We start from the raw sequence: 72,089 nt of genomic DNA, 5'->3' as shown, positions 1-72,089 counted from the left end.
AAGTTTCGAGCTTTATCCATTAGGACCTTACCCCAAGTGTAACATCCCAATAATCACGGTACAATTTTCATTTTCCAAAAACAACCCAATGACTATAATTGTTTACAAAACACTGTTTCCAAAAGTTATAATTACAAATCAGAGTATCCCAAGATCGAATATCATAAAATCTAAAGGATGTGCACAATCATGCCTTCGTGTTACCTCGATCATCTAAAGTGCCTTGAAACAGTAAATTGAAATTGTAATCACAAGCTTAGTGAGTTCCCCCAAAGTACCACCACACAACATATAACATATATAATCATGCATGTTGGGTCCAATCAGTCATCAGATTGGAATAACCCCTAGTCCCCAACATCCCGGTTGGATTACCCTGGCGCACGACCTCTTGGTTGGATTACCCTTGTCCCACAACCTCTCGGTTGGATTGCCATGGCCCACAACCTCCCGGTTAGATTGCGCCAGATTTTTTGACTGGCAACACAAAGTAGTACAGTCTCAACCCAACCACATTATATCAACATATGCACCAGATAAACATATAACCAATCAGCAGATAAACAAGCAGATTTACAGATCACTACCACATAACAACATCCTATATATCAGGATACAAATCTAACATATCACTACAACATAACAACATCCTATATACCAGGATACATAACCTAGTAGGCCGACATTTGTGCCTTCGACCCACAAGTATAATGAGGAAAACTCACCTGAATCGAAGAACTCTGAAACACTACGATACAATCCCTTATTCTGCATTACTTGCACCTGCGAATCCACTAACACCGGAACCAGATAAAATCTTAATCAATAGTCCAAATCCTCAAGTTTGACCCAAGGTCAAACTTGATCAATAGTCAACCGTCAACAAAAGTCTAAGTATAAAACTGACTGCATACACCCAACGTACTCAACCTATGCCCAGCCCAGTACGCCAAGCGTATTCCCAGGTACACCTAACGTACGCTGGATGATCCCAACATTCCATTAAGCACTTCATCCCTTAATACCTTTTGTACAGAGCTCATATCTAGACTCAAAACATCGACTTAAGTCATAAAGTTTCCACCTTTATGACTTCCGATGGCTAGAAAATGTCTGAAAGCTAAAACCCTAACTTATTAATCCATTAAGACATCATAGCTCTTGCATGGAAGGGATAGATGGACCAATATCATATTTTTATGGTTCCCAATAGCTCCATTATGGATAAAGTTTCCAACTTTATACATTAGAATGGTCCAAGCAACCAAGATCTAGTCTTTTAAGTTTCAAAGGGACCAATAGTGCATCTTTTTTACTTAATCCACTAAGTCCAAGTTTCCAACCTTCAGATCTTGATGAATTAAGAAACTCTTTGATCGTTTAGATCTTCAAACAGGTTAATCACAGAAATGTTAAATAGAAATATCAAGCACAAGAATGAATCAAAATATGTTGAATGATTCAATAGATTCAAGCCTCAACAGAGCTCGACTAAGAACTTCCGTTGTAGAGGCTACTAGGGTTACAAACGATAAAAATAATATCTATGAAATGATCGACTTCAAATCTTCCGTACTAGGATGCATGCAAGCATCAATAAATACTAAACCCTAGAACATAACTCACGGATGGACAGGCCCAATCCGGATACAAAATTGGACTAATGAACAAGCCCAAGACGCAACACCCATCGGACCCTACAATCTCCCCCTTTGCGTCAATTGGAGCGAGACTCTACTTTGGCTTGCTGGGTCCAGCTGCAGGAACTTTCTTTGTGGTTTCAAACAGACGTGGAATGAGGGCAAGGATGGTCTGTCTGAAGCGAATGTACCACTGGATCATGTCGTCAAAATACTTCTTGTCATCTGCAGAGTTCTGCTTGCATCGATGAATGATCCCCAGAACATGTTCCAAGCACGCAGTGGTGTATAGATGCTTATCTGCCAAGGCGAACAGGCATTTTTGGCCTTCGTTCCTTGTGAACATGACAGAGTTCTGCTTCGGGTCGATTCTTCCCATCTGCATCTTATTAAATCACTTGCAGAACCAACGAGAGAGATGGTAGGCTTTTTCATGAAAATACTTGCGATCTCCTGATCCATCTTGGCAACCTCCATGATGTAGCAAACAAGCATCCTTTTGAAGTGATCGATGATTGGCCCATACTCAACTTCGTTGGTGAGGAGGATGTTGTGCAGAATAATCCAATCATGTGGATTCAGGTTGGGAAGATCAGCAAGTGAAATAGCATGTTCAGTTTTAGTAGAACCCCTCAGCACTTTGAACCGAACGTTTGTGAAGTTCCCCTCACGAAACGGTTTGAGGACTTGAATGTTAATGATCTTCTGAGCACTCCATGTCTGATACTGAGGCTGAGCAGACCTCAGATAGAATTCAATGAGCTCCCTATCAACCTTTGGGTGAGGATGAGGGACATCAGCAACATGAGAAAAAACATGGAATATGAAGGCCTTTCGGGTCAGTGGCATATCGAACTGAGAGTCGACAGAATTGATCTGATCCAAGGAAATCACCAGTTCGAGCCACAGGATGCTGGGAGTTTCAATTGCTTCTTTGATAAGCTTCTTGAGAGTCCACGGAGGAAATAGAGTTTTTCTACTCTCAAGAAGATCATGAGCCTCCTTCATTTTTCTTTTGTTCGCCTCGGCCTCTCTGGCAACGCGAGCACTCATGTCTGCATCCTTTTCCAGGCCTTGTTTCTTCAAGAGATCAGCGATGGTCTCTTTATCATCATCACCATCACTGTCTTCAGCAATCTTCTTCCCTTTATCTTTAACACCCGAACCTGAAGCTTGACCTGCTGGAGGAGGTTCGGTTGCTTTAGTTGATGTAGAAGTAGGAGGCGGTTGAGACACATCTTCTCCCCCCTTGTTTTGGATGGGCCACAAACTCAAGAAGCCCTTCAAGTTTGCTAAGTAGGGCAAGGGCAAGAGTAAGCTTCTCAGCTAGAGTGCGCCTCACAGAGTAGTTCAGGATGGGATCATGTGCTTTGATGATGTTGGAGAGGGCAGCGTGGACATCCGAAACACACGATGAGATAACCGCATGCTCAGATCGGAGAGACGCAACTTCCTTTTCTGATTGGAAAAGATGAAGACTCTTGACCTTGAGAGCAGTAGTCTTGCGAGCAAGAGCATCCATCACTGAGTTCTCTGAAGTGAGATCTTCTTGCAGCTTTGTCAAGCGCTCCTCAACAGTCGTCTGGAATGATTTATTGTCATCGTCAAGAGACTGACAAAGACTGGCAAAGGACTGCAGTTCGGAGGAGAATGAAGTGGCCAGCTTCTCGACAAGGGAGTTAAGCTGCGTTGCATTGGAATCAGCGGCTCCCTGAAAAGACTGCAAAAGATTGTTAACCCTAGACTCATCTAAACCCTCAATCTCTATCTCTACTTCGAGGTAACACGTACCACAGGAATAGATTCAGGGTTAACCCTAGACTCATCAGGTTCAAACCCTAGAAGCGAACAGAATTGTTGTTTGGAGATGGAGGATTTGGTATCAAGAATGTCGAAGAAAATTCGATCGACAGACTTGTCATAGTGGGCAGTTGAGAAGATCTGCGATAAACACTCCATTGGAACGAGTTCGACCTTGGTTAGTGTTGGAACCAGTGGAGAGTGTTTGAGACACTCTACAATTGGGAACATGAATGCATTGTAGACATGTGGGGTGAGATCAATGATCAGGCTTTGTTGAGGTCGGATAGGCATAATGTGGGAGGTAGCATGAACTGAAGAAGAGTCCGCCATTGAAGAGTGGTTTTGGAGAAGATGACGAACAGTGGGAGAAAGTAATCGTTTCTTGCTCTCTGAATATTTGGTGTAGTAAAGAGGTAAAAGACTTTAGGGTTTACCCTTTATACCGTGGGTAGAAGAGAGAGAAGAATCTGCTCCCAAATCTTCTTGAAAAACAAAGCGTTTCCTGAGGTGATTGACGTGTGACAGTTTAGAACCCCTATGATTACGCAGAAGAGAGAAAAACTCTTCCATTTCACAAGCCTTCCCATCAAGCGCCGTTTGAAATACTAAAACGTTTAGACTTTCGGCTGAGTCAGCAACTTATCCTTTTAAAATGAGCTATCTTCATAGATAAAAGTAAGCACGTGTAGCATTAACAACCACATCTCGTTTAGAATATAGCATTAAATCCCGGAGCCAAAAAAATAGCTTATAATTAACGAACCCAGATTTTTGGAAAAACAAAAAGATTTTCGTGCATAGAGTGTCAAAGAGAAAGAAATAAAACAACACATATGTGGGAAATTGTGATGTCAATAAAGACACGAAACAGTGGATCCCGGGCACGAATCTCTTCCTTCAAAGTCAAGAGAGACCTTAAAGTGTTTGTTTGGTTTCTCGTTGAAGTACGATCAATCACTAGTTAAGAAGTGTTGAAAGGCATCTTTTAATAAGGCTTATTTGGGAGGCTTTTGCTTCAGTCCAGAATTCCTGATCTTGACATAAGACATAAATCGACTGAAGAACTTGTGAGACCAATGTGGTCTGTTGAACAAGTAGGTTTGGATAATATTTAAGTGACACGTTAAAAATACGTGGGGTGAAATCTCAAAAAAAATTAAAATTGGATTCTAAGGGAAGAAATGTTATGGTATTTAACAATTTCATAAGAATCACACAAAAAGAAAAATTAGAGATCTCATGGTACAACCACTTGGGTGAATTCGTTAATTCATGAGTGAAAACTAGAGCAAAATTAATTGTTCATCGTCAATGCATAGTAGGAATTGAATTGTGGGTTTCACTTAGCACGTAGTGGCACGAAGCTAAGATCATAAACACAGAGATTGTGTAACCATAAACCTCAGTGGTAATTTCTGAGAGTCTCAAGGGTTACTTGTATGAAGCGAATATGATGGAGAAAAATATTTGAGGTGGTAAAGAGAAACCAAAGTACCTCTGCTATAAAAATAGTGACCAAGCAGAAAACTCTTAACTCAAATGAGAAAAGAGTAAGGTAGCTCATGATTAGAATAAATGTAGTAGCCTAATTGGGAAGACAAGGTTTGTATATACCAAGTCAGTAAGGCTTTATTCAAAATCAATTGAGGCTTTGGACAACATGCAGCAGCATGCTTCTAGGGACACTTAGCTATTAGAACAGTGTGAGAATGATACCTGCCCCATCGATAATCCATAAACGGTGAATACAAACAGAAGTATAGACAAATAACAAAAAAAAAAATTGGAGTTTTTGATAATTTGATAAAGAGAAAAACAAAAACAAACTAAACAAAAAAAATTTTGGAACCGAACCCGAAATAGACCGAACGCTCGGTTTATTTCTGTTCGTAAAAGAATTTTGGAATTAAAAAAAAAATTGGAAAACAAGTGTACAAAAGTTCTCAACCAAAGAAACTACCTTTTTGAGATAAGCGAAAACAAGTGCAATGGGACCGAACCTGAGTGCTCGGTTCATTTCGGTTCCTATGTGAACCGAACCCGAAATAGATCGAAATTTCGGTTCATTTCGCTTCCAACCTTTAGTTTTGAGAAGGTGTTTTTGGTACTGACTCTGATTCCATCATACCTAGTCCTTGTAGAATTTTATTAAAACTTGCTTCAGGAAGGGCTTTGGTGAAGATGTCAGCCAGTTGATCAGTGATTAGAACAAAGTGAATTTCTACGTTTCCATCTTCCACATGATCCTTAATGAAGTGATACCGCAATGCAATATGTTTGGTTTTGGAATGTTGCACTGGGTTATAACAGATCCTAATTGCACTTTCTGAGTCACAATATAGTGGGATCTTTTTCATATTGAGTCCATAATCCCGGAGTTGGCTTTGGATCCAAATCACTTGAGATGTGCAAGAAGCGGCTGCAATGTACTCTGCTTCGGCAGTAGACAGAAAAACACATGTTTGTTTCTTAGATTGCCAGCTCACCAACTTCCCGTCGAGGAATTGACAGCCTCCTGTAGTGCTTTTCCTGTCTAAGCCACATCCTCCAAGGTCTGCATCTGAGTAGGCTTGAACAAAGAAACCTAAGTTTGAGGGATACCAGAGACCGAGAGAGGTGGTTTGCTTCAAATAACGAAGTATATTCTTCACTGCCAGCATGTGTGGTTCACGAGGATTTGCTTGAAACCTGGCACAGTAGCACATAGAAAACATTATATCAGGCCTGCTAGCAGTGAGGTACATCAAGGAACCAATCATTTGGCGATATAGCGTTATGTCAATTGTCGGTTTTTCCAAAGATGGTGTGAGCTTGGTACCGAATGCCATAGGGACTTTGACCTTTGAATCTCCCATCATGCCGAATTTAGCAAGAAGAGTCTTGGTATATGCTTCCTGGTTTATAAAGATGCCTTCGGGTCACTGTCTAATATTTAAACCAAGGAAAAAGTTAATCGGACCCATTGAGCTCATTTCAAATTTTGTCTCCATCAACTTTCTGAATTCAGCTGTTAGGCTGGGATTTGCTGATCCAAAGATGATATCATCGACATAGATCTGAACTATCATAAGGTGGTTACCTTCCTTTTTACGAAAGAAGGTTGGGTCAACCGAACCTTGTTTGAATTTAGACATCTTTAAAAATTTAGTTAGTGTTTCATACCATGCCCTAGGTGCATGATTCAGACCGTAAACTGCCTTATCTAAGATGTAGCAGTGATTTGGATACTTTTCATTCACAAAACCAGGAGGTTGCTCCACGTATACCGTTTCTTCAAGTTCCCCATTCAGAAAAGCGCACTTCACATCCATTTGGTAGACCTCAAAATTCTTGTGTGCAGCATAGGCAAGAAATATTCGAACAGATTCCAGCCTTGCTACCGGAGCAAATTTCTCTTCATAATCAATTCCTTCTTCTTGGCAGTATCCTTTTTGATGGGTTTTGGTCATAAGACATCCTATGTGCTCATACAAACCCTAAAGCTCGGATCTAGGTTTCTCTATTATACATACTTTGAATCCAAGACTATAAACCCTAATTCTAACATATGGAAATCAGAATTCACATGTAAATAGGTTTAAGAACATACCTTGATTGTTATATAGCAATAACAATCCAATTCCTCCTTGAATTGACCTTGGAAAGCAGAGAGTCACAAGTGTCACTCCTCTAATGGCTTACAAACACCATAAGCAAGTGGAGAAGGTATATAGAGAGAGGAGGGAGGTTTAAAATTCGTATTTAGGACTTCTTGGGAAGGGATACACGAATTCATGACCCTAGGGGTGTTTATATAGGTGTAGAGATATGGTTTCAGTCATTATCCTTATCTAGTTGATTATCCATTAAGCAACCAATAAGATAATCCTTGTATCCTTATCATACTCGAATTCTAAGGCTTTCCAACCTTAAATTCGTCCACCACACTTATAAGATAATCATTACCTTATTTTGTAACTATCACATAATTACAAATCAGCCCCTCTAGTTTAATTAATTACATTTGATCACAAAACTAATTCTTAATTAATTATTGACCAATATTAATTAAACAAATATGATTTCTCCTTTAATATATTATTCTTATAACATATTAATAAATCATATTATTCTCTCTCTCTTTATTCATTTCTCCAATCAAGTTGCTTTGGTGAAGGCAACCCAAAAGGACCATGCACCATCGGGTCAAGTACATACCAAAATAGTTATGGACTTAGACACTAATCCAACAGTCTCCCACTTGGATAAGTCTAATAACTATTCTGCGTATGACTTCGGATCCCGATCTGCAATCGTAGCTTTCCAAAGCCGCTGTCAACTCTGATCATATCAAATACGCGTGTCCTTAGATAAGGGATCATATATTCCTCCATTCTAGATATCATATGAGATATGATTTCAAATCATTCTCTTTGTACTACTTCTCGATTTCTGATTTATGACGACTGACTAATTGAACAAATCAAATTAGCCCTAGCCCGGCCGAGCATTTACGTTTGTCATCACTAAACCATCGAGGGGCCCAAAGATATCGCTTTTATCCTACTTTGGATAAAAGGAATGGATAAACTTTGATACAATGCTTGCTTGTACTCACGCACCGAATCACACACAACAATATGTTTTATAACACCAAGTTACTGGTGCGTTTACATATTATCAATGTGCAACCGATTTACAAGATACAACTCACACATCTCGATTTCAAGAATATAAGATGTTATCGTCTCACCGATCACTCGTGATACAATCCATGGAGTGATCCAAGTGAGCGTGGGTCTAATCCAATGCTCAAATCACATTCATAAGCACTCATGAACGTTGCAGCAAACATTTGCTTATGTCTAATACTTTTCTAGACATTCCACACACCAATTCACGACAGTCTCCATTCATATCTACTTCCAACATATGAACGACTGTGGCCCGTTCGAATAATTCGATTATTCTTAATAAACTCAATTATTCTGGAAGTCAAAACATGCAAATGTGAAACACAAGAATAATACTAATCCCATATGGCCTCAATCCTTTGAGCATAAATAAAACACCTTTTATTTATCACCATATTGATTACTCATTATTTGTCTTTTCGGGTAATCAACTTCTTACTTGAATTACAACACTTGTCCCATGCTCCTAGCATGCACACAATGTTTACCTATGGTTCTTACTTTGTGAAATAGATCACATTGAACACATTTCCAATCCTTCTCATTTCACAACTCCAAATCCATTTTTCATAAGTTAAAGAATATCAAATTCTTGCTACTTATAAAATATGCCAGATTCTAACATTTTATGCAATGATCTCTTTTGTAATGTCACTGCACCAAAGTCACAAAGACTATTGCCAATGATATTACAAAGTCTTCTATCGGAGATTGTTACAAGACAATTCCATAGATGTGATGTCTCTCACTCAAAGTACTTTCTTTGAACATCCTTTTGCGTAGAAGTTTCTAATCTAGTCATAGATTTCTCAATATTCAATTCCCAATATGGACACACTTCCATATGTTCCATATGACAACTCATTCTTAATAGAATCTTATCTATTCATAATGATGTCGATATGGTCCATCCAATATGGAAACATTTCCATATTTTCCAATACTATACTTCCAACTACTCACAAGCGACCAATCCTTGTCGAACTTGGATTGTCCTTTGATAGTTGTTTAATTATTTTAGTCAAAACCAATTCTAGTCCCTTTTCCCTCTAAATGCGCTTGACATTTGGAAAATTTTAGAATGGTCAAACATTAAAGCATTTGCAATCGATCCTATACCCGAAGCGTATGGGACACGACGCATAATGTTTTATTTGCTATGTTCTCAAAATTCGAATTGTGAAGAGGGATGCCGTAATCATAATCGAAATTTTAAGAACACACTTTGTACCTTTGACTAAATTTTATTAACATTTCTTAACCTAAACCTTTAGTTTTGAAATGAAGCATAATATTCTCTCCCTTAATTATAGCAAAACAACTCTTCAACTATTGCGACTTTGCAAAGTATGACTCTTGTTTTCTATAATTAATATTGCTAACCTTGCAATACTTTCCTTAATAATCATACAATCATAACTTTTATGCTCCCACTATCTTGATGATTATTATAAAACATAACACTTATGCTCCCACTAGCTTCGACATGTATTCATAAACATCTTAACTTTCAGAAAACAATGCTTATTGAATTTCTTAAGTTCATGTTTCTAATACTTAGTGCTTTGATAATCTTTTATCAAGGATTCTTTCAAGATCATTAAGACTCCCACTGACTCCTTGACATATACGATTCTTTTGTCAATAACCATTTCTTGACAAACAAATATTCAAGAGTTAGTGTAGCTTTTATCAAAACACTTCATAAATTGGTACTAGTTTGCCTTTGTCTTATTCAAGACATCACAACTTCCTACATTTGATGAATGTTATAAACCTTTAATACTTTTCACTCATTGTCACGATCTTAACTTTAAGACTTGTTATTGGAACGAAGTATGATTGACTTATTGATTTAACCATTTCTTCAATTCTTGATTCCTTTTATTAAACATACAATTGTACTAAGACTTACTTAGAGGATCAAATGAGATATGGTTCTTAATCATTAAGACCTATCATAAAGCATAAAAGCTACTCTCCCTTCTTCTTAGAATGGAGAAACTTTTATCTTTCTGCCTACATGATTCTTCTTATTCGTTCTACTATTGATCTAAACCCTTTAATCAATTTAGAATTACACTTAATCTTGTAAGTATAATCATATTTACTAAGCCTTTTAGTAAATTATGACGAATATCATTTTTACTCTTATGGTGGTCTTGATCAACATGCTACTTTGTGTACTTGATCTCCTAGTCCTTCACTTGACACTTTGTCAACGAATTGGTCTAATTTCCAAATATGAATTTCTCATTCATCATGCAACCAAGTTGCATGATTCCAAATTTCTGTCCGATTGAAACTTTGGGCGATGAGAAACTCTCCCTATTTGGTAAATTCTTGACATTTCCATAAATAACATAAACAAGAATCATATCCATTCGTTGTAGAAATATTCAAACATCGATTTTCATAATGATTTCATTGTAAGGAAATAAACAATTAAATAAGTCAAACAAAAATTTATTTTATTTATAAAAGCAGCGGAAAACATATGTCCTTACAATGCAAAATCCATTGAAAACTATGTATTTCAAAAGAAAATTTTCTAACAACTCTATCATAACTATCTAAGATCAAAATCTAATCTTCAAGTCCATGCGATCAAGATCCATTCCTTATGATTAGATTCATCTTGCTCTTTCACCAAGCTTCCTTTCTTTTCACTGATCCTGTAAAACATTCAAATGCAATCTTATTACATTATGTATTAAGAATTAATGAATAGGAACTTAATGGAGTTAGATAGTGGATTTTACCTGAATCGCAGCCATACTCTTTGACTCTCCCATCTTCTGGACTCTTCAGGCTCATTGGGCAGACTTGTATCCAACGCCCTTTCTTTTGGCAGCAAACGCAGGTCGGTTCTCCTAGAACGTCCTCGGAAGTATGGTCGGTTGACTTTCCTAACAAATACGCTCCATTGCTTCGCCAAATCATTTCTGATTCAGCAGCAATGAGCATGTAAGTTAGGTCAATGAGGTTGTCGTCATGATCCATCATATAATACTTTCTTTTGAACTCATTATATGATTCTGGATGTGACTGCAAAACCCAATTCACAGCCAACTCATTCGGGAATGACACACCCAACATTATCAACCTATCAATGTGTGACTTTATTCCTAGAACGTGTGCACACACGGGTTTACCATCTTCATGTTTTATTTCCAATAGGGCTTGAGTGATCTTGAACTTTTCAAGCCTTTGAACTTGTGGGTTAGGGAGAATAATTGGAGGAGGAAGAGGAAGTGAAGCATGATCTCTTGTTCCTCGATCGAATCGTGGAATATCATCTTCATGTGGAATGCTTGTTCCACGGGATTTGAGAAGACCATAGTTGTCGAACTTTGACATCTACAAAACGGGAGAATAATGAATTCAAGTTAGTTGATAGATTGAGTCCTTAGTAAATCACCCAAATGAGATACTAAGGCTAGGACCCAACACAATATTCTACAACTCAGGAGAGGGATGCCGTAACCCTAATTGCAGAATATTTGAAGGTAAGTGAATGGCGATTCACTAATTTCCACCATGAAAAACGAAAAAGAAATTTAAGTTTTAAATCTATGAAAATTCCTAGATCCTTTGAGATACATTGAACTTTCAATGGCATGTTTATATCTCGATATGCCCCTCTTGTTTGTGACTGGGATGCCGAGGATCACAAAGCGGGTGTGAATAACCATGCAAACTACATGGTGCCCTCACATGTTACAGTCACCTATTCGATGTGCCGGTAAACCACACACGCTCCACCGAACTATGACCAACATTGAGTCACCCTTTGCTACTTTTGCTTAGACCCATTTAGTGTGCCGGTTAACCACACACGCTCCACTAACGTCTTCACAAGGGCACAAAGTGTAATTTCATGGAATTGCATCAATTCACTTTTGCCTAAGTAACTAAGATTGGGAATTTCGAAAAACATTTAGTTACTTTAGTAATTCATTATACTTATAATGGAAGGTTTCGTCCTATCCTACCCGTTCGGCTAACGACCCTCCACTAGTCAAGAGTGCGGTGGGTAAGAGTGGATACCCATTCAATCGCCATTTTATAGGCAATTTCCTTAAACACCCCTTATAGACCAGCTTCGTGAATGAGGCCTACTAACGGTAAGACTGACTTTTACTCATACATATATATAATGTTAGACTTTTAATGTTATATATAGTATAGGGTGTATTTTACACTTTTAAAATATTAGGTGGTTCAATTTAACAATTATACTTTTAATTCACTTAAATTGTAAACCTAAACTTTTATGGATTTATTAAACTTCCTTTAATTATACACCTTAATTAATTAATAAAACCATAAGGGTGTGATTTGAACTTTTTCAAAACTATGCTAGGGTTTTAGAATTTAACATTCCTAATTAAACTTTTAATCAACTTTTAAATTCCAAAACTTGAGGGCAAGTTTTGAAACATTTCAACACATTAGGGTTTAGAATTTAAATATGCATCAAAATTAAACTATTTAATCAAAATTTAAATTCCAAAACTTGAGGGCAAGTTTTGAAACCTTTTTTCAAAACATTAGGGTTTTAACCATTTAAATTTCAAAACAACAAAACTTTTGGGGTTCAAATTTAAACTATAAAACCTAAAGGGCCAAATATGAAACTTTTCACAACAACAAGGATCAAATAACAAATAATACAAATTAACATTTAAATCACATAATTATCCATATTTGATGATTTCTTGCAAAATAATTTATCAATTTACTTAAAATAATTAATCAATTATCTTATAAGGAAACAATTATCCTATTAATTGATAAATATCTTCAATTAGATTAAAATTATAGTCAAATATATCATATAATCGGATTAATATTAATCTAACATGATAAGGTAATTATCCCAATGCAAAAACAGCAAGAAATCCCGAGATAAGCACTATCTGACGCACCGACTCGCCGAGTCACCCTCTGGAACTCGCCGAGTAGGGCTGACTCGCCGAGTCCAAGAGTGACTCGCCGAGTCAGGTCGAACAGTGAGGCCAAAACACGATTTTCAGTTACATCAAGCATCAATACAATAGAAACCAATCATGGCTCTGATACCACTGATGGGTTTTGGTCATAAGACATCCTATGTGCTCATACAAATCCTAAAGCTCGGATCTAGGTTTCTCTATTGTACATACTTTGAATCCAAGACTATAAACCCTAATTCTAACATATGGAAATCAGAATTCACATGTAAATAGGTTTAAGAACATACCTTGATTGTTATATAGCAATAACAATCCAATTCCTCCTTGAATTGACCTTGGAAAGCAGAGAGTCACAAGTGTCACTCCTCTAATGGCTTACAAACACCATAAGCAAGTGGAGAAGGTATATAGAGAGAGGAGGGAGGTTTAAAATTCGTATTTAGGACTTCTTGGGAAGGGATACACGAATTCATGACCCTAGGGGTGTTTATATAGGTGTAGAGATATGGTTTCAGTCATTATCCTTATCTAGTTGATTATCCATTAAGCAACCAATAAGATAATCCTTGTATCCTTATCACACTCGAATTCTAAGGCTTTCCAACCTTAAATTCGTCCACCACACTTATAAGATAATCATTACCTTATTTTGTAACTATCACATAATTACAAATCAGCCCCTCTAGTTTAATTAATTACATTTGATCACAAAACTAATTCTTAATTAATTATTGACCAATATTAATTAAACAAATATGATTTCTCCTTTAATATATTATTCTTATAACATATTAATAAATCATATTATTCTCTCTCTCTTTATTCATTTCTCCAATCAAGTTGCTTTGGTGAAGGCAACCCAAAAGGACCATGCACCATCGGGTCAAGTACATACCAAAATAGTTATGGACTTAGACACTAATCCAACAGTCTCCCACTTGGATAAGTCTAATAACTATTCTGCGTATGACTTCGGATCCCGATCTGCAATCGTAGCTTTCCAAAGCCGCTGTCAACTCTGATCATATCAAATACGCGTGTCCTTAGATAAGGGATCATATATTCCTCCATTCTAGATATCATATGAGATATGATTTCAAATCATTCTCTTTGTACTACTTCTCGATTTCTGATTTATGACGACTGACTAATTGAACAAATCAAATTAGCCCTAGCCCGGCCGAGCATTTACGTTTGTCATCACTAAACCATCGAGGGGCCCAAAGATATCGCTTTTATCCTACTTTGGATAAAAGGAATGGATAAACTTTGATACAATGCTTGCTTGTACTCACGCACCGAATCACACACAACAATATGTTTTATAACACCAAGTTACTGGTGCGTTTACATATTATCAATGTGCAACCGATTTACAAGATACAACTCACACATCTCGATTTCAAGAATATAAGATGTTATCGTCTCACCGATCACTCGTGATACAATCCATGGAGTGATCCAAGTGAGCGTGGGTCTAATCCAATGCTCAAATCACATTCATAAGCACTCATGAACGTTGCAGCAAACATTTGCTTATGTCTAATACTTTTCTAGACATTCCACACACCAATTCACGACAGTCTCCATTCATATCTACTTCCAACATATGAACGACTGTGGCCCGTTCGAATAATTCGATTATTCTTAATAAACTCAATTATTCTGGAAGTCAAAACATGCAAATGTGAAACACAAGAATAATACTAATCCCATATGGCCTCAATCCTTTGAGCATAAATAAAACACCTTTTATTTATCACCATATTGATTACTCATTATTTGTCTTTTCGGGTAATCAACTTCTTACTTGAATTACAACACTTGTCCCATGCTCCTAGCATGCACACAATGTTTACCTATGGTTCTTACTTTGTGAAATAGATCACATTGAACACATTTCCAATCCTTCTCATTTCACAACTCCAAATCCATTTTTCATAAGTTAAAGAATATCAAATTCTTGCTACTTATAAAATATGCCAGATTCTAACATTTTATGCAATGATCTCTTTTGTAATGTCACTGCACCAAAGTGATGAGATTATGCCGCAACCATTTTACATACGCCACCTTCCTTATTGTAAAGTCTCCATTGGTTATTATCCCATATCCCTTTATCTTCCCATAAGAGTTGTTCCCGAACTTGACATTGCCACCATTTTGAAGTGACCGAAACTCACTTAGCTCCTCCTTCCTTCCTGTCATGTGACGAGAGCAGCCACTGTCTATGTACCATTCGTCGTCAAACTGCTCGTCACTGATAACCTGCAAAAATTAGGAAGATTTAGGAACCCAAAGTTTCTTGGGTTCACATGAGATTTTTACAGAAACAGGAATAGTAAGAGAAACATCAATGAGATATGTTCGTTTTATTAAGGTTGTTTCATCTTTCCTTTTAATAGTGAACACTTTGATTTTATTAGAATTAGGTGAAGGTGTTTTGGATTTGGGTTCTGGTGTTTGGACTTTAGCCTGATTTCAGTCTTCATTAGCTGAGGAAATCTTCCTTTTTCCTTTCAAATCCTCTGACGATCTTGAATTTGATGCAGGACCAGAATTAGGCTTAGAAGAAGATTCAGAACGAGAAGAATTAGAGGAAAAGAAATTAGAATGAGAATCTTTCCTGACTTGAGGTTCGAAATGACCCTTTCGGTTGTGGTCATTTGAGGGACCGAACCTGGACCTTCGGTTGTTGTTTGATGATGAACCGAAGTTGGATTTTCGGGTGTTGTAGGTGGATGGCCCGAAACTGGGTCTTTTGTTGTAATAGCTTGACGGGCTGAAATCTGGCCTTTGCTTGTTGTTGTTTGGCAGACCGAAACTAGCTTTTCGGTTATTGTTGCGTTCAGGACTGAACCTATCCTTTCGGTTCTGTTCTTCCTGTGGCCCGAAAGTCTTCCTCTGGTTCTTTTGAATCAGAGATTCGAAGTTCCTTTGACTCTTGTTTTCTTCTCCTTTTGACTTAGAATTTTTTTCAAAGTGAGTGTAGTGAGGATTTTGGAAGCGCCAAAACTGCTTTCGCTCTGAGAGATTTTTCTTGTATCTCAGGTTTCTCTGCTGCTTTTAATTTTTCACCTGTTTCGGTTGTCTGTGGATATTTGCCTTTTGTTTTAGCTTCTTCGCAACAGGTTCACTTTTCATGGAAGATGTGTTCGCTTGTTGAGGTGACTTCTTCCACTGGAATCTCTTTTGTGCCACTGGAACTTGGTACGTCAAAGTTGGTAGGCTTATTCAGAGGTTCGGGCACATATCTACCTTTGGTCTTCCATGATGTTCACTCCGACAGACCGACTGTTTCGTCCGCGTTGTCTATCGGTGCAGACCAGAAAAACTCATCACAGCCATCTGCATTATCTTCGTTCACTATGGCAGTGAGTTCGGCTGTCTGATGTTCGGTTACTCCTGTGACCTTATACACCTGATTGGGAGTTGTTCTAACCTTCTGAAACACGACGGCCTTTTCTTTAAGGATTGGGGACTTAGTTTTGGACAAACGAGCGAATTCCACAAAATTTTCAGAAATTAGATTTTTGTGGTTTTCAGGTTCGCTCCTGACGAACTCGGAACAGTCAACTTCATCCTCTACAGAAATTTCACTCATATCATCGTCCTCATTAAGTTCAAATGCATTTTCAACATCAATTTTATTTTCTGAACTCAAATTAGTACTCAATGAGTCAAATTTTTGTATGGTTTCGACCCTGAGTTTCAACTTATCATTTTCATCCAAAAGATTTTTAAGCATGTCCTTATGGTCTTTGGACTTTATAAAAGATTCAATTTTGTCCAGACCATACATATAAGCGGGATTGACATCATCAGAAGATACAACACTTTCACAGTTGTATGCTTCAGCATCAATTTCATCCTCCTTAAACTCAAGGAAGGGTAAAATCATGCGATGTATCTTCTGTCCTATTTCACAGTTCAAATGCAGTTGAGTAATGTTAGCATAAAGCCTTTTGGCAATCAAACAAAAAACATTCCTTTGTTTTAATAATTGGAGATTGTCTCTTTGAAAATAAATGTTCTCATCCCTAGACTTAATCAGCTCCAACTCTTTCTGCTCTATCCACATCCTTCGCTCCTCACTCTTGGATGACACCCTGCTTATTTGGTAAGTTAGATTAGAATTCGTGACCCGTGTTTGCGTTAAACAACTATCTAGATTTGAAATTCTTGAATTCAAGTTATTTAATTCCTTTTCATATGATTTTTGTGGAATTTTAAATGAAATAAAAATAGATTGTACCTTCTTGATCAGTTCATCAAGTTCACTGATCTGCACACTGAGAGGTTTCGTTGTAAAGCATAAGTCCTCTCGCTCCTTGGCTTCTTCATTTCCACCATCAGTGTTGTATCCCCTCATCTGAGATACATCGGTCACCATCAGACATCTTCCATCAGTTTCACCACTCTTTGCAACATAAGCCTTTCCATGAGAAGGCTTTCTCTCTTCATCGTCTTCTGAGTCAGACGACCACACTTGCACGCCACCGAACTCATCATCATCTACCGAACCCTGCACAATAAGAGCATTCATAGAGGGATTAGTAGCAGCTTTCTTCCTCTTTATCTCTTCCAGTCTCTTCATAAGACTTGCTTCTTCATCTTTCTCTGCCATCTTCTTCAGCACACAATCTTTTGCGTAGTGATTCTTCCCACCACAGTAAAAGCAACTGACACCAGAGTCAGCTTCACCCTTCGCTTCCTTCTTCGATTCTTCAACCTTCGGTTCCTCTTTCACCTTTTCAGAGTTGTAACTTCCCTTCCAATTACGATTTTTGTTGGTAGGGAACTTTTTCTTAATGAACCTTCTGGGATTTGACACCATCATAGCATAGTCTTCAGCTGTCAAATCGTGATCTCCCAAATTTAGATTCTCTTCGTCTTCTGCTGCACTCTTACCTTTGGATAGAAGTGCCAGAGACCCCAGATTTGAAACCGCGTTTTTCTCTTGCAGCACTGTCTTTTTCTGGGATTTCAGAATCCCCACCAGTTTCGCCAGCGAGTACGATTTGAACTGCTCGTGTGCTTTAACCGTTGACACTACAGCTCTCCATTCGGATCTTAGGCCGTTCAGGAAAGTGACCTTCTATTCGATGAGCTTCCTTTCAATATCATGTTTGATCATCTTGCTGAGAAGATGATTGAAGCGATCAAATGTCTGTGTAACAACCTCTTCAGGCTTCTGCTTGAACTCTCCAAAATCTGATAGAAGTAAAGTCTAAATTGAGTGCTTCAGATCTTCATCTGTGGAATACAACTCTCGCAACCGATCCCAGATTTCCTTTGTTGTACTGCAAGAACTCGCCAATCTAAACGTGTCGGATTGAAGAGCGAATCGAATTAATCTCAATGCTTTAATGTTGCATTGAAACTTCTCCTTTTTGTCCTGAGCAACGTCTTTCACGTCTTTCAATAAATCATTGTACTCCTTTTGAGTTTTAATGATTCTAGATGTTCCTGAATGAGAAAATGGGCCAGATATAATAGCTTCCCATATCAGATACCCATTATCTTCAGATCCAATGACGTAGTCTTCAAAGTGGTGCGTCCACACTTCGTAATCTTGAGTGTAGAGAATTGGAATCTTGGTTGTAGATCCTATACTGTTTGAGATGATAATAGGATTAGATTGAGAATCGTCCATGCTTGATCGTTTAACCTGTTATAAGATCAGACTTTGTAATACGTAATATTAGGGCAAGATGAATAATTAATGAGATACGTCAATTATGGAGTGACGGCTCAATAAATATCAATGAATGCGGAATAAACCCTAATCACTTCTTTCACAAAAGAGATGTGTATGAATTACACAGTCTCCTGCTCTGATACCAATTGATGAATTAAGAAACTCTTTGATCGTTTAGATCTTCAAACATGTTAATCACAGAAATGTTAAACAGAAATATCAAGCACAAGAATGAATCAAAATATGTCGAATGATTCAATAGATTCAAGCCTCAGCAGAGCTCGACTAAGAACTTTCGCTGTAGAGGCTACTAGGGTTACAAACGATAAAAATAATATCTATGAAATGATCGACTTCAAATCTTCCGTACTAGGATGCATGCAAGCATCAATAAATACTAAACCCTAGAACATAACTCACGGATGGACAGGCCCAATTCGGATACAAAATTGGACTAATGAACGAGCCCAAGACGCAACACCCATCGGACCCTACAGATCTGAATCAAAATGATATTTAGATGGATAAAGTTTCCAATTTTATCAATAACAAGGTCACAAACTTTCAATATCTAAACTTTATGCACTAAAGTGACCAAAAGCTCATAACATCCAAAACTAGCTAGATCTTACAAATGCATCATTACCTCTAGAAGAAAGATCAAGGTGAACAAGGTCTGGATCTACAAACTCCAATGCAACCAACACTTCTCCAATGAGCTCATTCTTCTCCAAGATGCACCAAGAACACTCCAAAAGCACTCAAAACACATTCTTTTGGTCACAAGGCTTAAACTAGGGTTAGGGTTTCAAGGGAGAGTGAGGAGAGGTAGAGACTGAGAATGGAATGGGTTTTGGGAAGTTAAGGAGCTTAAATAGGGCTCAATCCCTTAAAATGGGGTTTGGTTTCTGATCTCGTATGCCCAACGTACCAAGGATGCCTAGTATGCCCATCGTACTAGACTAAGCCCAAAACGTTCATAATTTCTAATGGTCATAACTTCTTCGTTCCTACTCCGTTTTAGAGGATTTTTGTATCCACAGAACGATATGTAAGAGCCCCACAATATTATTTAGACATCTTGGACTAAAAACTCCTCGAACAAAAATCCATATTTCATGCAAGATCGCAGCCTATGATTTTCCCTTTTGTACCCTTCGGCCAGAAACACAATTCAAAGGTTAAGATCTTACAACCATCATTGCCTCCTTTCAAAAGGTCTAAACATTACCTCCTTAAGGCCCAAAGCCTTTACACAATTGACTTCCACCCCACGCCCCTGAAATAAGAAATGACAAGAAACAGGATGTTACACCATGGCAATATCTAAAACATTAAGTCCATTAAGTCCTTAATATAACCAAAACTTGAGCTTGGACACAAGGTACTCCAAACATGACTCTTTTTCTTATTCATCATAAGCTTATTGACCTTAGAAAGCCATAAAAAGCTCTAGAGTCCCTCAAACTCCAAGAGCATCCATGGAAGGGACCAAAATCATACAAAATGAACTTAAACTTGCATTAAGAAGAACAAATGTCAACATGTAAGCTTTATACCTCCAATAACTAAGAAATGTGAAGGAGATGATGGATCCAAGCTGGTTCCTTACTCCCTTGCACCAAAATGATCTTCCTCCTTCCTCAAGTTTCACCAAAATTTAAGTACAAGGTCTTCAATCAAGCAAAAAAACTATTAATCATCCATGGAGGCTAGGGTTTCGTATTGAAGGGTTGGAGGTTGAAGAGGATGCCCTAGTCCTTGATTTTAGGTGCTTAAATATGGAAGAAACCCTAAAAATAATGGGCTTAGGCTGCAGCAACTGCCACGTCGTAGCAGCCATCAGATGCATGTTCCATGCAATTGGTATGCCATGTCGTGGTGTTCCATTCACCACAGCGTGACACAAGATTTTTCCCAAAAACCTTGCCTTTGACCCCTATAAGTCCTTAACTTATTCATCCTCGAAAACGAGTGTTACAACTTCCCCCCGCTTAAATTATATTTCGTCCTCGAAATTGGTCCTTACAAATTACCTTTTATATATACCATGACTCTCTTACGGTTCTTCTAATCCCACTTCAATTGCACTAGCCGACACAACTCTTTTACCATGGTTAGAATTTACCACCTTAAAGCCTTCATGAACAGATGCAAAGTCTATTCTTGGATAAGACGCATAAAAATCAATCTCTCAACTTCCGCAACATTGGATCCATGCCCTACCCAAACAACCACTTCCAAAACCAACGCCGATTTAATCTTTTAGCGATAACTTGCGCCCCGTCATAGAAATGATAATTATCTATATTGTGAGAAATTAATTCCTTAACCATAATTCAAAGACTCCAAGGTCATTCCCGAAAATCTTGTGAACAATTTCATCTTATAAATCAACCATGATGATAGAAATTCGCAAATTCGATCTGTCCAAGATATCCCTAACTCATGTCGACCTACCGATGAACTGGAATATAGGATCCACGGCCGACCTCCATCATCGATGACCCCGCACACAAATTCAATGGCAAATTCCTAAATGGAAACCAATCAAATATATACTAAACTAGACTATATGCGCACTCGTCTATAATAATCTTGATCCGCTAACCACTAACAACTCTCGGTCCTACACCCGATTCGTCAACCACTAATGACTCCTGAGTTGACCCCCAATCCGCCAACCATTAACGTCTCTCGGGATTAGCCCCGATCCGACAACCACTAACGACTCTTGGGCTTATCCCCAATTCGTCAACCACTTCAAAATCTTGGGCTTATCCCTTATCTGTCAACCACTAATGACTCTCAGGATTACCCTCGATCCGTCAACCACTACCAAAGTCACTCAGCCTAACATAGGCACACACCAAACCTGCGAAACTTAACTATCCCAATCAAGCCTTTGGGTGGAAATTCGAACCCCTAGTTCCCAAGCAAACAAGAATAGACAAGGAGATACTCATCACAACCCTCGACCTGAGCTCCTAACACCATAAGACACTTAAGCACTATGATACCCCACAGTACACTAACACCAACTACAATTAAGAAAATTTGAAAGGAATTTCGCCAACTGGAATCAAGCCTAATGTGGAACTCTAAAGATTAATCACTTGTGTGAAATTCCTTAAATTGAGCAATGTTGGCTAGAGACCGCATCCTGGTACGAGATTTTACCACCATGAAATCTCCATTTCCCCCCACTTGGAATATACAAATTATTCGAACGCAACCAATACAAAACTAAAACTCCAAATCGATCTAACTAAAGCACTACCCATTCTTGAACCCTAAGAAACAACCAGAAGTAGGGTAAGATAGTCATTCGAACCACTCAACTCAACCCCAAAACCTTCATCAAACAATAACATGTAGAGAGGTAAATTTGAAAGTTCTGAGTCTATGTCACCCCAGCATTGCGGTCTGCATAACACCTAGTACCGCCTCGAATGAAAATGCATACACAAGATAGTCATTAACCCAAATGAAATCTTCCAGAAGCAAAAATCAACACATAAATGCAAAATAATAATTGGAAACATGTAAAGGAATAACTCCCTCAACTCCCACCCATTTTGGTATACATTTATAATTGAGGGGAGATATGAGAAATACCATTGATCCCATTTTAGTTGTGTTTTTTGCTCTATTTTTTAGTCAAACAAACAAGATTTCCTTGACCTCTCCAAGTAATATAGATGTATGATTTAGTTTTCAACTATTGAATATTATCCGTTCATGATTTTCCAAATTAACCATAATGCTGAGAAAAATATGACATATAGCATTTTTTGCATCATCATTAGATTTACCACATTTCCAAATTTTAAAAGTGTTTCTTTGATATTAGACATGTGTTTTTTCAATCTCACACCAATCACAAATGATTTCCATAATTAACCTTTGATATCACACTTTAATAAGTGGTGTGCAACATCTACTTTTTTAGGTATTCATCTTTGAGTTAAATTGTTTTATTAAAAGCATATTTTACTAAAATGTAAACATTAATGTAACACCCATGATCCAGGTATTTTTCATTTATACCCTTAGTATGAAATTTATTTGCAAATTGGTCCCTTAGCTCCTTAAGTGAAAAATGTATGGTCTTGTTAAGTACGCTGGTTGTACTCAATGTACGATGGGCGTACGTGGCAAAAACCCAAACCCTAATCTTTAGGGTTTGAACCCTATTTAAGCATCATTATCTCATTGAGACCCCTTCATTCATCAGCCTCCATCTCCCAAGACTCCCCTTGCAGATCCTAATCCTTTGTGTGTGCATTTTGAGCTTGAAAGTGTGCTTTTGGTGATCTTGAAGGAAGAACAAAGAAGTGGAATCAACGTGGAAGCTCAAGGCATCTTAGATACAGAAGTATCTTTCCCTCAAGCTTCATTTGGAGGTATAAAACTTGGATCTTGATGTGTTATAGGCTTAGATCTTGTTAGCCTTGAATTTGTGTTCATTTTGGTCTCATAAGCTTGGTGTTCATGAGTATGGATTATTCTAACAAGAAGAGTTATACTTTCCGACGTTTTAGGTGTTAGGAACAATAAAAATGTGCTCTTGGTCCTTCTATCCCTTCCATGCAAGATTTATGACGTCTTAATGGATTAATAAGTTAAGGTTTTAGCTTTTGGACCTTTTATACCGATGAAAAGTCATAAAAGTGGAAACTTTATGACTTAAGACAATGTTTTGAGCCTAGATCTAAGTTTGGATGGAAAACCCTTAAGGATTAAGCACTTAATGAGAAGAAATGGGCTCAGACGACGTACGCTAGGCGCACCAAGTGGTACATTGCGCATACGGGGTTTGTTTCCCGTATTTTGGTTGAAGTCTTGACTACGCTCGATGTAATGGTTGAGTACGTTGGGCATACTCAGTCAACTTTGACTTTTTGCCTTGCTGAATTTGACCTTTAACCATGGGTTGATTAATTTTAACTTAGGGGCATTTTGGGTTTTTTGAGCTGTAGTTTATTTTAGGTCATTGTTTGTTGTATAGGTGATCTGTAGAGTTGACTCTTGGAGCAACTTTCTTTTCTGCTATCTTTTTAGACTATGAGGTGAGTTTTCCTCACTGTACTTGTGGGTCGAAGACACCAATGTCGGCTCACTAGGTTATGTATCCTGTTATATAGGATGTTGCTATGTTATATTGATCAACTAGATCTGTATGATTATCTGTTTGTTGGTTATATGTTTATCTGTTGCATATGTCGACATAGTGCGGTTGGGTTGAGGTTGTACTGCTTTGTGTTGTAAGCCAACAAACCCGAGGCAATCCAATCGGGAGACTGTGGGCCAAAATAGCAATCTAACTGGGAGGTTGTGGGCTAGGGTAATCCAACCGAGAGGTTGTGGACCCAAAATGCAATATGTATGGCAATCCAGCCGGGAGGTTACAGGTCAGGATAATCCAACCGAGAGGTTGTAGGCCCAACATGCAATATGTATATTTGTTTGGTTTTGTGTGGTACTTTGGGGAAACTAACTAAGCTTTGGCTTATAGTTTAAGTTTTATGTTTCAGGTATTTCAGATGATCGGGGCAAGACAAACGCTTAATCATGCACATCTTCCAGATTTTATGACATTTGTTATTGGGATACTCTTATTTGTGATTTTAACACTTTGGGAACTATGTTTTGTAAACATTTTTGGTTGTGATTGGTTTTGAAAAAAATGAAAATTTTACCTTTGATTTTTGGGATGTTACAATTAAAAACATGGAATACGACAACTCGTGAAATGTGATTTGATTCGCGAATATGTTTAAGGAGAGATACAATAGAATATCATTTACTTAATGTATATAAAATGGTATAACGACTCAAAACATGTAGAAAATTCAATGGCAAATGCCAATTATTAATTTGATTAAGCATCAAGAATGTTTTGTCATATGCGTTTTTTTGTTGATTTATATAAATATAGATTGAAAAAAATGTTTGCGAGTTGCACGTGTAGAAAAATAATCAGGTCAAGATGTGGAAAATAGAATAAAATGTTAAGAAAATGTAGATAAGGGCACTTAGCGAAACAATTTCATTTTCCCAAATTATGTAAAATTTTGAGTGAAAAAACGAATATTTTACTTGTTAGAATACAATTTTCAGGAGCATTAAGAGGAACTATATATCAGTAAGAGTTAAAATTAGTTATAATCAAAGTGATTGATTTTATAGTGAGAACAAGTAAGACCATCAATTACTAGAATAGCAAATCAGTTTTAATGGATCACATGATTTGTTTATGATATGTCTAACTTTATATATTAATTTTTTTATTATCATCTCTAAATATTATTAAAAATTATTAAAAGAGAACATTTAATTCTAACTTAAAGAAATCAGGGTCATTGATTACATTTCAATCCTATATTTTCCATCATTGGATTATTTGCCGACATCATGTTTCTCAACCCTTTTTATTTTTGTCCACAAATTTTATAAAACATATATTACGTTTTAAAATAGGAAGTCTATTAATCATAATTAAATCTCACCAAAAATAAAATGAATTAAATTAGGAATTCTATTAATAACAGTTAAATATCACCCAAAATAAAATGAATTAAATTAGGAATTCTATTAATGACAATTAAATCTCTCCAAAAATAAAATGAAAAAATGCATCGTCTCATCCCTCATTACCAGTACCCCTACCATCTCTCCTTTTTTTTCTTTACATAATTTATCTAACCTAAGTTTTGTAGAGGGGAAGAAAATGGGGAAAAAAGAAATAGAATATATGTCGACTTCGATCTGTGTAGACTAGTCTTGTGTTCGATCATCATTAAAGAAGGAGGAATGATATAGAGATAAATTTCTTTGGATTCTAATTTAATTTGGTCATAGTTTAGATCGATTTTGGGTATGTTTTAAATTCTGTTTCTTTTATTCTGTTTCAACTATGAAGTTCCAATCTATAAAACCTTTCGATTTAAGTTTAAATCCATAATGGTTACATTTTCTGAATTTGCTTCGATTTTTGTTCTTATGATCTGTATTATTGATTTGATTTTTTAAGTTATAGATATCTGGAGAGCAAAATGATGGACACAACAACACCGCTACCTCTCATCCATTGTTTCAATTTGGAAGATATGTCCACTAGGTAGTGAATTTGTATATGTTGATTTTCTTTTTTCTTTTTATATTTTTGTATATTCATTTAGTCAATGATTTTTTGTGGCTTACCAGGTCGTGAATGGAAGATATACTCGAGTCAATATTTATAATGCTTTACCCATTCGATCCCTTCTTGGATTTGGAGATGGAATTTAAACCATTATACCATTGAGTGATCCACATATTCTACAACTCAGCAAAACCCAGTAGTGATATGTGTTTTGATTTATTGTAAAAAACATCTTTAAAAATACAAAGTGGGCTCTCAGAAATAAGTTATTACTTATCCTTTTTTAATATTATAAAAAAACATCTTTTAGACTCAATAGCAAAGAAAAGACAAAATTTTAGTATACCATGTAAACAGATTACATCGATAAATCTTATTGGAAAATGTTTGAGATTGATTAATTTTGGTTAATTAGCAGGTTTTTTTGGTTAACTTGTGTTGTCTGGGCATGCCGAGAAGCATAGTAAGAACCTTGCACAACCTTATTCTTTCGTTTAACTGGTTTGAATCTTCTTATTGAGTTTACTTTCTCAATGATAAATGGGTACACCCTACACTCTTGAAAATAGGGTTGGTAACATTGTGAGTATCAAGGTTTTCTCAGCAATAAGAGAAGATATTAGTATAAAAGTTGCAATACAAACCATTTTTAATTACATAATAATAACTAAACAAAGATATGTGAAAGATTATCTTTATAATTTAAGTTGAATATATAACATAAAAATCGTATGAAATTTTCATTGTTCCATTCCATGCCTCACAAATATGTTTCTGGAATGGAATTACTTATTCTATTATCTTGCTTTTATGATTAACTATCCATTCCATTTCTTTGTTGTTCCATTCTTTGCAACCTCACATATCTCAAAAATGTAACGACGTAAATTTTCAAAACAATTTTTTATTTTTCAAATAACATAAATATCATTTAACATTCTCAAATCTCATGTTCAACGATTGTCATCAAAATAAAACATATCCCAATATCACAAATAAAATCCTCTGTCTGTGTGTATGGATCATGCCGGCGCCTTCCCGCGATCGTCACTAGTACCTGAAACACATAACACATAACACTGTAAGCATAAATGCTTAGTGAGTTCCCCAAAATACCACATACAACACATATTACCCACTCGAGGCTATAACTCTGTATGACCCTCTGGTCAGTGTGTCTCAGTGGGACCCTCCGATCCCGTAACTCTGTGGACCCTCTAGTCCTAACTCTGTAAACTCTGAATCATACATAATACAATCACATATATATATCACATCATACAAAAATCATACAAGATACTCTGTCACATAGCTCTAATTACCACTCTAGGTAAAGTATAATGAGAAGACTCACTTCGGGTAACTTGGGAAATATCGCACACGAATATACCAATCTTGACCCAAAAGTCCTAATGTTGACCAAAACCCTAAAAGTCAACGAAAGTCAACAGAGGACAGTACGCGATGCGTACCATCTTTGTACGCGGGGCGTACGCCGACGATCCAAAATCAGGGTTTCAACCCCTTACGCTGCGCGTACTAAGATTTACGCCCAACGTAAGTCTCAGTTTCATGCATTTAAGGATTTTGGTCTTAAATGGTTAAGACATATACTCAAACTTCAGATCTGACTTCTCTAAGGTCACTTAATCCATAAAGTTGAAACCTTTAAGCCTTTGCATGGCTATAAAGGTCAGTAATCACTCTAACACCTTTCCTCTTTCCTCATAAAGCCTAGATCTCATGCATGGCTTAATATTCACGTCCAAGATTGGAATTTTATGAATCCTCAACTCATAATACTCTGAAATATAGTAGATCTAAGCTTATGGAGACCTTTTGTTCATAAAGTCTCCACCTTGGGACCAAAAACCCTAAAAATTGGTCCATGAAGCACAAATCAACAATAACAAGGAAAGCTCTGAACTTTTTACCTCCAAGTGAAGCTCCCCCTCTGTAGAACTCAGATCCAAGCTTGCACTCCAACTTCTAGCCTTCACAAGAACCTCTTCTTCTTCTTCACTAGCACACAAATGTACTTTTTAGCTCAAGAACACTCACACAAGATTAGAACGAATGTTGGCTCTCTCTTAGGGTTTCACTCTCTCAAATGGTGGTTGAGGATAGGTCATAGCTTTCTTTATATAGGGCTCAAGTCTCATTTAGGGTTTTAAGTCTGGACCCTCTACGCCCAGCATAGCCTAAGGTACGTCCAGCATACCAGGTGGAGTCCGCATCCAAAACACGCCCATGAGTATGCGCAGCGTACTCTTCAGTACGCCTAACGTACTCATTTGTCATAATCTTCTTTTTAAGGGCTAACCTAGACAACTTAGAAAGAAGGAAGGGTTAAATAGATATACCTGAATTTCAGGATGTTACAAAAAAAGTAATTCAGAAATCCATCATACAATAGAAAATGTTTTATGAACTCCTATAAGGAAAGAAGAAAGATAAGACTAAATGAGTGTATAATGTTAATCTAATTATGATGTTCTTTCGTCTCTATTTACATGTTTCTAGCTTGTTTGTAGTATTTTCTATAAAATATTGTTGTTATATTTGAAAGTTCATTTTACCATTTTCATCTTTTTGTGTGTATATTTTAATCTTTCAGGTTTTTTAAAATATTTGAGGGACCGTTTCTGCTTGGGAGTGGGGTGAAGTCAAGGGCCCTAACACTGGATGGTAGTTGTATTTAGAATCACTTAAATATTGAATATTTTGGTTGGCATTAGTTTCAATAATCATATGTACCCTAGAAGAGATATCATAACCATAGTTTATTTTATATAATGTTTTTTGTATACTATTAAATGTTGTACAAGTGATGTCTACAAGGTGTTGATATTTTTTTGTTGGCAAGTTATTACGCTATCTAACACCCCAATAATCTATAATATTTGTATAAGATGGTGACAATTATTATTTTTTATTTAAATTTCTCTTCATATTGATTATCCATTGTGGTTTGAGTTCTGGAATGCTGCCACTAAGAGGATTCCACATTGTGCGGCGTTAGAATTAATTACATAATGAGGCATGATTTATATGCCTTTTTGGGTAATGATGGGAATGTTTAATTTTTGCTCATATATATCGATAAGTATTTTACAATATGCTCTTTTAACCTTATATTAGGACCTTTTCTGGAAAAAATTGCTTTTAGTATTGAACTTTGAAAAAAAAGTTCATATATAGCATTGTACTCTTAAAAAATGACTTTTTTTGAATTATTTTTAGTTGATATGGAAAATTACATTTTTGTATACTGAAGATCATTTAAAGGATTGTCTTCTGGAAAACAAAATATTCATTAATAGCATTAAACTTTGCAAAAAAGTTCATTAATAGCATCGTAGTTTCAAAAAATGACTTTTTCGTATTCTTTTTGGCTAATCTAGAAAAGTTTTATTTTTATGTACATTAGAGCTCATTAATAAGATTTTTCTGAAAACATTTTGTTAGTGGAAGGTACATTTTTATTTTCTTTCGCATATAGACCATTTATGTAAAAAAAAAAAAAAAAACATTTCAAATATGGACAATTTATGTATTTTTGTTCACAAGTGAACCATTTATATAATATATAAATTTAAATGTTAATTACTTTGTCATTAATATGATAATTTTCTAGGGAATTTTTTTTAGTATTGAAATTTGCAAAAAAAAAAAAAAAAAAAAAAATTATTAACGGCATTGTACTTTAAAAAAAATTATTTTGGAATATTTTTAGACGATATTGAAATGTTTCATGTTTTCCAACATTGAAGTTCATTTGTATGACAATGTTCTGGAAGCAAATTTCATTAATAGCGTTGAACTTTGCCAAAAAAATTCATTAATAGCATCATATATTTAAAAATAACTTTTTTTTGGAATTCTTTAATTGCAGGTAGATTCCTTGAATGCCTACCTTGATGAACATATGTGGAGAAATCTTTTTGGAAAATGATAAAATCATGATATGACAACCCGAATAAGAAAAAGAAAAACTCAGTTTTGACTAACCCAATTATTCAAAATCTTTATTCGTTTTAGTAGCTTACACACCATTTAGATGCTCTCAAAATAGCATATGAAATAACTTCGAGATGTAATAAAGCTAAAATGTTATTTGACATGTTTTGTACTTTCTAATGATCATTACCAGAAAACATTTGAAGGATTTTTTTACCAGAAAGAATGTGATCAATATACAAAACAATGTTGCATATTCATAACCTAATGTTCTTAAGTTACTGTAATAAGGTCTTCCTGTAATAGTTGATTGACCCTACCCAACTATCCTTTGCAAGTTAATGGATTTATGTTGTTCTAAATGTGTTAAAATGCTTCACTTAGGTGTTACTCAACACATGGTCTGCGGACTATCCACATCGATTTAATGATTGAGAAGAACACATCGCATCGACCAAGATCAGACCATCAACCATATTAGTGACCCCCACTGAGATTAATAATGTAATTTGAGTAATCATCCAAAACAGACAATGAACTTTGAACTGTAATAAATCTAAAATCAATTCCTAAATTGTACATCAAACTTCCAACGTTAAACCTTGAACATTTTCAATTAATGTTATCGAGTTGATATGCATTTGATTATTTAGGTATATCGTAAATTGTTTAGCTTCCCCTATTGAATTATGACGTGAATGTACAGTTTTACGTTTAACCGTAAACATGAGGCTTTAGTTTGGTTGTCTAACTAATGATTTGGATGAGACAAAAGCATTTGACGAGTGGATTCTTAAAACTAGTGAAGGTAATACTGGTGGCCCTAATGATGGTGAACTTGAAGTTGAATTTCTAGAAGATGTTGTTGTTCGCTCTACATGTGACCATATTCATTCAATTGTATCCACCATTTATCCATCATTTGAAAATCATCTTGATGATCCATCATATTTTCAAGATAAAGCTATTTTGGTACCTACAAATGAAGAATTCGATGCTACCAATGACTATATTTTAGGATTCGATGCTACCGGATTTTTTTTTTGAGGAATCAATCTACTCTTCAGTTGTGTTGAATGGTTTTAAGGCGTCTAGAATTTCCAACCATAAACTTACACTAAAAATAGATGTTCCAGTCATGTTACTTCGTAATATCGAACAAACGAAAGGACTATGCAATGGTACTAGGTTACATATTGTTAGGATTGGAAACACATCATTGAAGCTTGAATCATATATGTTAGATTCTTCAACGAGACTACTTATATACCTTGCATGAAGTTAACACCGTCTAATAAAAGAATCTCATTCCGTTTTTAGCGGAGGCAAGTCCCCATAGTTGTTTATTTTGTTATGACCATTAACAAAAGTCAATGACAATAATTATCAAATATTGGATTATACTTGCGTAGGTTCGTCTTCACTCATTGTCAGTTATATGTTTTTTGTTTCCCGTGTCACAAGTGAAAAAAGATTGAAAATACTCATATATGACAAGGGTTGTCCAACTAATAAAACAAAAAGTTATATCTACAAATAGATCATTCAACGATTATAGATATTCAAGTGTTTCATTGTTTTTTTTTTCTAGACATTTCAGTGTTACCAATAATACTAAATCTGTTTCTGTTACTTTATTTTTTTATTGTGCCAATTTTTTTATACCTTTATATATTCTCATAATCTAGTTTAAATTAATAACTCCAAATTATTTTGACAAGTTACACGATTCAATGATTAAATGGCCCTCAATTCCTTTGGGTTTTACGAGTTCAAATTAGAAAACTAAAGTATAGGGTGTTTTATGCACTCGTGTAAACCGTAGGGATAACATTTGTAAAGTTTCTATAAGATGTCGAGAAAGAAAAACCCTAGCAAAAAGCCTTCACTCGCTACACGGTGTAGTAGTAGTATCTGGACTTGACGAAAACGGAGCGTTCTGCTACTGCTTGATTGTTTTCAGGTGAAGATCTGTATTTTTATATGTAAGAATCATTTACAAATGTATGTTTTACTGATCCGTATTTGTGATTACATTTTCTAATAATTTTGCAGCTTTTGTCATTGCAAATTGGATGCACTAGGGTTTTTTTAGCTGATCGTACATGCGGCATTGATGGATATCTGATTTATTACAGTTCAGAGATGAAAGTGCAATTTTCTGGTTAAGAAAATTTCTGGATAAATCAGTTTGATTTTGATTTTTCGCTTTGTCTGTCGTTCTAAAAGAAAGATCAAGGGTTTAGAAAATGAATCTGAAGCATTTCTTATCGAGACTGACAATTAACAAGGTGTCAAGATTTAGCGGCAGAAGAACTCCATCATTGAATTACAGAGAGGTTTGCACCAGTCGTTGTATTACTCCTCTGATTTACCTTCCACAATATCATAAAGACGATTCCCGGATTGGAAACCCTAAAACGTCGATGGCGCATTCATTATTCTATAGATTTGTTCATTCTGGCCAACAAACTGTTCCGAGCAGTACCAACGCTGTGGAGACTGTTTCTGTAGACTCAGAGGACGATGATGATGTGGTAATGAATGAATTCTTATCTAGATTCGTTTGGATCATGAGAGGAAAGCTTACAGAGGTTTATACTGATGCTGATAAGAAAGAAATCGATGCAATGCTTCATATCATTGTTGAGAAGGTTGTATCAGAAATGGAGGCAGGTCGTCTAGAGTCTTTTCTTGGCTCTGAAACAGCCTCTGTGTCCCAAGATTTTAGTGAGGATTTATGGAAAACAGTGTGGGAGGTTAGCAACATTGTTGTAGAAGATATGAAGAAGGCTAAAAAGAAGGAAAAAATGAAGAGTTTTCTTCAGTCTGAAGAAGTTAAAGATATGGCAAGATTTGCTGGTGAAATAGGGATACGAGGAGACTTGCTGAGAGAGCTTAGATTCAAATGGGCTCGTGAGAAATTGGAAGATAGTGAGTTTTATGATTCATTGGAGCTTTTAAGACAAGAAGCTAAGCAACAAGAACCAGAATCAGAATCAGAAACAGAAACAACCGAATTTCATGAAGATAATATTGAGAAAGAAGATGATGCTGAGGAGATTTCTTTACCCAAAAGGAGTGGAAAGATTAAATACAAGATCTATGGCCTTGATCTTTCCAAACCCAAATGGGCAGAAGTGGCTGATCATATCCATGAAACTGGAGGATCTGTATGGCCTCAAGAACCAAAACCAATATCTGGAAAATCAAAGATTGTTACAGAGAAACTACTTTCATTACAAGTAGATGATGATCCTTCACCACTGATTACAGAATGGATAGAGCTACAACAGCCTAACAGGATTGACTGGATTGCATTGCTTAACAGATTAAAACAACAAAATGATCAACTATACTTCAAGGTACTCAAATCTTTCATTCTTCTCTCAACATGTATTTCAAAAGTTTTCAATCACTAAACTTCTGTAATCTTCTTCTTCTTCTCTTTACAAAGGTTACAGAACATTTACTCGATGAAGAATCTTTCCAAACCACCATAAGAGATTATTCACAACTAATCGAAGCCTATGCCAAGAACAACCAATTAAACAACGCAGAAAGAATCATCAAGAAAATGACCGAAAAGGGCATATCACCAGACATTTTAACAAAAACCACAATGGTCCACATGTACAGCAAAGCAGGCAATCTGAATCTTGCAAAAGAAGCTTTCGATAGCTTAAGAAGCTTAGGCTTCCAACCAGACCTCAAAGTCTACAACTCCATGATCATGGCTTACATCAACACAGGTGATCGAAAATCCAGTGAAGCTTTAATGAGAGATTTAGAGTCACAAAACTTCAAACCCTCTGAAGCCACATTTCTTGCATTACTCAAATCCTATGCTCAAAATGGAGATCCAATCGGAGCACACAGAATCTTCACACGTATGGAATTTGCAGGATTCCCACGAAGCCTTGAATCATGCACTTATCTTGTTGAAGCCTACAGCCGAAAAGGCAACCCTGATCAAGCAAGAACACATTTTGATGACATCATCAAACTCGGTTACAAACCAGATGACAAATGCATTGCTAGAATGATTTCAGCTTACGCTAAAAAGAATCTTCTAGACAAAGGTCTGCAACTTTTGCTACAGCTTGAAAAAGAAGGAACTGAACATGGTGTCGAGACTTATTCTGTCCTCATCGATTGGTTAGGGAAGTTGCAATTGATGGAAGAAGTGGAGGGTATTTTGGGAAAGTTATCTGAGAAAGGTGTGGATCCTTCATTATCAGTTCATTTAAGTCTGTGTGATATGTATGCAAGAGGTAGAGAAGAGAAGAAGGCTCTTCAAGCACTTGGTGTCGTTGAAGCTAATAAGGAGAAGTTGAAAGCTGATGAATTTGAGAAAGTTATAAGTGGTCTTATTGCTGGTGGATTTAAGCAGGATGCTGAAAGGATACATAACATGATGAAGGAACAAGGGTTTAAAGTGTCTGAACAGTTGAGTGTGAGTTTACAAGCTGCTCAGACGTTTAATCGAAAGAGACCTTCTTTGATGAGATAGTTTTGGTAAGTCATAGATTCTTGTTTAATGAAATGTTTTGTTGGATTTTATCATTTTTAGTAATAACTTGTGATCTTGAAACTAAGATGGATGTTGACTCTGCATTATGTGGAAGAAAAAAGGGTTATTGGATCATTTGATTTGATAATATGTTGGTTTATTTATTATTATAGAAGTTGTTAGAGTTTAGCATAGATAAAGATAGGATGATTGACATTTTTGCTTGGATGTAAAACTTGTTTCTTATTTCCATCTTTTGGAAATGGTTTGTATCTCACTTTTTGTTTTTTTTTATTGCTTTTCATGAAATAAATTCAGCGAAATAAATGTTGAGATTAAGGTCCCGTTAGATAGTTGCTTTTTCATGGGAAAGGTCTGTCGGAGTAATAAGTTCTGACCGAGTAAGAAACCATGTTGTTTGATTGTATATCTGACTGAATGTGTTGACCGATGCAAAATGACCATTTTACACCTGATGTTTTATACAATGATAGATGAAATTGCTTTGACAAAAATAAGCTTTCTACTACAATTTATGATGCAAAAACATTAAAAATTACCAAGGTAAGTGAACTAATAATCATTGGAATATATAAACTTGGAATTTAAACACAAAATCTAAAATTCACATGAAATATGAACTGTGATGAATTGCAATATTAAAATTGTGCCAATTGTCAAATTCATGTCCACACCCTCAAACTAATATTCACATTTCATTGAAGGCCCAGGAAAAAAAAAAGATTGTATCTTCTTTGTTAAGAGTTTGACTTTCAGTAATGGCTTCACATTTCTTGACTCCCAGCAATTTTAGACTCCAACTTCTCATTTCATCAAAACCTCAATTCAATTCACCTCTCAAATTATCTAATCGGTCTCAATTAAGTATACCCACATCCAGATTTTCTTCATCAATTTGCGGGTTCTTCATCTCAGAAACAAAACATAAATGTTAAAAAATCAAACAACAAGCAAGAACATAGCATCAAAAATCGGAATTGAATTGGAACATAACAATAAAAATCGGAACTTTAAACAACAAAACAGCAAACAACAACATCACAACAACATAACAGCAACATAACAACAATATTCAGTTATAAAACAAGATTATAACAACATAACAACAACAGAACAACAATTGTTTCAGCAAATAAGAAGAAAGAACAAAGGAAGTGATTAGAAGGAGGAAAAAGGTAGAAGCTTACCTGATGAGAGAAGATGAAGGACAATTTAATCGGTGGGAGAGGAAGAGGTTTCTGCCGACGCCGAAAGAAGAAGAAAGAAAGAACGAAGGAGGCGCTGAAAGAAGAAGAAAGAATGGAGGTGCTGCTGGAAGAGAAGAAAGAATGGGAACGTTAGGTCACAAGGGTAATTTTGGAAACCGCATATGCCTTTCTCACTCAGCAAGTTTTTATCTTCTAACCCACTCAGACATTTCTTTCCCAGAAAGACACCCGAAATTGAATTATCAATGCCTTCAGCTGACCGAGTCAGCCAAAATTGTCTGACTCGATTCAGTCAAACACTTATCAAACAAAGCCTAAGACAAGTTGCATGAATATGTGTGCTTTTGATAATATGTTGGTTTTTTTCTGGATTGCTACCTGTTATCTCAACTTGAATATGTCACACATTTTTAAAATTTTACATTTTTGGTCCAAATTTTAAATTTTATTACAAATTTGGTCCCAATTTAAAATTTTGATAAAATTTTCATGTCAAATGTAGTTTCTTTTACAAATTTATTTTCTACGACTTTTTAAAGGCTTCTTTATAGTGGCTATAAAATTTTTATCTTAACTATTTGTTTTCCAATTTTTAAAAAAAAGATCTTTTATAATTTTTTTTCTAACTTTTTAATTCCAACTTCTACATTGCCTCATATGCAAACTAGTTTTTTTGAAATAAATAATTTTACCAAATTGTTTAATTTTTCCTCTGATTTTAAATCATACTCTATATGTTATTTCATCAAATCCAATTGTGCACAATCAACGAGAAAAATTGGTTTCCCAATGTATGTGAGTCAATGCAAGAGTTGGAAATTTTTTTAAGAAATTATCATAATAGATTTTTTTTTTAAAAGCTGGAAAAAAGTTGAGATTTTTTTATATTTTTTTTATAAATCATTATAAAAAGTTGTAGAAAAATAAATTAAAAAAAATAAAAATTAGGGCGAAGTCGTAACTAAATCTTGAATTCAGACCAATTCATATTAAAATTTAAAATCTAAATCAAAAGTATAAAATTTGATAGAGGAATAACCTATTCAACTATGTATCCATACACAAAACATGAGTTAATTACTAATTACCTATTTAAAACATAAAATTGGTTATTATTTAAAACATAAAATTGATTATTGTGCGACTTTAAAACATTTTGAAAAGTTAGTTTAAAACAATGATAACTCTTACACAAATATATTTACATGAAACCCAAACAATAATAAAAACATAAATGGTGATAATATTATCACAACAATTAGTACAATTTTCATTCACATGCGGGTTTAGTATCAAAACTACTTAAACAAATCGCAAACGCTTGAAAAGCCGACAATGGGTACCGATAATCCATTGTAAAAATATCTTTCCCAATCTTCCCAAACTGCAACACCACATCATCTTCTTCCACACCTCCGCCACTATCAACCGCCAGCTGAAAGTTCTTAACCGACGCCACCGTAACCCGCCCTTTAAAATTCAAACACCAACACTGTAACTGCTCGTGCCACCTCGGCGCCTTGTTTCTCAAAACCAACGAATCTTTCCTTTCCACAACCGGAATCGGAATCACCGATTCCGGTGTCTCGTGTTTCTTTCCGGCTTGACCGGAATCGGGGATCGAGTTCATCGTGCAATTCATTCTTCTTGGTCCTCTTGTGCGTAGAACATTAAGCTCGTAAGATATGGTGACTACTTTGGACTTAAACACTGGTGATACTTTTTTTAAACCAAATTTCGGTATTTGTTTATTTGTTGAAGAGTCGTAAAAAGGTTCCACATCGTGAATTGCAAATTTAGTGCCGAGAAAATTGGAACTGTAAACGGTTTAAATTAACAGTCAGTCTCTCAGTCAACATGAAAAAGTAAATCACACTAGTTTCACAAAAAAAAAAACCTCATGTGATGTGACTACAAAAGTATGTGGGGGCAAAAATGGAAATTAATAGGGTGAAAGAAAGAAGATAACCTTAGCTTTCCAACATAAGTAAGGCTAGATTTGGAAAATTCGTCGGGAGTTAAGGAGATTGAAAACTCTGTCCCTGTGGCTTTTCTCACCTTCTTTGCAGCCAATAGTAACTTACTTGCATCACCAGCTAACGCTGTAATTTTAATTTACAGAAACTGTAAATTTTTTTTTTTTTTATTTTTAAAAGGAAAAACAATCAATTATCCAAGTTTACTTTACTTTATTCCCTTTTTAGTCACCAATCAAAAGTAAAAAAGTAAAAAGTAAAACACATTTTTTTTTACCTGGGCTCAGGCCTAGAAACAACCGGAAGATCGAATTAGCTCTATCTCGCCTTATAAAGCATTGAATCGGATCCTTTCTCGATCCAGGCTAAAACGAAGTAATTCAAACATATCGAAGTTAGAAACACAAAATTGATTTGAGATTTGAAGATGATTGATTGATTGATTGATTGATCAAAGTACCTGTTTTAACGACATGGGGAATGTGATTAATCCGCATTGTTCAGGTGTTCTAACGATTTGCTTTACAGTGTTTCTCCAGAATCTGCAAACCGAAGCACAAGCGACGATATCTCTCCTACCTGGCCATGAGGTTTCACCACCTTCCACTCGCCGGATTATGTCAAGAAGCAACTCGCCGGGGAAATCATCCCATTTGCTATCTCCGATTGAAGAAGGTAAAGATCTTGGAACTGAATCGTAGTTTTCTGGAACAATATGTGATTTCCCATTTTTCATGATCTGAATTCTTCTGTTGGTATTGCTTCCGAGTAAACAACTGAGTGACATATTCAAGAACATGAATTTGGAAGTATACACGATAGTTTACTTGTTGGGTAACATAATGATAAAAAGATTCAGCAGTGTTGTAGCGTAAATTGGTTCAGGCATTATAACAAACAGATGGTGGGCTGTGGGCATGCACCACACTCCTCATGCATATGAATTGAATGATTACACAACATGATGAAATAAACAAAATAATTGAAGGACGATAAAGAACAGTATCGTTTTCCTTTTTCGAATATTTAAACATGGTTTTTATACAATCAAAGAAAAGGGAATTAAGTGCAACAATAAAGAATCTTAATTGAAACTGTAGATGAAGAATAAACGTTACCTGTACGTTAAGCATTTGGCGAGAGATCCCGAAAATTTGTTAATCACATCTCGTAAAAAGGTTCAAAAACAGGGGAATGAAATCTCTCACGTTATGATGTCTCCTCTGTAGCAACAAATTGCACGAATTTCCGCACATGTGGAACGAGCTTCGATGATTTTTGATGGGAAGGATCGAGAAAATGGGGAATAAAGATCTCTTTTTCAGTTGTCAAAATATTTATCCACGGAAATGAATCCCCCCCTGTTTTTCTCGAGTTGCTTCGTTTTCGAGTTTTGGTTAATTCAAGAAGCTGGTGGCCTTTGAAGCCTTGAAGGTACGTGACCTTATTGATATCCGCCATCAACGCCACCGCGACAAGGAATTAAAGCCATGCCGGCGACGCAGGCAGCAGCACCAGCTTTTCTGTAACATTGATCTTCAAAGCTTGCTCATTTATTGCGCGAAGGTTCTAATACAATTATAGAACAATATGATCAAGAAAGAGCTACACAGTAATGTATTAAATAATTACAAATATATTCAAAAGAGAAACCATCCCAATCCAATTCTATACCATGAAACGTTACTCCGATCGATGGAAATATTACATCTACTTATTTCATTCCTGACTTCGATCCATCAAAATATGAGTCCTTTTAGGTAGGTGACTAATATGTGCAATGTCAATCCAAAATTCATGAAGCACTTCTATAAGTGATAATGTTGATCTCTCTATTTCTCACAATATTACAACATTTGTCTTTGTTTTACCTTTAATAATTGTTCAACCAATTAGTAATCTTGACAAATGATCAATGTAACAATATAAGAGAAGATTTGTAAGTATTTTTCAAAGAGTTGTTGCAAGGTTTATTCAAGAAAATAGAAAACAACAGTATAAAATAAAGAGAAATATAAGAAAAATGTATGTCACAATTCATCTAAAAAACTCTACCTATAGGTGCACATGGAACGAATTTTATCTTACCACCAGGTTTTTAAAACCATGTTGTGTTTTATGGAGAATAGTAAAAAAAAAGGGTTGGGCCTAACAACTATATACTTTGTCATTGGAATATAAAGCGATTTGAGAGGTAAAATATGACATCTTATGTAACCGATTTCAGAGATAGGAAGATAATGAAAACATAGGAGAAACAACTCGAATATTCTTGAAGATCTTAGGAAAAATTTGAGCAAATGACGAATAACTCCACTCAACCCAACCACCAGAATTCAGGTGACTCCTATGCTTACACCATGAGTATGAGTTTGAGATAATATCATCCGTGACCTTCGGTGGAACAACTCGAATATTCTTGAAGATCTTATCTTTCCTGGCGAACCATATGTACCATAATACTCCAAATAGAATAACATCACCAATCACTTTCTTCCTTTGACAATTGTCCCGGATAGTGCTTGTAATAAGAAATCCAGTGACACTGGAGAACCCTCGAACAGTAATACCACACCATTTAAAAATCCAGAAGTGAACCTCGGTAAATTCACAGTGCAATAAAAGATGATCCACCAGCTCGACATCCTTGTTGCATAAAGTGCACATCTGATTTGATATTTGTAGCCCTCTATTAGATTGTTTGCTATTGGAATTCTTCCATGCATGACTCTCCACACGAAACACCTAACTTTTAATGGTATTAATTTTGACTAGCAGATCCGCAACCCTTTAAAGAGGATTAGTTTCGAGTCTATGATACACCTCATATAGTTTACCATGTAATTGCCATTTTTTGTCGGCACAAATCAAAAACCGTATGACGAAGAATCCTCCGAGTTATTCAGGTCACCAATATCCTTGTATAGTTGAAGCAATCCGTGAAGTTCAGACAAGGTGGAAGGTGACTGTTTCCAACACCATGTAAAACCATTTGCTGATACACGATCAGAAAGTTTATAGCTTTTGACCGATTCAATCTTATATACATGGGGAAATTTTTCTTGAAACGGGACCGAACCGCACCACACGTCTTTCCTGAACAATATCTGAATATCTGATCCAGGAATGATTTTGAATATCTGATAAGAATCAGCACCTAGATCACCCATGGATTTAATTGCCCTTTGGATGTTGCACCGCAACCCAATGGAGGGTTTTCTAGCAATGAAGTGTGCTGATTTCTTACTCAAATTATGTAGACTTGTAATGACATTCTTCCAAAGTCTTCCTTTCTCGTTTATCAGACACAACCACCATTTGATTAAAAGTGCCAAGTTTTGTGCTTTTAGAGTTGATACCCCCAGACCACCATCAGAGATAGGGGCTGTGATTTTAGACCAATTGATCCAATGTATCTTGCGTTTTAAATCACCACCACCCCATAGGATTTTTTTTCTAATTTTTTCCAAAGAATCAGTAATTCCTTCTGGTACTTTACACAGAGACATAAAGTAACTAGGCAAGCTGTTTAGGAAAAATTTGATTAAAGTAATGCGACCCCCAAAGGAAAGAGATATGGCTTTCCAATCAGATAGACGAGTTCTTAACTTTTCTATGATTAATTTCCAATGCTTTTTCAGTCCCATATTTGCCCCGACTGGTACACCTAAGTACTTGATATGAAAGGAATCTTCTACACAACCCATAATTCTAGCCATGTTTTTCAATTCGGTACCAATACCGAATAACCGTGACTTATGAAAATTGACCTTTAGTCCAGATGAGATATGAAAACATTTCAGAATTGGTGAGAGATTTATAATACTCTTTCTGTATCATTCACCTGCAAAAATGGCATCATCCGCGTAGAATAAGTGAGATAAGTGTGGACCATTGAAAGGAAGCTTAATCCCATGTACCAGGGAGTTTTCTTTGGCACTCTTGACAACAATATTCAGACCCTCCATTGCAATGATAAAAAGGAACGGTGAGAATAGATCTCCCGGACGGACCCCTCTTGTTGTAAAGATTCATCAATAGGTGATTCGTTTACTAACACAGAGGTTCTTGAGGAGGATAGACAACCAAACATCCATTGTCTCCATTTGTACCCAAAATTCATTTAGTACATGTTGGAATCCAAGTATTGTCAGTTTATAGAGTCGAAGGCCTTTTCAAAATCCACCTTCAGAAAATACATCTTTTTTTTTTTCTCTTCTTGGCCCATGAGTAAATCTCATTCATAATCAGGGATCCATCGAGAATTTTTATGCCTTCGACGTATGCTAATTGCACTTCCTCTACAACCAAGCTAACCACTTGCTTTAAACGATCAGTAAGGAGCTTAGCTAAAATCTTGTACAAACATCTGATAGGCTTATGGGTCAATAATCCACCAAATTTAGTGGGTCTGATACTTTTGGTATTAGAGTAATAAAAGAAGAGTTGCAACCGGTGAATCTATCGGGACTCGAATCATTCAAAGTGTTTGATGAAACTGATAATGTCCACACTCATCAGATCCCATTTGGATTTTATGAGCTTGAAGGTGAGTCTATTGGGACTCGAATCCTTCTCCCCCAAGGCAACACCATACTGCAAATTTGATCTCTTCAATAGTGAAGGGAGATTCCAGGAAACAATTCTGATTAGTCAATAACTTTCTGAATCTAGTGTTTATGAATTTCGGCCTGTCCGGCCAGAATTCATGAAATTTTTCAGGGAAAAATCTTCTCACCTTCTTGATTTCTTTCGGTTTAGTAACCCATACTCCATTAATTGTGAGACCATGGATCCTGGTCTTCCTATTCTTGTTTTGTAGCGTACCATGAAAAAAATCAAGAATTTTCGTCCCTGTCTTGGATCCAATTGACTTTGGCTTTCTGAATCAGATCCAACTTGGCAATTCTTTCCAAGTCTAGAATCTTTGGTTTATCTTCTCTCTAGGAGGATCTTTCAATGGAAGAGAGCTCCCTAGATTCAATAACTTTTTCCATATTATCCAACTTATTCTTTAACTGAGCCATATTACCGTTTTCTTTTAATCGTTCAGCTGCAATCCATTCACTTATAATTTTTTTTACATATTTCAGTTTCGCTAGCAGGTATCAGTCAGGCACTCCAAAACCTTTGAAGAAAACCCAAGCATTGTGAAACACATCGTCAAAGTTATCCCTGGATAACCATAAGTTAAAGAATCTGAAGGGATGAGGACCAAAGTCAGCATTGAGGGGTTTAAGAATCAAAGGAGAATTATCAAAGTGTTCTATGGGGAGAGAAATAACTGAGGACATCAGCTTAAGGGGGACAAATTTGAAGAATACGAGGAATCTATCTATTTTGTTGAGTTTGAAACCATCTTCTCTAAGGTAAGTAAATTTACGACCACCCATTTGGAATTCTTGTAGTCAGACATCTGTGATAAAATCACTAAAATCTTTTGTTGATGTTTTACAAAATTTCGAGTTGAATCTGTCTTCAGGTATTCATACTGTATTGAAATCTCCAATAAATACCCAGATGTCAGAGTAGTACGTTGGGCGTACATGTGAGTACGCTAAGCGTACTAGGACATGCCCTAGTACGTTGGGCGTACACATATGTACGCTGGGCATACTAATGTCCGGGTGATACCCTAATTTTTAGGGTTTAAGGAGTATTTAAAAATCTTTATGGACCCTTTGCCCTTATCCTTTCAACCCCTAAGTCCCTAAGTTGTTCTTGCAAAACCCTAGCCTCTTGAGTGAGAAGTGTAGGCCTTAAAGTGTATTCTTGGTGATTTAGAGACAAAGGAAGTGCATCAAGAAGCTTGGAAGCTTGAAGCAAGGTTTGGATCTGGGAGTTTGGTTTCCTTCTCCATCATCCAAAGGTATAAAGTTCTACCTTTATGGTTTCATTGATAGACCTCTTGTTGAGTTCTTTTTATGCTTCTTTTTGGTCCAAAATGCTCCATCTTGAGCATGGCATGTTCTGGATGTTTTGAGTCGTCCTTTCAGACCCTTGGAGGGGTCCTTAATCATAAAAATGAGGTCCCAATGGGTAGAAGTGTCCCATGCATATGGTAGAAGGGGCTTAATGAATTAAGACCTTGTATTAAGAACTTTTGGACGTGTAGAGTCATAAAGTTGGAGACTTTATGACTTTAGGGTGCATTTGGGCCATGGATCCGAAGTTTGGGCTTAAGTGCTTAAGCTATTTGTAGCACTCCAAATCAGGTAATTACCATTTAAAGGACAAGTCACAAGATGTGCATCGATTATCGGGAGCTGAACAAGCTAACGGTGAAAAACCGTTATCCACTTTCAAGGATCGATAACTTGTTCGATCAGCTTTAGGGTGCATATTGGTTTTCCAAGGTTGATCTTCAGTCGGGGTACCATCAGATGAGGATTAGGGATGAGGATATACCGAAAACAGCTTTTAGGACTCGGTACGGTCACTATGAGTTTGTGGTAATGCCATTCGGGCTCACCAATGCCCCAACAACGTTCATGGATCTCATGAACAGGGTGTGTAGACCGATGTTGGATCGGTATATGCATCGTTTTTATCGATGATATCTTGGTTTATTCTAAGACCAAGGAGCAGCACGAGCAACATTTGAGGGATGTGTTGGAGACACTGACGACGGAAAAGCTTTATGCCAAGTTCTCAAAGTGTGGTTTCTGGTTGCGGGAGGTGAAGTTTTTGGGGCACATCATCAACCAAGAGGGTATTTTGGTTGATCCAGCCAGTATTGAGGCAGTAATGCAATGAGAAATACCAAAGAATGCATCTGAGATCCGTAGCTTCTTGGGCCTAGCAGGGTATTACCGGAGATTTATATGAGATTTCTCCAAGATCGTCGTACCTTTGACTCACTTGACTAAGAAGAATGTGACTTTTTGGTGGGACCCGGATCAACAGTTGGCTTTCAAGACCTTGAGACAGAGGTTATGTGATCCCCGATTTTAGCACTACCCGAGGGGTTGGATGATTTGGTGGTGTATTGTGATGCATTTATCACAGGGTTAGGGTTGTTTTGATGCAAAGGGGGCATGTGATCGCATATGCCTCGAGGCAGCTAAAGCCTCACGAGGCGAACTACCCTACTCACGACCTGGAATTGGGGGTAGTTGTGTTTGCCCTCAAAATCTGGAGGCATTATTTGTACAGAGTTCAGTGCACCATCTATATTAACCACAAAAGTTTAAAATATTAGATGGATCAACAGAACCTGAATATGCGGCTGAGAAGGTGGTTGGATGTATTGAAAGACTATGATTGTGAGATTTTGTACCACCCCGGGAAGGCCAATGTGGTAGCCAATGCCTTGAGCAGTAAAGCGGCGAGTGCTCCGATTAGAGATGTTTGTTTGAGGATGACAGTGATTTACCCCTTGTTAGATATGACTAAGGAGGCTCAAGTGGAGGGTTTGAAGAAAGAGAAATGGAAGATAGAATGTATTCGAGGTCAGATTCCCTTGTTTGTTCGGGATGGTCGAGGTCTTTTGCACAGTGTGGACGGAAGTGGGTACCGGTATCTGGGGGAGTGAAACAAAAGATCTTGGAGCAGGCACACAAGTCCAAGTTCTCTGTACATCTGGGGGCTACGAAAATGTACAAAGATTTTAAGTTGAGTTACTGGTGGCCCTACATGAAGCGGGAGGTCACATGGTTCATGGAGCGGTGCTTGACTTGCAGGAAGGTCAAGGCCAAACATCAGAGGCCTCATGGAAAGGTCCACCCGCTACCCATTCCCATGTGGAAATGGAAAGAGATCACCATGGACTTCATCATGAAGTTATCGAGGACGACGAGGGGTGTGGATTCCATTTGGGTCATTGTGGATAGATTGATGAAGAATGCCCATTTTATTCCGATCTCTGAGAGTATCTCTGCTGAGAAATTAGCAAATATCTATGTGCGAGAGGTGGTGGGCAGGCTCAGAGTTCCGGTATCCGTGGTCTCGACCGCGATGTCCGATTCACCTCCAGGTTTTGGAGGAGGTTTCATGAAGAATTAGGCACCCAGTTACATTTCAACACCGCTTACCACCCTCAGACCGATGGTTAAAGTGAGCGGACGCTCGAGGATATGATTCGATCTTGTGTATTGGACTTCGGAGGGAGTTGGGATACATACCTCCCACTAGCAGATTTTTCATATAACAATAGTTATCATGCTAGTATTGACCAAACCCCGTTTGAGATGTTGTATGGTCAGAGGTGCAGGACACCCGTATGCTGGGGCGAGGTAGGGCATCGAGTCATGGGAAGCACCGAGGTGGTGCTCAAGACTACCGAGTTGATTCAACAGGTGCGTGACAGACTGTGGGTCGCATAGAGCCATCAGAAAAGTTATGCTGCTCGGCTTCGATCAGATCTTGAGTTTCAGGTGGGAGATTTCGTTTTGCTTAAAGTGTCACCATGGAAGCGTGTCATTAGGTTTCAAAAAAGGGGTAAGTTGGGGCCCCGATTTATTGGTCCGTTCAGGATTTCTGCCAGATTCGGCAGGGTTGCTTATCGAATGGATCTCCCGGATGAGCTGAGTCAGATTCATAACACATTCCATGTGTCCCAGCTTCGGAAGTGTGTCATTGACGAGGCTACAGTTATCTCTTTGTACAACATTCAGGTTGATGAGAGCCTAAACTATGTTGAAAAACCCATTGCGGTTTTGGATAGGAAGACTAAGGTTCTTCGTAACAAGGAGGTGAAGCTAGTGAAGTTACTATGGTAGCACCAAAAAGGTTCCGAATGGACATGGGAGCCGGAGGATGAGATGTGGGAGCATTACCCAGATCTGTTTGCGTCTGCAGAACTTCGAGGATGAATTCTAGTCCAAGTGGGGGAGAGTTGTAACACTCCAAATCAGGTAATTACCATTTGAAACCTTGAAATGAAAAAATGTAGCATAATGGTCCCTTAGTACGTGGGGCGTACTCTAGGAGTATGCTTAGAGTACTAAGGATGAATGATCGCAGAGGGTGGCCGCGTACGCGACAGAAGAGCAAAACCCTAATTCTCAGATTTGATACTTATTTAAACATCCTTGAGCCTCTTAGACCAAACCCTAACCAACCTCTAGAGTCTCATTTCGTCCCTTTACCTCAATTTCCTTTGAGAGTGTGATTTTGGAGCATAAAAGTGTGTTGGTGGCCATTTTGGAGCTTATTCAAGAAGAAGAAGTTAGTAAGCAAGCTTGGGGTGGCATTGGGCTTCAAGATCCTGCATCTAGTTCACCTCAAGGAGCTTCTGGAGGTATAAAGTCTTCATCTTGCCATCTTATTCATTAGATTGAGCTAGGGTTTGCTATATTGTCCCATTTGTGTTCATGGATCATCTCTTGGGAGTTTGAGTAGCTCCAGAGCTTAAGAAGAGTAGATATGATGTCCCTTAGTTCATTCATACCATAGAAATGCAGTTTTGATGAGTGTTTTGACCTCATGCATGAGTTAAGACCCTTGGAAAGGTCTTAATGGGTTATAAGGGGTTGTTGGGAACATATGGAGCATGCAAGGGCATAAAGTTGCCAACTTTATGCCTTAGAATGTCTTAATGGACTCAAATCTAAAGCTTGGCGTAAATTACCCAAGCATTAAGAGCTTAATGGTTATTTGTGCATGTCTGAACTGTACGATGCACGTAGCAGCATGTACGCAGAGCATACTGCTTAAAGAATTAGTACGCTGAGCATAATGGAGTGGTACGCAAGGCGTACGCACTCAGATGGGTTTTGGGCTTGTTTTAGGCCCGCAGGCCATTGGGACTTATTTAAGGTTGGGTTTGGACTCCTTTTTGAGTTTTGGGCTGATTTTGGTGTTTTGAGGCCATAGTTGTTTTGGTTGGTCCTTATTGGTCCATGAGGCCCATTAATAGCTTTGGACATGGACTTTGAGCCCATTAGCAAAGGAAAGACTCTTGGGCCATTATGGAAGGACTTGGGCTTAGGTAATTGGGCTTTTTAATTAGATTGTATTTAATCCTAATTTTTGGGTTAATGACATTATTGTTCAGCATGAGTGGTTTCGAACTGTTAGGTGAGCAACTTTCGTGTTCAATAGACTAAGGTGAGTCTCCTCACCATATCAATGGGTCGAAGGCACCAAGGCCAGGCCCTTTTTGTGAAATGTGGTACACTAGTTGATGTGGTGATATGTGGTATACTAGTTGGTTATATGCTATGTGGTATGCTAGTTGTTTATGTGATATTTGCATGAAAGACCAAGGGGGGGGGGGTCCATGACACTTGTGATGGGTTTTGAGCATGCTAACAATTCCTAAGTGTACATGCAACCCTAATAACCTTGGATCTATGTTTTTCTAATTATCATGCAAAGCTGAATTCCAAGGTTATATTCCTATCTAGCATACATGGGGAACAATTTTTAACTTGAATGAAAGATAGAATAACTTACCTTGTTGTTGCTTATGATCCTTGAAACCTTGTGAGCCTAGCACCCCAAGTGTGATGCCTCAAATGCTTCACACAACACCAAATGCTTTTGGAATGACTTTAGAGAGAATTCACACTTCTAAAATCGGCCTAGCCCTCTTGTTTCTTATGTGTAGCCGATTTTGGTGGAGAATATGTTCTTTATATAGTGTTGACACATCTAGGGTTACACCATGTAAACCCTAATGTGTCATGACTCTTCATTTCCATGACCCATGGGTTTGTAACTCCCATGGAGCATCCTATGGGTGGAACCCAACTTGATAATCCATGGAGTCTCTTAGCCCACTATACAAGTTATGGATGATTTACATAATCAACCCATATATTTAATTAGTTATCTTTTGATCACTTAATTAATTCTAAATTAATTATTGATCAAAGTAATTAAATAATATTATTAATATATTAGAACTTATAATATATTAATAATCCACAAGTGTTATTTCTCTCATTTAGTCTATCCAATTGCATGGTGCCATGCAACCCAAATGGACCATGCCGGGTCCGGTCAAGTACATACCAGAAATAGTTATGGAGTTACACACCTTATCCAACAGTCTCCCACTTGGATAAGTCTAATAACTATAACTGTAATACTTCAGGAACCGAACGACAATCGTAGCTCTTTCAAGGTCTCTCGAAACTGAGAAGATGATGATACGTCATTTAAGATAAGTGATCATATAATCCTCTGTTCTAGATATCAGCCTGATAAATACATGGAACAATGTCTTACTTATTGTCCAGCAGTTTGTTTCCCGATTTCTGATTTGTTTGACAAAGAACTTAACTGAACACATCAACTTAGTTCTGACCGGGCCCGGTACATAGGTCAAAACAAAATCATATCCAAGAAGGAACAGATAAACTTCGACTCATATGTTTGTTCTACCACTCATTGAATTATACACAAAAGCACGTTTTATAACATTGAGTTACCAATGCGTTTACGTACAATCAATGCATAACCAACTCGTACGTAACAAATCATATCTCTAGGTTTGAAGACTTATATGATATTACCGTCTCACGATCAATCGAGATAAATTCCATGAAGTGATTCCAGTGAGCGTGGGTTGAGTCCAATGCTCAGAACTTATGAGCACTCATGATTGTTGTAGCCATGTCCAACACCTTAGACCTCTACAACCAATCATGACAGTCTTGATTCATACCTACTTCCGACATATGACCGACGGTGGAGGTTTGAATAATATGATATACCAAACATAATTATTCTGGAAGTCAAAATATGCAAAAGAAATATAGTAAACGATCGACAAGAGATAGCAACACTTTACTCATAAATAAAACACCTTTTATTCATCATCTAATGTCAATTACACTTTACAAATTTCAAGGTTATCTAACTACTAAATCTAATATCATCCTTCAGCCCTATGCTCCGAGCATGCTGGAGATGCTTAACCCGAGTCAGTCCCTTCATAAGGGGATCTGCTGGATTCTCATCCAATGATACCCACTTTTCCACGAGGAGTCCTTCTTCTATTCGATGTCTGATGAAATGGTATTTTCTGTCAATGTGTCTGGATCTCCCGTGATCCCTTGGTTCCTTGGCTAAGGCAACTGCACTTTCACTATCACAGAAAATTTCCATTGGCTCCTTAATAGCTGGTACAACTCCAAGGTCTCCAATGAAGTTCTTCAGCCATATCGCCTCCTTTGTTGCCTCGCTAGCTGCAATATACTCTGATTCGCAAGTTGAATCAAACAATGTCTCTTGCTTGGAACTCTTCCAAGAAATTGCTCCTCCGTTTAGGGTAAAGACCCAGCCTGACTGAGAGCAGAAATTATCCCTATCAGTCTTAAAGCTATCATCACTATACCCTACAACTCTCAAGCCATCACTCCCACCGAGGGTAAGGACCCAGTCCTTAGTCCTCTGTAGGTACTTGAGGATATTCTTTACCGCAATCCAGTGTGCCTTGTCAGGGTTCCCCTGATACCTGCTAACCATGCTCAAGGAAAAGGCTACATCAGGTCGATTACACGTCATAGCATACATGATCGGTCCTACAGCCGAAGCATAAGGTATTCGACTCATTCCTGCTATCTCAGCCTCAGTACTAGGGCTTTGTGTCTTACTCAATCTGGCGTTACTCTGGATGGGTAACTCTCCTTTCTTGGAGTCCTGCATGCTGAATCTCTTCAGCACCATATCCAGGTAGGTACTTTGACTAAGTCCAATTAGTCTTTTACTCCGGTCTCTCAAGATCCTTATCCCTAGAATATAAGCAGCTTCTCCTAGGTCCTTCATAGAGAAACACTTCCCAAGCCAGGACTTAACTTCCTGCAGAGTTAGGATGTCATTTCCTATGAGTAGTATGTCATCCACATACAATACCAAAAAGCTAACTATACTCCCACTAGCCTTGACATATACACAAGATTCATCTTCACTCCCAGAAAAGCCAAATTCCTTGACTTTCTCATCAAAGCAAAGATTCCATCTGCGATGTGCTTGCTTTAACCCATAAATGGATTTCTCAAGCTTACACACTCTATTTGGGTACTCTGTATTGACAAAACCCTCTGGCTGACTCATGTCAACATCCTCAGCCAACATTCCATTAAGGAAAGTAGTTTTGACATCCATTTGCCATATTTCATAGTCATGAAATGCAACTATGGCTAACAAAACCATAATAGACTTAATCTTGGCCACTGGAGAAAAGGTCTCATCATAATCAACTCCCGGAGTTTGTGAGAAACCCTTTGCGACCAGTCGTGCCTTATAACTATGTACCTTACCATCCATGTCGATCTTCTTCTTGAAGATCCATTTGCACCCTACAGTCTTACGACCTGTTACATTCTCAACCAAGTTCCAAACTTGATTGTCAAAAATGGAATGTATCTCGCTGTCCATTGCCTCTTTCCACTTGGCTGACTCAGGGCCTGCCATGGCTTCCGCGTAACTGTTAGGTTCATCCAGACCTATCAGTGTCTCATCACAGATAAGTGTATCACCTTCCGCAGTAATATGGAATCCATAGTAATGCTCAGGTGCATTCCTAACCCTTGTGGAACGCCTCAGAGGTACAGACTTGCCAATTGGCTCAACAGGAGTTTCCTCCTCAAGTTGAGTGCTAGGGTTTGAAGTTCCTTCACCGCTTGACTCTTGAATTTCTTCAAGGTCAACTTGCCTCCCACTGTTTCCTTGGCTTATGAACTCTCTCTCTCTCTCTCTCTCTCTCTCTCTCTCTCTCAAGAACGCCCTCCTAGCTACAAAGACCACATTTTCACTAGGTCTGTGGAAGAGGTAACCAAAGGATTGATGTGGGTAGCCGATGAAAATACACCTCTCGCTTCGAGGTTCGAGTTTATCATGAGTCTCGCGTCTCACGAAAGCCTCGCAACCCCAAATCTTGACGTAATCTAGTTTGGGTACTTTACCAGTCCACATCTCATGAGGAGTTTTGGCAACTTTCTTTGTAGGGACTAGATTAAGGATATGGGCGGCAGTCTCTAAGGCATACCCCCAAAATGAGATTGGTAGCGAAGCTCGACTCATCATGGAACGAACCATATCCAACAAGGTTCGATTACGCCTCTCAGCCACACCATTCAACTGCCGTGTCCTGGGAGGTGTCAATTGTGAGACAATCCCACATTCCTTAAGATAGTCAAGGAACTCTGAACTAAGATACTCACCACCTCGATCGGATCGAAGCATCTTAATGTTCCTGCCCAATTGATTCTCGACTTCCTGTTTAAATTCCTTAAACCTTTCGAAAGTCTCTAACTTATGCTTGATTAAGTAGACATATCCATATCTACTTTAATCATCAGTAAAAGTCAAATAATAACGATTAGCATCCCTTGTGGCATGTTTGAAGGGCCCACACACTTCCGTGTGTACAAGATCCAACAAACCTTCACCCTTCTCACACGAACCTGTGAAGGGTGACTTTGTCATTTTTCCAAGTAAGCATGATTCGCAACTATCATCTAACTTTAGGTCAAATGACTCCAAGATTCCATCCTTTTGGAGTTGGCATATGCGTTTCTTGCTTATATGTCCAAGACGACAATGTCATAATGATGCTTTATCCAAGTTATTATTAACAGAATCAACACACAATATATTATTTCCTAAGTTATCAACCACAGATACTATTTCATACACGCCATCACAAGGTAATGCTATAAAATAAAGAACATTATTAAAGAAAGCATTAATCGAACCAACTTCATTATCAAATGAAAAGGTGAAACCTTGTTTATACAATGCATGAAAGGAAATAATATTTCTTGCCATTTCTGGCGAATAACAACACTTATTCAAATCTAAACTAAACCCACTACTTAGCGATAAAGTATAAACTCCAATCTTGGTGACATGTAAAGCTTTCCTATTCCCCATGATTAAGTTTATTCTTCCTTGCTCCACATTCTCACTTCTGATTAGTCCCTGCACATCAGAACAGATATGAATACCACAACCGGTATCAAGGACCCAAGAGTTAGAATGGGGTGAGTTATTAGATAAGATAGTGTAAATACCTACATGGTTGGGTTTAACTTTCCCATCCTTCACATCTTGCTGGTATTTTAGGCAGTTCCGCTTCCAATGTGATTTTTCATGGCAATAGAAGCATTCAACCTCTTTTGGGTCAGAAGAAGGAGTGACGAAACCTTTCTTGGTTCCACTTGAAGAAGAGCCATCAAGGGTCCTAGCCTTGGTACCCTTCGAAGAGCTCTTTCTCTTCTTCCCTCGACTTTTCCCGATTGCCAAAACTGGGGCAGAATTTGGAGTAGGAGTGTTCCCCTTAAGACCTATTTTCACGGTCTTGAGAAGTCCCTGAAGTTTGCTGAGTGTGAACTCTTCCTTATTCATGTGATATGTCATGCGGAATTGATCATAACACGATGGTAAGGAGTGAAAAATGATATCTATTGCAAGCTCCTCGGGGAAGTTCACATTAAGCTTCGGCAACTGATCAACGTACCTTTGCATTTTCTGCATGTGGCTCGTGACGTATTCCCCGTCCTTCATTATGGTTGTTATCATGGAGCAGATGATTTCATACCTCTCTTGTCTTGCACTTTGATGGTATCTTTCCATCAGATCTTGGTGCATTTCAAAAGGGTAGAAGTCCTCATAGGACTTTTGGAGTTCCGCTATCATGGTGGCCAACATGATGCATGCCACTTTTGTAGCATCCCTTTCATGTGCCCGTAAGTCAGTGATCTCCTGGGGAGTTGCAGTGGTCTCATCAATCTCCTTAAGCTCCTCGTCAAGCAAATATTCTTTGTCCTCGGAGCGGGTAATCATCATGATGTTTCTGATCCATTCATTGAAGTTGGATCCATCAAAAGTGACTTTCCCACACAAGTTCATAAGGGTAAAGCAGCCATTAGGATTAGAGCCAGAAGCAACATTGTTTGAAGACATCTGAAAGAAGAGGACAAAATTAGTTTAGATATTAATAGAGTCCTTAATAAAACACCCAAATGTAATATTAGGGCTAAGATCCAATCACAATATATTATAACTTAGAAGAGGTATGCCGTAATCCAATGTATAACATATTTGAAAGGTAGGTGAATGACGATTCACCAATTTCCCCATGAAAAACGAAATATTAAATATTAAGTTTTTGATTGGTTCTGAGAAATTCCTAGATTCTTTTGAGATTCAATTAACTTTTCAAAGTCATGTTTCAATCTTGAGTGTGCCCTCCAAGTTTTGTGACTGGGATACCGAGGATCACAAAACGAGGTGTGAAGTAACCATGCAAATCACTTGGTACCCTTAAAGCTTATCACTCAATCGATGTGCCGGTAAACCACACACGCTCCACCGATGCTATGGTAAACCTTAAGTCACCCTTTACCTACCTTGTTAAGTCCAAGTTAGTGTTCCGGTTAACCACACACGCTCCACCAACGACTTAAACAAAGTGTAAAGTGTAATTTCATGGATTAGCACCTTATTTACACTTTTCCTAAAGTAACTAAGATTGGGAATTTAATAAAAGCATTTAGTTACTTTATAATATTCATCATACTTTTAGTGAGAATTTATAAGTCCTTGTCTTACCCGTTCGGCTAACGACCCTCCATCGATCAAGGAAGCAGTGGGTGAGAGTGGACACCCATTAAGTTGCCATTTTATAGGCAACAACCTTATACCCCCCTTATAGACCAGCTTTGTGAATGAGACGTACTAGCGGTAAGACGACTTGCTCTTATATATATATATATATATATATATATATATATATATATTATTAACTTATAATATTATGATGTATAAGGGTTGAATTTTAACTTTTAAAATTCTAAGGGTTGGAACTAAAGTTTTAATCAAGACTTTACTTGTTCCAAAACTTGAGGGCAAGTTTTGTAAACTTTCAAAACTTTTCATTTCTTATAACTTATGAGTTAATTGAGTAACAAAATGAAGACTCTTCATTTTTATAACTCATGTGTTCTTTTAATGGTTTTAATGAAATTGTGAATTTTGATTTTCCATAACTTGAGGACAAGTTATGGACTCCATTAAAACACATTATGATCATGAATTAAACTACCATGAAGGTTACAAGCAATTCCTATGATCATCTAATCTTCATAAGTTCAAGAACATGAATATGAACACTTTCAAGAATCAAAAATTACACTTAAAACTTTGTAATTTTGATAATTGCCATTGCAAATGGATTAGCATAAACATTACACCATCTAAAACAAGTTTTCAAGTACCAAAACAGTTTAGGGTAATGTTCCTAGTCCATTTCCAGCAACAAAAGTCGAATTTCTGAAAACTGCAGCCTCTACTCGTCGAGTGCAAGAACAGACTCGACGAGTAGCTTGCATTTGTTCGTGGACTCGTTGAGTCCCCCCATGGACTCAGTGAGTTCATTCGAGCAGAAAACAGAAAAACGATTTTTTTCAACAGTTTGCACAAAAAATCAACAAACAAGCCTAGGCTCTGATACCACTGATGGGTTTTGAGCATTCCAACACTTCCTAAGTGTACATGCAACCCTAATAACCTTGGATCTATGTTTGTGTAATTATCATGCAAAGCTGAATTCCAAGGTTATATTCCTATCTAGCATACATGGGGAACAATTTTTAACTTGAATGAAAGATAGAATAACTTACCTTATTGTTGCTTATGATCCTTGAAACCTTGTGAGCCTAGCACCCCAAGTGTGATGCCTCAAATGCTTCACACCACACCAAATGCTTTTGGAATGACTTTAGAGAGAATACACACTTCTAAAATCGGCTTGGCCCTCTTGTTTCTTATGTGTAGCCGATTTTGGTGGAGAATATGTTCTTTATATAGTGTTGACACATCTAGGGTTACACCATGTAAACCCTAATGTATCATGACTCTTCATTTCCATGACCCATGGGTTTGTAACTCCCATGGAGCATCCTATGGGTGGAACCCAACTTGATAATCCATGGAGTCTCTTAGCCCACTATACATGTTATGGATGATTTACATAATCAACCCATATATTTAATTAGTTATCTTTTGATCACTTAATTAATTCTAAATTAATTCTTGATCAAAGTAATTAAATAATATTATTAATATATTAGAACTTATAATATATTAATAATCCACAAGTGTTATTTCTCTCATTTAGTCTATCCATTTGCATGGTGCCATGCAACCCAAATGGACCATGTCGGGTCAGGTCAAGTACATACCAGAAATAGTTATAGACTTAGACACCGTATCCAACAACTTGGATGTCAGACCACGTGGGGGAGTCCATGGCTTTTCAGGTAAAGACTATGGGGGAGCCCATGGCACATATATGTAAGACCTTGGGGGGAGCCCACGATATCTTGGAGTATAACCTTGGGAGGAGCCCACGACATCCTTATATGTTTATATGCATGGCTTATGTGATTGATATGTATTATATGATTATGTGGATTATGTAGGGTATGCTCTGGGGAACTCACTAAGTGTTAGCTTACAGTTTGTTGGTTGTTTCAGGTACTTTAGGATCTAAGGACAAGAGCCCAGCATGATGGCACAACATGCACTCTCTGGTGTTTTGTTTGGGGACACTCTTATTTTATGAATAATTTATCTGATGTTATGGATTTTGAAAACAACTGTGATCGGAATTTTATAATTTATTGAAATGAATTCATTATTTAAAAATGTTTTTTTCTTAAATTGGGCTATTACACCATTAAGCACAAAATGGGACTTTTGGATCTGCGAGGGTAAAGCGGAGTACACCCCACGTACTTGGTCTACTACCCCGATATGGGTCAATGTGAGGTTCAGAGTACGCTCTGTGTACCGAAGGAGTATGCCCCATATACACCTTCTGTTGGATTTCAGACTTTGGGCTTCGATTTTTTGGCCAACTTGTGGGCTTGAATGCTTGGGTCCTTATTGGTCTACCTGAGTATAAGTGTTTTGGGCCAAGTGAGGATTTGGACCTTAGGATAAGGCCTAATAAGGAGTTAGGCCTAATTTGGAAATTTGGGGTAATGATGGGCCTTATATAGCTTTGGACTTTTTGGATCAAGAATTAGGCCTAGGTCTTCACCCAATTATGGATAGGATAAAGTGTCCATTTACGCTAAGTTTGGGTTATTAGTCAAGGATGGTAATCCAACTATTATTTGGATGTTTATTTGTTGTGATAGTTCAACATTTTAGTGGGCCAACAGTCAGAGGTTTTATGTATGGTTCGTCAACATGAGGCGAGTTGTCCTCACTATACTCTCGGATCGATGGCACCAAGGTCGGCCCTTTGGATTGTTAACCTGGTCATTGTATGTTTGCTATGTTGTAGTGATCTGTTAGATTAACATCCTGGTAGAAAGGATGTGCTATACTATAGTGATCTGTTAGACTTGTGTGACTGTCTGTATATGCTAACTATGTTTGATTATGTTCTATGTGGATATGTGAGGCTGGTTGGGTTGAGGCGGTCCTGTTGTGTATAGAAGGCCAACAGATCTAGGGCGGCCCGAATAGACAGAAGGCCTGTGAGGCGGACCAGTCAGGTCGAAGGCCCGAAGAACAGTCCAGATAGGTTGAAGTCTCGGTGTGGCGGTTCAGACATGATGAAGGTTCTGTAAGCATGTTGTTGCTGTTGATATCCATGATTATGTGTTGTGGTGGTATTTTGGGGAAACTCACTAAGCGTTGGGCTTACAGTTTTTGGGTTATGTTTCAGGTACATCAGATGATCGTGGGAAGGAAAATTCTTGATCGTGCACCTCCTCATGTTATGTTGTTTATGATTTTTGGGAATAACTCCAATGATGAACATGATTTGAAAACTACAATGTAAACAATTATGATTTTGGTTGGTTTGCAAAAATTTAAATTTTGTTGAAATTTTATGAATGTTACAATTTGGTATCAGAGCTTTGGTTTTAGTAAATTAGAGGAACACTCGTGTGAATCTAGTCTCCAACTAAGGAAAAGATTTTTAAAATAATTCTAAAAATAGTTTTCAAAAATAATAGAGGAGGATGCAAGGTGTACGATCAACCGGAGCCAGTAAGTGACCCCAAATTACCACACAAGTTATTTGAGATTATGTTATGTTATGATTACAACAACATGCTAGTGTCAGGATAAGGATCCTTAGGAATCGTATGATAGAATTGTCTAATATTTGATGCCTTATCTTCTGTATAGTACCCTATGGATTGTTGTATGACTCTTTCGTGTGTGAACTAGCTATTGAATGAATGTGCTAAGTCGCACACTGCATGGGTTAAATGGTCTTGGGGGTAAGGGAATTGGTCCTGCTGCGCAGCTTTTGTTTGAGTCCAATTATGGTGGGATTGAATCATTTAGCTTAAGATTGTTTAAGTCAAGTAGTATGTGATAGTACTCATGCAATAGTTATCTGGCACCAATTGAAGGTTGGGTGGTAGTTAGTGATAGGATGAGTTATGTGGGGTCAGCTGGCCTGTCGATATGCATGGCCTTCCTCTATGTAGTGAGGGTAGAGTGCATGAGCATGCTAGAGGGAAGTTTATTGTTAGGGTTGTTGTGATGATCCTATGAGACAACTACGGGTAGGTGTGGAAGGTAGTATGGGCCCGTACTACTGAAAGCATAGGACCCGTGCGCGTAGCAAGGAAGTCACAACCCCTAGGGATTTGTTGGGATTTGGTTCCCCGTTTTGGTTATATGTGTTATCTGATATCTCCCTGGTGTATTTCAGTATGGTGACTACGAGGCGATTTGAGACCGGATCCGGATTGGGATCAGGAGCGGGCAGGCAGATTGGAGCTGATGAGTTGGATTCCGGGATTAAGGAGATTCTACATGGCGAGGTTGTGGCCATCGTACGAGATCAGATAGAGGAGTTATTTTGGTTTATTAAGACCATGATGATGGAGTTTTTCGATGACAGATACGCAACCGTTGTTGAGACTGTTGCTGCTGCAACCTCCACAACCATGACCGCTGTAGGTGTTGGACCGGGTCGAGTTTTTCAGTATCATGACTTTGATAATATGAAGCACCTAAATTTCACTGCAGATCAGGACCCAATAGTAGCCATGAGGTGGCTATCTGATGTTGAGGGATGCTTTTTCACCTGCTCTTACCCAACTGACCAGAATGTTAGGTGTGCTCTGAACCTCTTGAGGTCCGGAGCAAAGGATTGGTGGAGACTTGCTATGGGATCGTATTCTATAGAGAAGAGGGTTGTGGTATCTTGGGATTAGTTCATGGAGATGTTTCGTACTTGTTATGTGTCGTGTGTTGAGCGTGAGAGGTTGTCCCAAGAGTTCTTGGATCTGAGGCGGGGATTAGAGTCGGTGACGGAGATCACTTGGATGTTCACTGATGTTGGATATAGTGTCTAAGTCCATAACTATATTTGGTATGTACTTGACCCGACCCGACATGGTCCATTTGGGTTGCACTTCACCCGAACAATTTATAGATAATATTTTGAGAATAGTATAAGTTATGATTTATTAATATATTATAAGTTCTAATATATTAATATAAGATCATATTATTTAATTAGTATTGATCTATAATTAATTTAGGATTAATTTAGAGATCAAAAGTATTACTAATTAAATATGGGCTCTTATATTTATATAGTGTGGGCTAATGCTTATTTGGAATGGGCTTGGCTTGCATGGAAAGTCCATGGATACTCCATGGAGCTTTAACCCATGGATCTCATGGAAATGAAGAGACATGGGTATTAGGGTTTACATGGATGTAACCCTAATCCACCACACTATATAAAGGAGGTTTTGGTTCTTGAAATCACACTAGTTGTGTGAGTAAAGTAAGAGGGCCAATGTCAAGATAGTTGTGACTATTCTCTCAAGGTTCCAAAGTTTGTGGTGATTTTTGATTTCCATTTGAGGCATCCACACTATTGGTGCTAGGCTCTAAAACTCCAAGCAATCAACTACAACTACAAGGTAAGTAATTCTACTAGCTTTATTTGATTCAAGTTCCCCATGCCATGCTAGATAGGATAAGAACCTTGGAAAAACAATTATTTGCATGTATCTTAGTCAAACATAGATCCAAGGTTTCTAGGGTTGCATGTACACCATAGGAGTGTTAGAATGCTCAAAACGCATCAACTGAGAGTAGGGGTGCAAATGAGCCAAGCTACTCGTGAGCTACTTAAGATCGGATCGTTAAAAGTTCGACTCGAAACCGATTTTAAATGAGCCCAAGCCGAGCTCGAGCTTAATATTAAGCTTGTTTAATAAACGAGCTCGAGCTCAAGCCTATGTCACAAAGCTCTATTAGGCTCGCGAGCCTAAACGAGCCTTTATATAATATTATTTATTATTATTATTATTATTATTATTATTATATATATATATATATATATATATATATATATATTAAAATAAATACATATTAGGGGAATTATGAATTTCGAGTATTAGTAAACGAGCTTTTAAACGATCTCGAGCCGAGCTTAAGCTTATTTAGGCACGCCCAATAAAAACGAGTCGAGACCGAGCCCAAGCCGAGCTTGAATAACTCTTTACGAGCTCGAGCCGAGTTCAGTAAAAGAAAGCTCGAATCGAGCAGAGCTCGAGCTCGAGCCTCATATAACTTAAACGAGCCCGAGCCGAGCCTGACTAGGCTCGGGCTCGGCTCGGCTTGTTTGCACCCCTAACTGAGAGGGCCATGTTTTGCCTTAAGTTTGCTTCAGAGCAAGCTCAGATGACCCATTACTTGAGCATGCTCAAGACGGATATCAGACAGTTTGTTTCCACTCGACGATATGATTCCTTGTTGGAGTTGCAGGAGGCTTCCAGGCGGCATGAGCTTGAGATAGATTTTCAATTGAGAGAGTAGAGGCTGGCCTTGACACAGTCGCAGCCGGCGCCGAAGAGGTTCAAGGCCGCTGAGTCTATATCGGGGGAAAAACGAGGGTGCACTTGCGGGAAGTACGATAGGGTTCATGGCGGAGCGTGCCGATCTGGTAGTTTGTGCCACAAGTGTGGCAAGGAGGGGCACTATGTGAGGGATTGCCGCCAGTTAGCCCCAGTTCAGAGTACGAGGATTTGCTATCATTGTGATCAGGTTGGCCATGTGAAGGTCAGTTGTCCCCTGCTCGCCGCCAAGCCGGCACAGGCCCCCGCGCCAGCGACATTGAGGATCACTGATGGAAGCCAGGGGAGGGCGGAGCCCCGAGGGCTCGAGGCCGCACTTTTTAGCTCACTGCCAAGGAGGCTAGAGCAGCACCAGATGTGGTGATTGGTATGTTTCTATCCCTTATCTTGATAATTATGTTTTATGTTATGCTTATTTGTGTACATTTGTTAGGTACATTCCTAGTGAGCTCCTTGCCTGCTTTAGTGTTTTTTGACTCGGGTCTCGGGTATGAGTCGGTCCTTTGTTTCTCGATCATTTAGTAGGGAGTTTGTAATTCCCTTAGGGGAGTCGGAGTGTCCGTTGCGCGTTTCTATCGCCGATGAACATGGGGTTTCTGCTTCTTCAGTGTATCAGAGTTGTGTTCTGGAGATCTTCGGGGTATTCTTTTTGATCGATTTGATCCCTATCCCCATGGGGGATGTCTGCGTGACTGTGGGTATGGATTGGCTTAGTCGTTTCGGTGCTATGATTGATTGCGAGGGCCAACATGTGGTAGTTCTAACCCCAAGTGGGGGAGATCTGGTTATCTATAGTGACGACACCAGGATAGGTTCAGGGTTTTGTTCTGCAGCAAGAGCTTTGTAGTATATTCAGCACGGGTGTGCGGGTTAGTTAGCTTATGTGGTGGATACGCATGTTAGGGATCATGTTTCTGTTTTAGAGGCCCCGTTGGTCAGGGAGTTTGCTGATGTGTTTCCGCAGGAGTTACCCAGTGTGCCTCTAGAGAGGCAGCTCGAGTTCAGGATCGATCTCATACCAAGTGCGGCCCCGATTGCCAAGGCGTCGTACTGCTTGGCACCGCCTGAGATTCAGGAGCTGTCATCTCAGTTATAGGAGCTGCTAGGCAAACAATTCATCATGCCGAGTAGTTCTCCGTGGGGAGTGCTGATTTTATTTGTCATGAAGAAGGATGATTCACACCGGATGTGCACTGATTACCGAGAGTTGAACAAGTTAACGGTGAAGAACCGTTATCCCCTTCTGTAGATTGATGACCTCTTTGATCAGTTGCAGGGTGCATCTTGGTTCTCTAAGATAGATCTGAGGTCCGGGTACGATCAAGTCAGGGTGAGAGAGGAGGACGTGGAGAAGATCGCGTTTCAGACTCGTTATGGGCAATACGAGTTCGTGGTGATGCCATTCGGGCTCACCAATGCGCCTGCAGTATTTATGGATTTGATGAATCGGGGATGCAGGTTGATGCTCGATCATTCAATTATCGTGTTTATTGATGATATCTTGGTATATTCCAAGACCAAAGAGCAACATGAGGAGCATCTTCGCGAGCTCCTAGGGGTATTAAGGCGAGAACGACTTTATGCAAAGTTCTAGAAGTGCGAGTTTTGGTTACGAGAGGTTCAATTCCTTGGACACCTCATCAATAAGGACAAGATTTTGGTCGATCCGGCCAAGATCGAGGCGGTGATTCACTGGGAGGTTCCGAAATCTCCCCCGGATATCAGGAGTTTCTTGGGGTTGGTAGGGTACTACCAGAGATTTATTTAGGATTTCTCCAAGATTGCAGTACCCCTCACTCATCTGACGAGGAAAGGGGTGGATTTTTGGTGGCGCCCTGAGCAGCAGTCAGCATTCGAGACTCTTCGACATAGATTAAGTGAGGCCTCGATCTTGACCCTTCCCGAGGGAATTGAGGATTTCTTGGTTTTTTGTGATGCTTCCATCTTAGGTTTGGGGGCGGTCCTCATGCAGAGAGGACGAGTGATAGCATATGCTTCGCGGAAGCTGAAGCCGCACGAGACGAGATATCCCACACGTGATCTTGAGTTGGGGGTTGTGGTTTTGCCCTCAAGTTTGGAGGAATTATCTTTATGGGTTCCGCTGTACCATCTACACTGATCACAAGAGTTTGCAGAACATTATGGATCAGCCGAACCTGAACATGAGGCAACGAAGGTGGCTGGATGTAGTCAAGGATTATGACTGCGAGATCCTTTACCATCCGGGTAAAGCGGATGTGGTGGTGGATGCTTTGACCCGCAAGTAGGTTGGGTCATCAGGTGGGGTATCATGTATGAGGATATTTGTGGACTCCCCGTTTTTTAGATTGATTAGAGATGCTCAGGCTGAGGATGTTCGGGAAGAGAGCTGGAAGTTAGAGAGGATCAGGGTTGAGATCACCAGATTTGTTTTGGATAGCTGCATTTTGTTGACTCGTTGTGGTCGGGTATGGGTTCCGATGTCTGGTGGGGTTAGACAGATTATGTTGGAGGAGGATCATAAGTCTCGTTCCTCTATCCATCCGAGGGCCACCAAGATGTATCGAGATATGAGATTGAGCTATTGGTGGCCATGTATGAAGAGAGAGATCTCATGGTATGTTGAGAGGTGTTTGACCTGCAGATGGTTAAGGTCGAGCATCAGAGGCCGCATGGAAAGCTGCAGCCTTTGGAGGTTCCCATGTGGAAATGGTAGCAGATTTCGATGGACTTCATCACCAAGTTGTAGAGGACGGCAAAGGGTTTTGATGTTATCTGGGACATCGTGGATCGATTGACTAAGAATGCCCATTTCCTATCAATTCGAGAGAGTTCTTCGGCCGAGAAGTTGGTCGATGTGTATATTCGCGAGATCATTGCTCACCATGGAGTTCTGGTCTCCATTCTTTCTGACCGTGATGTTCGGTTTACCTCCCGTTCTTGGCAGAAGTTCCATGAGGAACTGGGCACGAGGTTTCCCTTTAGCACAACTTATCATCCGCAGACCGACGACCATAGTAAGCGGACGATACAGACTCTTGAGGATATGTTTCTAGCATGTGTCATTGATTTTGGTGGGAGTCGGGACTCCTACCTACCTCCTACGGAGTTCTCATGCAACAACAGATTTCACTCCAGCATTGGTGCTTTGCCTTTTGAGCTCTTGTATGGGCGAAGATGTCATACCCCAATCTGTTGGGGTGAGGTTGGTCACAGGGTCATGGGGCGGACCGAGGTGGTCCCTCAGACTATAGATATGATTCAGTAGATCAGGTAGAGATTACAGACTGCTCAGAGTCGGTAGAAGAACTATGCCGACCGACACTGATCTGAGTTGGAGTTTCAGTTCAGTAATATGGTGTTGCTGAAGGTCTCACCTTTGAAAGATGTGATTCAATTCAGGAAGAGGGGGAAGTTGGGTCCCCGATATATTGGTCCTTTTCGGGTTACTGCCAGGGTTGGTAAGGTTGCTTATGGATTGGATCTACTTGAGGAGCTCAGTCAGATTCATAACACTTTCCCCGTTTGGCAGTTGTGAAAGTGCGTATTGGATGAGGATGTGGTAGTCTCCTTGGATGATATTCAGGTTGATGAGCGCCTGAACTATTTTGAGAGGCCCCTTGCTTTTTTGGAGAGAAAGGTGAAGGTTTTGCGCAACAAGGAAGTACCTTTGGTAAAGGTACGATGGCAGCATCGGAGGGGCACCGAGTGGATCTGGGAGCCGGAGGATGAGATGCGGGAGCATTACCCGGATTTGTTCACCGCAGCAGACGTCGAGGACAAAGTCTAGTTCAAGTGGGGGAGAGTTGTAATATCCCGGATTTGTTCGCCGCAGTAGTACAGTGGGCGTACATGTGAGTACGCTAAGCGTACTAGGGCACACCCTAGTACGATGGGCGTAAACATATGTACACTGGGCGTACTAATGTCCGGGTGAAACCCTAATTTTTAGGTTTTGGGGAGTATTTAAACATCTTTATGGACCTTTTGCCCTTATCCTTTCAGCCCCCAAGTCCCTGAGTTGTTCTTGCAAAACCTTGGCCTCTTGAGTGAGAAGTGTGAGCCCTAAAGTGTATTCTTGGTGATTTAGAGACAAAGGAAGTGCATCAAGAATCTTGGAAGTTTGAAGAAAGGTTTGGATCTAGGAGTTTGGCTTCCTTCTCTATCATCTAAAGGTATAAATTTCATGTCACGACTAGGAATTCTGATGCCTTGTAAACATTGAACAATGATAACAAATGTGAACCAACAATGCGAAAGCATGTATGATGCTTATTCAATAACAACAAAACTTCAATCAAACACTTCATGCAAGCACTACAAATAGTCAACAAAGAATTGGAAACCCTAGAAATCCTGGTTTAAGTCCATTTTGGACTAGGATTTCCTTATTGGGCCCAATGGGCCAATAAGCTTCCAATTTGACTATCTTGAGCTTAGAACTCTTAAATGGGCTCTAATTGGACCCAATTCCATTTATTTTAATATTTTGGCCCATATTGGGCCTAGAATGAAATAAAACACCTTAATGGACCTTATTGGGCCATAACTAACCTAATTAGCCCTAATAAGCCATAAAAATCATTTCTAGAATTTATTTTGGGCCAAGAAGCATTTAATTGGGCCATAATATGGATTAAACACCAAAGTCCCAAAATTTCTTTCCCTTTCTCTAATTCTCGGCCCAATCTCAAGCATGAAGAAAGAAGAGTTGACTTTCCATGCTACCTCATTTTTACATATTGGTCTTCCATGCAATTCATCCCAAGTTTCCATGCACACATCACTTCAACACTCTTTATTCCTCTCTGTTTTCTACCTTCGGCCGAGAACCACAAAGAAACACACACATATCTCACTTAAACATTCACAAAGAAACTCTCTCCATTCTTCATCAAGTTTTCGAGATTTAGGAAGCTTTTCAAGGAGATTATCCCACAAATTCATCATCTAAGGTAAGATCATGCTTGAATCTATGATCTAGATTCTTTGTTTTATTCAAAATCTCTTCCTAATCTATTCAAACTCATGATCACTCTCTTAGAATCCTCTAAGTTCGAGATCTTCCAAGAAGACTTGCTAGGATCGAAACTTTCTTCATTTCTTCCTTCAAAACCGAAACCACAACTCAAGGTGAGTTTCATACCCCTCTCTTTTCGGTTTTCTTATGTTTTATGGGGGAGAATACAAGAAAATGTGTAGATCTATGTGTATGTGTATGCTATGTGTGATTTTATGCATGTATGTATGATTTTATGTGTTTTTGTGATGAACATGTAACAAAAAGGGGTGTTAACTAGAGATCTATGGCATGAGAAAGTGAACAAACATGATCTAAGTTATTTTACGCCAAACAAGTCAAGAATAATAACTTATAAGATTGTGTTAAACATACTTCAACATAAAAATCCATTTTTGGGCTTATATTGTCAAATATACAAAAATTTGGGTTAAAAGTTGCCAAATCACAGTTTCTTAAGGGTCAAAAGAGTCAAAACAGTTTCAATAATTTTTTTTCTGAATATTAAAATTTTCAAAGGACTTGAAATGTAAATTTTTAGCTTAATGGGCTAATTTTGGGCTTTTCGGCCCAATAAGCCCAAAATTGCAAAAAATGACATTTAAAGGGGCTGAAATGACAATTTATTCAAAACAGGGGATAAAATGTGTAACAAAACTATTTCAAGGATTGAAAATGCTTTTTCTTCCCAAAAAGGATAAAAAATGTAAAGTTTTTGGATTTTGGGCTAAAAGTGTAAAAATTGCAAAAAGTTGGGCTTTAACCGGAAAATATCATTCTGGAAGGGCTGAAACTGTTAACAAAATAAGTTTCGAGCTAAAAATGTTATTTCAACAAATCTATGAGGCAAAAGCGTCAAGGAAATGTTTTAAGGACCTAAAATGACTTTTCTTTTATATTAAGGACCACATTTGTTATTTTACAAAAGAAAGGGACTGAAAAGGTCAAACCACTATTTTTAAACCAATTATTTTATTTATAGAACATTGATTCAAAAACACTAATGTACGGCTTACCAAAAAAATCGAAAGACAAATACACGTATAACTCCAAATCATCGTTACAAACAAATCGATCGATCTCGAGTCGATGCAAAACAACAATCGTTAAGTCGAACTCTCCAGTAGTTATGTGTGACAACCGTCAATTTCCGGTCAATTCAAAGTCAACTGAAGTCAACAAGTCAAACCGTTCGACTCAATTTGCCCGTAGGTACTAGAGTTTACGCTATGTAATTTCTAAACAACTCGCTATTCTAATGAGAGATCATAAATCGAAAAGTGCGTACATCTAGATCTCCTTAACCTAAGACTGTGGTACGTGGCGAGCCAAACCGATAAATCAATGTTGCATACTCATCGGGAGTGTGTAAGATCCTTAAACAAGGCTTAACAGGGTTTACGGACCTTGCATTGCGAAGCCGGACACTCAAAAAGGTCACAAATGAAACCTCTTTCATTCGTTTTCACTCTATCTCTCTCTAATGTGAAATCTCTCCCAAATATCTCTTTGTATGAGAAATCTCTCCAAGAATGTCAAATCTCTCCCAAATCTCTCTAAGTATGTGAAATCTCTCCCAAATATCTCTTTGTATGAGAAATCTCTCCAAGAATGTCAAATCTCTTCCAAATATCTCTCTGAATGCCAAATCTCTCCAAGTATGTCAAATCTCTCCCAAATCTATCTAAGTATGCCAAATCTCTCCAAGTATGACAAATCTCTCCCAAATCTCTCTCAACTTTCTATAATCACTCGGGGCATCCCGACCCTCAAATTTGGCGAAAACAGCCCAAAAACGGAAGTCTACGTGAAAAACGGACTTAAGGAGCCGAAACTCCTCTTAGGAACCGAAACCCCTCTCAAGGAACCGAAACCCTCTCAGAAACCTCAACAGCCGAGACCGAGACCCTGAGAACCGAGACCTCCCGCGAGCCGAACCCTCCTGAGCCGAACCCGAAGGCTGCTCTCGGGTCGAACCTCGCTCAAGCCACCGAGATCGAGCCTCGCTCTCGGTTCCTTCTTCTGCACTTTCGGTCTTCCCTTTTACTCTCGGTCCTTCTCTACTTGTCTCGGTTCCAAGCATCAGAGGCCGAACCTTCGGCCAGATTTCGGATTTTTGACGTTTTTCACCCATTTTCAATATTTTTAACATTTTAAGCTTGTTTTTTGAGATTTTAACGCAGGATTTTCACCAAAAATCATATTTTAACATAATGAACCCTAAATATTCATAATTTAATCATATTTTCATGAAAATCCTTATTTAAATAATAAAATCTAGTGGTTGAATAATTAAGGTGGAGTGTTGACTTTGCTTTACCTTATGACACAAGCAACCACCCCCACACCCACTCTATGACCAGCCACCCCTCCCCACCTTACCTAGGTCACTTCAATGTCCTTTCCACTCAATTATCATCTTTCCCCACGTTCTTAGAGCTGGAACAACCCATCCTATCTCCTCACTTCTCTCATATGCTCTCATTTCACCAAGGATCCAACTCCACTTTTCTCTCAAACTTTCTCTATCAAATTCGAGATTCAAGGCTGATTATCAAGCTTTCTCACACACTTGGTAAGTATAATTCATCCTCTCCATGATTATTACACTTTCCTCATTCTCAAATCAATGATTCTTTACACAAACATACATCATCACATTCTTGTTAGATCTTCGAATCTACAAGTGATTCTTCAAGAGTTCTTAAGTTGAACACTTCTCTTCATCAACACTCATCTACTGAAATCACTCAAGGTGAGTTCATACCCCTACATTTCTTTTTTCAAAACTGTTTTAGGTATAAGTAGTTCCAGTTCTTAGCTTTAAAATGACTACTTGCACATCTCCATACGATTTTTCTACAATTTATGGCAATTTTTACAAAACTGCCTATCATTTCAACCACCAATCCGGACCAGTCTGTGCTTATGGACTTTTTCACCCAAGTTGGAGGTCATTAAAAATCATGATAAAAATTATGAGTAAATTTACGGATTTAGTTTTCGATTTCGTATGATTTTTCTATGACTTTTCTAAAACAGCGCAGAAAGGCTAAATTTAGTTAACAACATATAAATTTCATAAGACTTTGTATTATGTTGAGCAAGGTGTATAACAATGAGTTCTAAATATTGAATGTGTTTCCTTGTTAGTTCATCATCATAAACTGAAACTTAGTCATTCATGATAAGATTATTCATTCATTTAGAACATGTATATTAAACTATAATAAGCAGAGTTTTTGGATTCATAACACTAATGCATTTTCATAAAAGAGTTCTTATACATTACAAACGTTTTGGATAAACTATAATAGGTATAGTTTATGATTCTTCACATAACACACTCGTACAAAAAGGGTACATTCATACAAAAAGGTTCTACACTTACGCACACTACACGTAAACTTGTTAACTTAGATTGTGAGACTTTCTCTCCCCATACGTCCGAGTACGGGATCCAAATTCATGTAAGTTATAACCAAAATCTCTTGTAGGGAGAGCGTGATAATTGTGTATAGATCTATATTGGGGTTGACATCCCACACCTCGCTGCTAGCTACAGCCGGACCGGCAGGTCTGCAGGTGACAAGAGTCATAGGATCAGGGCGTCTAAAAGACGTTGTGCAGGTTACCTCTAGTCATAGTATGGTTATAGTGACTCACATAGGGAGCTAACAATACATAAAGTTTACGGGATTTTTATAAAACAAAAGGGATTTTATGTCGATTTAAAATCACTTTTTATATCAATAATTACAAATATTGTTGTGTATTTTCAGTCTTGGTATTTAAGACTACATACCATTCATTACGGGAGTTTTCTCAAATCACAAAGGGTTTTATGCCAATTTGAAACCACTTTTATATCTTTAAGTATGGCAAATACTTGTTATCTCTCGGTCTTGGGATTTAGGACTACATATACATAATAAAGAAAATATTGGATTTTCTGGATACATACTCTATCGCTTTTACAAGGAAAATAGTTTACTTCTCTAACGAAATCTCTTATGAACTCACCAACCTTTGTGTTGACACTTTTTCAAAACTACTTGTATTCTCAGGAATTCAGTGAAACAGGAAATCAATTGCATTTTGAGGATGGGACGATAAATCGTCAAATAGTTCATTTTGTATCATAATGTAATTGATTCGAATCATGTAAACATATACCTTGGTGTAACTTTTTCAATTATATTTATGATGGTTGTATTTACTTTGAGCACTATTATACTCGTTGTTGTGATACTCTACATGAAGTCCTCTACCCCCGGACGTTTCTGCCATCCTTGGTTTGGGGGTATGACAATATGCGATACCTAAGACAAGTAAACATTCGACACTTGGGCTTGAAAGTCTCAAATCATGCTTGTTGGACCTTGTAAGTCCATTAACATGATCTTTGGGACCAACGGATAATGCTTATATGTTATTGGGCCTTCTATGACCCAATTCCATGTAAAGGGACCTTAAATGGCTTCTTAAGTGCTATTGGGTCCTAATGATCCAGTAGTATTGTCATAAGGTCAAAGTAATCAAATGCGAGATGGGCCAACATGTCTTTCGCATCCCCGATAGCCTAAAATAACTCACGGAAGTAGCAGGACTTCGTACTCCTCTTCTCCTCGTTTGTTAGGCTTATGATTAATCAAAGTAAACAAATTCAGGCTGTTAATCATTAGTAATCAAGGTCGTTTGGATTAAGTGAGTGAAAACGGGCGACGCCTCTAAGGATCGTTCGTAGACTGTAGTTATAACTAGTCATTATCATGCACGGTTATAACAACTCACAAACCTTAATTAATCCAACACCACCCAAGTAATCAAGGAAGAGTAATCAAAATCATTCATTGTGGCAGTATAACAATTCGAGAAACCACTGTACTTTATGGAAAACATCGGGTTATCCGGGGAAGTTCAACATTTTCACTTGTACGATAATACTAAGTTCTTCAATTATACATGTCTTTTTGAAATCATCATGCATATATGTACGGATCTTCACACTATTTTTAACAATGGACTTTTCAGAAAATATCGGATTTTCTGGGTTTTACAAACTACACAAATCATTTTACCACAACATACTTATGAACTCACCAACATTCCATATGTTGACCGTTTTTCAAAATAACTTGTATTCTCAGGTAACAGGTAAGCCGGGGAAATAAGTACCAAGTATGTTAGGGTGTTTTGCTTATGAAAACTATCAAACAACTTATGTATGGATTTGTAATGTTAAAACAATGTACTTGATGTGAACAATTCCAGTTGTAATATATTGATGCATGGTGATGTTTATGTTATGATTCATGTATATTCATTGTGATGATATTCAATTTAAGTCATGCGAGCCCTCGGACGTTTCCGCTGTCTGGTTCGGGGGTGTGACATTTCATACCTTTATGGTTTTATTGATATATCTCTTGTTGGGTTCTTTTTATGCTTCTTTTTGGTCCCAAATGCTCCATCTTGAGCATGGCACGTTCTGGATGTCTTGATTCGTCCTTTCAGACCTTTGGAGGGGTCCTTAATCATAAAAATGAGGTCCCAATGGCTAAAAGTGTTCCATGCATATGGTAGAAGGGTCTTAATGGATTAAGACCTTGTATTAAGAACTTTTAGACGTGTAGAGTCATAAAGTTGGAGACTTTATGACTTCCGGGTGCATTTGGACCCTGGATGTGGGTCAATGTGAGGTTCAGAGTACGCCCTACATACTGAAGGAATACACCCCACGTACGCCTTCTGTTGGATTTCGGACTTTGGGCTTCGAGTTTTGGGCCATCTTTTGTGCTTGAATGCTTGGACCCTTATTGGTCTACCTAAGTATAAGTGTTTTGGTTCAAGTGAGGAGTTGGACCTTACGATAAGGCCCAATAAGGATTTGGGCCCAATTTGGAAAATTAGGCCAATGATGGGCCTTGTATAACTTTGGATTTTTTGGATCAATAATTAGGCATGGGTCTTGGCCCAATTATGGATAGGATAAAGTGGCCAATTACCCTAAGTTTGGGTTATTAGTCAAGGATGGTAATCCAATTATTAATTGGATGTTTATTTTTTGTGATAATTCCGGATTTTAGTAGGCCAACAGTCAGAGGTTTTCTGTGCGGATCGTCAACACGAGGTGAGTTGTCCTCACTATACTCTCAGGTCGAAGGCACCAAGGTCGACCCTTTGGATTGTTAAACTGGTCATTTTATGCTTGTTATGTGGTCATTGATCTGTTAGATTAGCATCCTGGTAGATAGGATGTGCTATGCTATAGTGATCTGTTAGACTTGTATGATTGTCTGTATATGCTACCTATGTTTGATTATGTTATATGTGGATATGTGAGGCTGGTTGGGTTGAGGCGGTCCTGCTGTATGCAGAAGGCCAACAGATCCAGGGCGGCCCGGATAGACTGAAGGCCTGTGAGGCGGACCAGTCTGGCCGAAGGCCCGGAGAACGGTTCATACAGGCTAAAGGCCCGGGGTGGCGGTCCAAACATGCTGAAGGTTCTGTATGCATGTTTGTTGTTTTTGATATCTACGATTATGTGTTGTGGTTGTATTTTGGGGAAACTCACTAAGCGTTGGGCTTACAGTTTTTGGGTTATGTTTCAAGTAACTCAGATGATCGTGAGAAGGCAAAGGCTTGATCGTGCACCTCCTCATGTTATGTTGTTTATGAT

General features: G+C 38.1%; 2 protein-coding genes across 3 annotated transcripts; one reads left to right on the top strand and one right to left on the bottom strand.

Annotated features, from left to right (window-relative positions):
* Window positions 1-31,716: 31,716 nt before the first annotated feature.
* On the top strand, window positions 31,717-34,543 carry NFD5 (pentatricopeptide (PPR) repeat-containing protein). The gene is made up of 3 exons (XM_079000380.1): window positions 31,717-31,845; window positions 31,938-33,247; window positions 33,340-34,543. Exons 2-3 carry the CDS (start codon window positions 32,132-32,134, stop codon window positions 34,393-34,395), a joined length of 2,172 nt encoding a protein of 723 aa, XP_078856506.1. The 5' UTR covers window positions 31,717-31,845; window positions 31,938-32,131; the 3' UTR covers window positions 34,396-34,543.
* A 2,268-nt stretch (window positions 34,544-36,811) lies between these two features.
* LOC145052555 (tubby-like F-box protein 6) lies at window positions 36,812-38,857 on the bottom strand. 2 transcript variants are annotated; one of them, XM_079000379.1, is made up of 5 exons: window positions 38,719-38,857; window positions 38,061-38,376; window positions 37,878-37,965; window positions 37,594-37,726; window positions 36,812-37,441 (listed from the first exon to the last, which is right to left on the bottom strand). In XM_079000379.1, the coding sequence occupies exons 2-5, from the start codon at window positions 38,334-38,336 to the stop codon at window positions 36,895-36,897; spliced, it is 1,044 nt and encodes a 347-aa protein (XP_078856505.1). In that variant the 5' UTR covers window positions 38,337-38,376; window positions 38,719-38,857; the 3' UTR covers window positions 36,812-36,894. The 2 variants fall into 2 exon arrangements, with proteins under 2 accessions (XP_078856505.1, XP_078856504.1); XM_079000378.1 differs by lacking the exon at window positions 38,719-38,857 and having other exon boundaries at window positions 38,061-38,666.
* Window positions 38,858-72,089: the final 33,232 nt, after the last annotated feature.

Source organism: Lactuca serriola, chromosome 5 (assembly GCF_051521515.1).
Source record: "Lactuca serriola cultivar US96UC23 chromosome 5, Lser_US96UC23_V15, whole genome shotgun sequence".
NCBI lineage: Eukaryota > Viridiplantae > Streptophyta > Magnoliopsida > Asterales > Asteraceae > Lactuca > Lactuca serriola.
Note: the sequence above shows the minus strand (reverse complement) of the source record. Positions and strands in the feature narration are given on the sequence as shown.

Coding starts and splice junctions, on each gene's coding strand:
- NFD5 (XM_079000380.1), top strand. CDS start 32,132: ATGAATCTGAAGCATTTCTTATCGAGACTGACAATTAACAAGGTGTCA. Junction 33,248..33,339: donor ATGATCAACTATACTTCAAG/GTACTCAAATCT, acceptor CTCTTTACAAAG/GTTACAGAACATTTACTCGA.
- LOC145052555 (XM_079000378.1), bottom strand. CDS start 38,399: ATGTTCTTGAATATGTCACTCAGTTGTTTACTCGGAAGCAATACCAAC. Junction 37,966..38,060: donor TCCCCATGTCGTTAAAACAG/GTACTTTGATCA, acceptor ACTTCGTTTTAG/CCTGGATCGAGAAAGGATCC. Junction 37,727..37,877: donor GTTTCTAGGCCTGAGCCCAG/GTAAAAAAAAAT, acceptor TTAAAATTACAG/CGTTAGCTGGTGATGCAAGT.